This window comes from Hemibagrus wyckioides, linkage group LG12, assembly GCF_019097595.1.
Source record: "Hemibagrus wyckioides isolate EC202008001 linkage group LG12, SWU_Hwy_1.0, whole genome shotgun sequence".
Taxonomy (NCBI): domain Eukaryota; kingdom Metazoa; phylum Chordata; class Actinopteri; order Siluriformes; family Bagridae; genus Hemibagrus; species Hemibagrus wyckioides.
Genome location: NC_080721.1, coordinates 12220438 through 12291411, shown reverse-complemented (window position 1 = coordinate 12291411; position 70974 = coordinate 12220438). Strand labels below are relative to the sequence as shown.

Below are 70974 nucleotides of genomic sequence, written 5' to 3'. Positions count from 1 at the left end.
GATAGATAGGGAGAGAGATTGAATGATGGAATGATGAATAGATAGATGCATAGTGGGGGATAGATAGAGAGATAGGCATAGAGAGATAGGCATAGATAGATAGATAGATAGATAGATAGATAGATAGATAGATAGATAGATAGATAGATAGAGGGGGATGGATGGATAGAGGGGGAGAGAGATGGGTATGGAGAGAGGTTGAATGATGGAATGATAGATAGATAGATAGATAGATAGAGGGGGATGGATGGATAGAGAGGGAGAGAGATGGATATGGAGAGAGGTTGAATGATGGAATGATGAATAGATAGATAGATAGATAGATAGATAGATAGATAGATAGATAGATAGATAGATAGATAGATAGATAGATAGAGGAGTGGATGGATGGATTGAACTAGTAAAAGTGCACACATTTGTATAAACCCATGCTAGTTAAGGAAGGAGTCTCGAGTGTCAGACAGACAGAAGGTAAGATATAAAACATGATGTCATGCTGTTCTAGGAAAATAATCAGTAACAGTAACTCGGCTTCATCCCTCCATCCTGTCAGGGATTATATTTTAATGAGAGCGACACACTGAAGATTTGATTCCTTCCTCAATGCCCAGGTGAAACTGAGCTGATGTTACAGCAGGTCACCTTTAATGTGTGAGGGGGGAAAGCCTGATGATGGAAGGATGTTATCACTTCACAGCTTATTATTATTGATTAGTCAGCATATTTCATCACTTTTGTGTGTCGCTAGCTTGTTCATTAAACTGGATAAATGCTAAATAAAATAAAAGAAATAGCCTTTGCACGAGCCGATCAACAGAGTCCATCCTTCACCGCCAATCATCAGCGCCGCTTATGAATAATTAATTACGCACGCACGTCTACCTCCTGCGTCGATTTGAATATTCATGAGGCAGCGGGAGTCGCTTCCTGTTCGTTTGAATAATAAAAGTGAGCGTACACAGTTTAAAGTGTTTCTGAAAGTCTAACTCGATCAAGTCACAGAACTACTCGCTTTAAAAAAAATAAAAGAAAAATATTATAAATATTAATATGTGTAAAGCGTGTTTTTTTTGTAATATATGAATATTAATGAGGTGGGCGGTGTCTTCTCGTACGCAGTGACGGTGGACAGTGATTGTGGTGCGTCAGTCGGCTGGTCATTTTTCTGAAGCGCGACCTGTTGATTTGAAGTTAGTGTTAAAATGTTTGCTCCCGGAGATCTGGAAGACATTGAGCAGGTTTATCGAGCTTTCCTGCAGCACAGGTGTGATGATGGCGGTAAGAAACTTTCACCTTCCATATCCACAGGCTTCTCAGTGATCATTAGGATTATTACTTTTATTCTGCCCAAGTGTTGTTTTTGTCTGTTAATGTTTACATTTCAGTTTTGTAAAAAGAGAAGGATTTGCATACGGTTATATGATCTGATCTGAGATACTTTGGTTTTGATGAACATGAGTATGAGAAGGGAAGAGATATGATCAGCTTCCCAGTTTATTCTGAGACTTCTGACACGTGAGGAGCCTTAAACACACACACACAAAACACACACACACACAAAACACACACACACACAAAACACACACACACACAAAACACACACACACACAAAACACAAATATTACCAGTGAAAGTTTAGTTTATTCACCTTGGAAATGAAGTGAAATATTAAGTGTCTACATAAATTTACTAAAATATTTAAATAAATAAAGAGCACTTAATACACATTTAAATTGATAAATCAATCAGTTAATCAATCAATCTCATATTAGAAGTCTCATATGTCTTTTTTTATTTTATTTTACCTTGTTCACCATGAACTTGCACAGCTCAATAAATAAGAACGTTATTAATTCCGAAGGAAATTATTTGCCAGAGATTAAAAAATAATAAAATGAAATGAAATGAAATGAAATAAAATGAAATAAAATAAAATGTATATTTGGGGAAAATAAATAAAATTTATGTTTGGGAAAAAAAAAGAATATAAATCTAATATATATTATAATATAATATAAATTAATATAATATAAACATTAACAATACATTAACTAGTGCTCTCACTTTGTTTTTATTTACTTAATAATATTTATATATTCAATTAGAACGAGCCATGTTATGCTGTTATAGGAAAATAATCAACAGGAATATTATATATATATATATATTTTTTAAATATATATATTAATATATATATATTTAATATTAATGATTGCACTTTTTAATCTGCTTTCAGCTCTGATGTTGTGGAAGGTCATTAAATCCCGTTGCTCCTGTACTCACTTATGTTGCAGCAGCTGTAAACATTCACATCGTTCCCTCATCTGCCTCTCTTTATGTTTCTGTCTTGAAGTTTATAAGGAGCATAAACTCAGCTTGTCGTGTTACAGAATAAACTTTGCGGGAAAAACTTAAAGTTACAGCTTCATCTGTATGTTAGAAAGTTCTGACAATGGAGACTGCTTCCGTAAATGTTTCATTAAAATCTCTTTATAGGAAACATTACCGTGGCAACAATTAAACACCTTTCCTGAACGAGTTTACACTGATCAGGCATAACATTATGACCACCTGCCTAATAATGTGTTGGTTCCCCTTTTTGCTGCTAAAACACAACAAACATGCCATGCAATGTGTATTCTGACCCCTTTCTATCAGAACCAGCATTAACTTCTTCAGCAGTTTGAGCAACAGTAGCTCGTCTGTTGGATCGGATCACACGGTAAAGCCTTCTCTCCCCAGGTGCATCAATGAGCCTTGACCGCCCATGACCCTGTCACCGGTTCACCACTGTTCCTTCCTTGGACCACTTTTGATAGATACTGACCACTGCAGACCGGGCACACCCCACAAAAGCTGCAGTTTTGGAGATGCTCTGATCCAGTGGTCTAGCCATCACAATTTGACCCTTTGTCAAACTCAAAGCTCCATGCACTAACAGGTGCCATGATTAGGAGATCATCAGTCTTATTCACGTCACCTCTCACTGGTCATAATGTTATGGCTGATTGGTGTATGTGGAACATTCGGTCAGAATCGTGAATTCGACAGAGATTAGATTTGATTGGTGACTCATGAAATTCTTGAGTCTTGAGCTCTAAAGGGATCATAAAACCCTTAAAGATTTCACATTATTACTGAAAATGAGGGTTCTTCCTTTCAGAAACATGACACAGAGAACCAGTGATAATATAAAAATATATATATATATACTTAAAAAGTAGATTATATCCGTAGGTTCCAGCTCGGCTTGCACAGTTCTGTTTAAACATGTTAAGTAGGACAAGGGGTTGTTATTTTCTCCAAACAAAGCAAATGTAGGAAGAAAATTGGTTTTATTATAATCATTACATTGTTAGTCACTGGTTAATAAGGGCTAAAAGTAGAACTGGTAGAACCGGACTTTCCTCTGAGCAGGTCAGAAATCTGATAAACCGCCTGTTCAGGTTGAGCAGCAGACACAGGTGTGAAAATACACTCACCTGCACGCCCAGCACGTCCGAATCGAACCGTTTTCTTCTCAGCTACTCATGTGTATTAAGTGTAAATGTTTGACTCCTGACGTTTCAGCTAGTTTCTTTTGTGGTTTGTGTGGTTATCAGATTATTATACGCATTTCAACACTCTTTGTGTCCAAAACTGCACATCATTTTACTATAAAGTGCACTATTTTGAGTTTTCATTGTCATTTTAAACAACTCACAATGGTCTGTGAGTGCGACAGGAGGATGGCCATTGATACTGGACACTCCAGATGATGGTAATGGTCTTGAAGCGGTCAGGGATGGAAATATCGAAGAGGTCAGGGAGGATATCCACCAGCTGGTCTGCACATCCCCTGAGCCAGGATTATTGTTTGACACCCAGTATTTACACCCAGTATGTCCTGACATCTTTTCTGCTGGCAGACAGGTCCAGTAATACGATCAGAGTATATTTTTTACACTGACCTGAATTTGATTGAGGAAATGGACGTCACTGAGCTTGGAGAATAGGAGAAAAAAAAAGAAGTGTTAACTTCCTTGTTTTCTTTGCGGAATAAACCACCTTTGCCACACCCATGATCAACGTTAGCACATGCGCCTACCTGTTCTTTGTAATGAATCGTGTTATGTTGTGTCAACATTTGTATTTAGAGTTCACTCCAAAAGTATTGGAACGACAAGGCTGATTTTGTTGTAATAAAGACGTTTCGGTTTGAGCTCAAAAGATGAGATGATAGATCAGAATTTCCGATGGTTTTTCACCTTCTAAAGAGGCGACTGAAGGGAGACCCCCCCCCCCAAAATAAATAAATAAATAAATAAATAAATAGACAAAATACAACCAAAGTTGTTTAACATGTTTAGATGTAAGTCTCAGGACGTGAAAGCTGAAATTCTGATCTTTGGAGCGCAATCTCAGTTGACTCTGCCGATAGACAAACAAACAAGCCAGCCTCGCTGTTCCAATACTTTTGGAGAGAGTGTGTGTGTGTGTGTAAGAAATGTGTAAGAAGAATGTGATATTAGTGACACACCCACCATCAGGTAGATTCCTCTGTAATTGCATCAGTGTTGTTTAGAAATGGAATAAAGATACGGTATGCTCATCATGAGACAGCTGGATCTACACAACATTGTGTGAGGTTGTTAAGGTGAACTAAAGGCAGTGTTGAAGCATTTCAGAGCAGCAGCTTGTCAAACTCTGTTTTCTTTCTCCTGCAGTATTCTACACCTTTCAGACGGATGTGCTAGTCAAACTGATTTCTGTACCAAAGGTGGTGTGTGTGTGTGTGTGGTTATAGCAGACAGAGAGGGCAGGTGCATCAGCAGCTGTGTGCTGTTTGTGGACACGTGAAGGAGTATTTTTTGCTGTACAGTAAACTGTGACTGGATCTTTGGATGTTTTCTGGGAGACGTGCAAGAGAACACACTGTCCTCACTCACACAGTAGTAAAAAGTGTGTGTGATTCACATATCTGCGTGCATGCATACGCAAAGTGACTGTGTGTGTCATTCACATATCTGCGTGCATGCACATGCGCATATGCAGTGTTACTGTGAGAGCGTGCATAGGTATATGCTTGCTGCTGGAGTGTGTGTGCGTGTGTGTGTCATTCACATATCTACGTGCATGCATATGCAAAATGACTGTATGAGCGTGCGTACGTTTATGGTTAATGTAGCGACGCAGTGTGTGTGTGTGTTGGAACGTGGAACGGAAATATTATAATGATGTAATGCACGGGGATGATAGTGGTGCAGCAGAAGCACGCTCGAGTCCACGCGCTCAGTGTGTGACGTCACCTTGTGGTCACGTGATCACGCGAGACTGACCGGGGCACGTGTTTTGAAACGAGAGGTGCTCAAAAAAAAAAAAAAAACTCCGACGCGTGCAACACAATTCAATACAAACTAACGAGACATGGGGTCATATATAAATAAATATATATTACGTTTACTCGGATAGTTCATTAAACGGATCCTATATTTCTGACAGTGAGCGACGACGTGCACGCGCTCGCGCGCCTCCGCGTAATCCGCGTCCTCTTGCTTGTGCTCAAAGAAGCTCTCGCGCGCTGAATTTACGCTGACCAATAGACGTGCGAGGACCGGCTGCCCTCTCATTAACATTCATAAGCTGTTGGACCAATCGGCGTTTGGCTCGCTTTTATAAGCGCGCACGTATTATGAATATGCGAAAATATGTAAATTTCACGCCGTGGCAGTGGTGAAAGAGCTAGCCAGCGAGGTGTTTTGTTTTTCTTTGGTCCAGCATCATCATTTCGGGCAGGTATAACGGTCAGTTAAGACGCCGAGGTTGGTCACTGTCGTCTTAATTGCCGTTTTTGTTCTCTTATTTTCCTGACAATTTTGCCCACAGTGTTGAATTATGCCCGGACAGACGGCGGTTACTCTCCCCGTTGCTCCTAGCAACAGCAATCCGCAAAAGCCTTTGCCTTTAGTTTTGAAGAAAATAATGGACATCCTTCCTCCTAATATACTCGAGGACGGAGAAGACGGTGAGGATTAAAACCTCTCTTTTTTTTTGCTTGTTTGTTAGTGATCCGTTAATGAAATGTCGATGAGTGAAAGACTGAAGTGTGACCAGACCAGTGTCCAGTAGCAGGTCATCACAGGCTAGTCATGTAGCATGTTCTCAGAAGATAAACAGAAAAGTAAAGCCTAGGCGTCTGGGTTTTTTAAAATAAATAATTCAGTCCATCAAACAACTATAACCAACCTTTAGTAGAAAAGCAGATCAGTAAGAGCACCCTTTCTGTAAAATGTGCACTTTTGTTTTTCTGCTGCAGCATGTACAGAGCATTAAAGATTGATTTATAAAGATAATGAATGTAATATTCATTATAATTCAGCTTATTTTGGTTTTTATACGTGTATTACATGGGATAAGAATTCAACTAAAATATACTCCGTGTCACATGACCTCCAGTGTTTTGAACCCCTTTCCAAGGGTTGCCAGATCTCTCAAACTGCTCATAAATACACTGACCAGGCATAACATTATGACCACCTGCCTAATATTGTGATGGTGCAGCCCTGACCCGTCCTGCACTGTGTATTCCGACCCATTTCTATCAGAACTAGCATTAACTTCTTCAGCAGTTTGAGCAACAGTAGCTCGTCTGTTGGATTGGATCACACGGGCCAGCCCTCACTCCCCACGTGTATCAATGAGCCTTGACCGCCCATGACCCTGTCTCTGGTTGACCACTGTTTCTTTCCTTGGACCACTTTTGATAGATACTGACCACTGCAGACCGGAAACACCCCACAAGAGCTACAGTTTTGGAGATGCTCTGATCCAGTCGTCTAGCCATCACAATTTGTCCCTTCGTCAAACTCGCTCAAATCCTTACTCTTGTCCATTTTTCCTGCTTCTAACATCAACTTTGAGGACAAAATGTTCACTTGCTGCTCTAATATATCCCACCCACTAACAGGTGCCATGATGAGTCTTATTCACTTCACCTGGCCCTGGTCATAATGTTATGGCTGATCGGTGTAAATTTCTACTAATTATAATGCACTAGTGAAGCTTGTGTGACGTATTTAAGCGTGTGTTTTGTGTTTGTGGAACTTTGGTCTTCATGCCTGAATTGTAATTGTGATTATAAGGGGAATAATCCTGTTCTGTTTAACGTTGTATTTATTATTTTCGTTAAACAGCACTGTTATTTCTTATTTCTAGGACTAGTTTTGATAAGTCTACTCCGTTATTCCCCTTTTTATAATCTCCTAATCCTCCATTGGCCTGGCATTATGATGGTAATTTGCATACAATGAATAATCTCTAGCCTTGTTACTCCATTTGAGCATGCTCTCGCTACATGACGGTGTAGCTAGCCTACCTACACAACACATAACAAAACAAAAAAAAACATTTAGACAGAAATCCCTGTAATATTGGTACAATTCCGGTAAAATTTACACTTACACTTTGTTTGCCTCTGTTTGTAAACCTTAATTAAATTGATGATGATGATGATGATGATGATGATTGTTATTATTAATAGTTTTAAAACAAGATCCTGGTGGTTTTTAAGCTAGAGCCAAAAATATATATATATTTTGTTTGTATATGTTTTGGCAACAAAAGGAGGAGCAGCACAATATAATAATGTTATGACAGATCGGTGTATAATAATAATAATAATAATAATAATAATAATAATAATAATAATAATAATAATAATCTGGACACAGTGATGTCCAGCAGGACGTATAGCTCCATAGACTCGTCATATCTTTATACTAAGGTGCACTGATGTTGACGCTCATACTCAGTGTTTTCATGGGTCAACCAAGACTGTATGAACCTCTCATAATTGTAATTTCCAGATCATTTATACAATTATAAACATTGCCATATTTCCAGTAGACAACTTTACGGCCAGTGATGGTGCGAGAAATTTCAGTGATGAAAGAAGAGGCTTTAGTTCTTTACCCCCAGCTGATTTGAAAAGCTCCCTGATGTGTAATAGTTCAGAAGTGAAGTGTTGTAAACACCTGGCATTTATCCGGCAGGTTAAGTAATTAAGCAGAAGCCAAGCCTTTTACAGTAATGAACGTAGACGTCTAGGTGATGAGAAGATCGAAATTACTGGGTTGTAAATTAGGCCATTTTCAGCGATTCCTGTTTTTCAGTTGCGATCTGTCTGGAGGAAATGTGTCTGAGTGAGACAGGAGACGGGTATTTAGTGGATCTGTGTGTAACTCTATTGGTGATTTGTAGCACAGGCTTGATGATGGCTTCTGCAGGTGATGTAGCCCTGCCCTCCTCTGTAAAGGTAATTTAAGTACTTAATTGTACTGTTTAATGACTTAATTGCCTGAAATATTTAAAACACAATAAAAATCAGTGGATAAGGTTGTGGCTTTAGCAAAAGTGTTTTGTGTTGCTTATGTATCAGGTGTTTAGGTTTTTTTTCCCCCCAGATACACTGTAGTGCCAAAAGTTTTGGGACACTCCGCCAAATGCGAAAGGCCAAAACTGGGACGTCTGCCTTTACATGCACATGAATGTAATATGGAGTTGTCCCGCCCTTTACAGCTATAACAGCTTCAACTCTTCTGGGAAGGCTTTCCTTTGTGTGTTTATCTCTGCTCTAATTCATCCCAACGGTGTTCTATGGGGTTGAGGTCAGGACTCTGTTCCCACAAAGAGCATGAAATTGTCCAAAATGTCTTGCTAAGCTGAAGCATTAAGAGTTCCTTTCACTGGAACTAAGTGACCGAGCCCAACCGCTGAAAAACAACACCTGAATTCAATGATTTGGAGGGGTGTCCCAATACTTTTGGTAATATAGTGTCTATAAGCATGAGACGTTGCGTGTCAGCTTTGAACAATCAGAGCAAAAGATGGAGACGTTTATTAATTTCAACAGAAAGGTGAATAACTGAAAAACAATTTTGCTCCTTAAATGTTCCACAGCATTGAATAAACTATAAACAGATATTGTTTATTTATGAAAAGATTGTAAAAGTCGTTGTGGTGTAAGCGGAATAAAACACCGGTATGAGGTGGTTAGTTTGTTACATGATGCATTAGCAGGTGAAACTTTTAAACATTTATTGTAAGCCTAGTCATTGTGGATCTTTATGAAGCACTCGTTCCACCACAGTGACCTTCTCACTGTTTGTCCATCGCAGAGATAGAGAAGGAGAAGCTGAGCTCCGTCGGCGATGGGGAGTCTTGCGGAGACGGAGGCGGGGGCGGAGGATCCGGGGGCGCGGGCGGAGTTTCTGCCTCGCTCACTCCCACAATTTGGGACAAGACCATTCCTTACGACGGCGAGAACTTCCACCTGGAGTACATGGATCTGGATGAGTTCCTGCTGGAGAACCAAATACCTGCAGCCCTGGAGGAGGAGCTGCACAAGAGCCTGGAGCAGGAGGCTCAGGGTTCCCCCGCCGTCCCAGAAGTCTCGGGGGCCGTCCCACAGGTGCCCGGGGAAACGGAGAAAGCTGCAGAAGTGAGGAAGATAAAAGGGGAGGACGAGAGATGTGATGGTGGAATAGCTGAGCTGCAGGTGATGGCGCATGCCACAGGTGAACACACACACACACACACACACACACACACACTGATTTTTAAATTGACTGGGTTTATAATAATTAAAATCTCTCTCTCTCGCTCCAGAGCCTAAAGCAAAGCCCGAGCGTGCCACTCCGTCTCCGGTCAACCCGGAGGACATCGAGGTGAGCGTAAATTTCCAGCCAGACCCGGCGGACCTGGTGCTGTCCAGCATTCCGGGAGGAGAGCTGTTTAACCCACGTAAACACCGCTTCAGTGAGGACGAGCTCAAACCGCAGCCTATGATCAAGAAGGCCAAGAAGGTGTTTGTTCCAGAGGACTCCAAGGTGAGTGTTTCCTATAACGTGGGATGAAGACGGATTTAACAAGGATGGTGCTGTGGGTCAGTGTCGGGTGGACAGTTTAAATGTAGGAGAGGAGAACAGGAGAAAGGAGAACAGAGGAGAGGAGAGAAGTGCTCTTATCAGAATAAAATGGCGTGACAGTTTGATTGGTTGCTCTGTGAACATCTGTTATCTTCCAGCTTCCTCTCAGTCTGGAGGTGTAACTCTGCAGCCTCGACTTCTTCACAACACTGAAGTTTCTCTAGCTGATAATCAGCATGGAGTGTTGATGTCCTCTAGTTTTCTGTGCCCCGGTTTCCTCTGGTTTGAAGTTCAGCTAGTTTCTGGCCTGTATTTGGATCGGAACTGGAGCTGTTTACACGGAGCATTGGACAGATGGTGGTTGTTGTCTTTGGCTCTCGTGTCCTGGATGAAGATGTGAGCTGTTTTCAGCCTCCATTTTCAGAGCTGCTCCACTTCCTGACATTCAGGATGGATTTATAAGTCATCCATATCACTATTTATTCACTCTTTTTAGATCGAGAAGTTCTTTAAGTGTTAGGGAGGTATAAAAACTACAGCAGGAGAAGTCTGAAACTCTTCACCAGTCTGATTCATAAATTAATCAGCAGACCTGGAGCTGTTTCTGCTCACTGCAGTGTCTCTGATCCTGATCACACTCTACTCCTGTTTACATCATCTATATGAACATGTAACAGAGACCTCTGTCTCTCTCACGCTCTCTCTCTCTCTCTCTCTCTCTCTCACGGTCACTCTCTCTCTCTCTGTTTCTCTCTCACATGCTCACTCTCTCTCTCTCTCTCTCTCTCTCTCTTCAGCTCCTTAATCATCATCCCTGTTGTTTGTGTATTTTCCCTGACTGACAGGATGAGAAGTACTGGGTGAGGAGGAAGAAGAACAACCAGGCAGCGAAGCGTTCCCGTGACGCGCGCCGCCTGAAGGAGAACCAGATCGCCGTGCGCGCCAGTTTCCTGGAGCGGGAGAACGCAGCGCTGCGGCAGGAAGTGGCCGAGCTGAGGAAGAACTGCAGCCGCTGCAAGAAGATCATGGCTCTCTACGAGGCCAAGTACGGCCCTCTGTAAGGACAGAAGCTCAGCAGCACACACGGCAGGCTAACATCAACACGAGCTGCAAACTGTCTGTCTCTATACACACACAGGAAATTCAGGAGGCGTGGCTGGGGTGGGGATGCTGACATAAAGAGCAGCTCACACACACACACACACATACACACACACATGTTGTTTTTAATTCCAGATATTAATTTTTACTGTAAACAAATTTCGTGGCTGTGTAATTTCATCTGGAAACACTGGACCAAAGCATGAAACACCCCCCACCCCACCCCACCCCATCCAAAAGATCTCTCTCATTTTCATTTTCACCTTCTGACTGAGCCGTGTCTCAGTAGCAGGAAGTGATGTCATCTCGCACGAACGCGTGATCTTAAGACGCTCCTCATAACCGAGCGAGCAAACCGAACATAAAGCTCAGATTAAGCTAGATTGATCTAGCAGAGGAGTCGCGACAGAGTTGAGCTTTTACACAGGAACTGGAATCAGTTATACAGGTAGCTAACACTAACGTTATCCTTTAGCGGTGCTTCCTGTTCTTTTTCCTCACATTTGGACCTCCTGCCTCTGAGGGCGAGGATGTTTTGAAATTCTTTCGTATAGAGACACGATTACAGTGTCAGATTTTTTTTTCTTGCTAATGAAGGCTTGAGCAGCAGCATCATCATCAGCAGTATGTTTTGTCAGTCGCCCCCTAGTGGACAAACAGAAAACTCTCTTTCTCTTTTTTTTTAGTGTAATATCTTTTAATGTCCTTCGGTACGATCATCAACCATGAGACGATTCCAGTGCTGATTTAGTCGACCGGATTAAGAGCTTGATCACACCGGTTTGTACTCGTTAAACCAATTAAAGCTCACAGCCAATGAGGAACACGTCAGATTTATTTAACAAACAAATTTTAGAAAACCATAAAACATGGCTACGATTCTCCGTTGCTGTTACAGACATTTATAGGATTTTTATTTATTGTTTTTAGTTCCCATCTTTGTCATAAGAAAGCGGGTATGAGAGGGAACATTTGCAACATTTTAGAGGAAAGTGTGTGTGTGTGTGAGAGAGAAGCGCATGGTGAGAAACACATTCTGTCCCACTTTCCCCTCTGGAGTGATGCGCATGCTCCAGCACGACCTGACGGTGGTGTGTGAGGAGCAGATTGATTTATTTATTCACTCAGTGTGTGTGTGTGTGTGTGTGTGTGTGTGTGTGTGTGTGTGTGTGTTAACTGACCTGCAACTTCTACACTTTTTCTCCTGATCGAGTGTTTTGTAAGATAAGAAAAGAGGGTTTTTTTTCCCCACACACGAAAAATCTGTTTGTTTTCTGTTATGAAGCAACACACACACACAGGCAGTGGTGTATTATCAGAGTAAGGCAGGGACTGTTATTCTTCCTGATGACTGCAGTCTTTTCCCTCTTTCTTTCTCTCTCTTTTTCTCTCTCTCTCCCTCCACATCTTTACTGTTAAACAGCATGGAGGTGATTTTTACCAGATGTTCTGCATGAGATCTTTGTAAATACACCAGTCCTTGAAATCCTCTTCTTCCACCTTGGCTGTAGTGATAAATAACCGTTTCTTTTTCTAAGTGATGCCTAGTGTTCTGCGTTCTCGTTAGTGATGTGAACACTGATATTTTAATAATCTAGCAGATTTAAATAAAAAAAAAAAAGGTCTATATTTTACAATATTCTATATGTGGTACAGAGTATAATCCAGTTGTTGTGCAGGGATTTTTAATCATAAACTGTGAGCAGTGCAATGGGCTTTTGTTCTCCCCAAAAACCAGGGCAATACCACGGACACGTCTAATCTACTGACCAGGAAGACCTGTGTTTTAAAGGAGAGGGTTACCATGAGGCTCTCCAACAGGGGGCGCTGTGTGGAGACAGACACAGAACCAGTGGGTGTGAGAGAGAGAGAGAGAGAGAGAGAGAGAGAGAGAGAGAGAGAGAGAGAGAGAGAGAGAGAGAGAGAAAAATAAAGAAAGGAAAAAAGAGGGAGAGAGACAGAGCAAAAGAAAAAAGAGAAAGAAAGAAAGATGGGGAGAGAGAGAGACAGACAGACAGACAGACAGGCAGGGGAGAGACAGAAAGAGAGAGAGAAAGAGACAGGTAAAAGAGAAAGACAGACAGACAGACAGACAGAAAGAGAGAGGGAGAGAGAGAGGGAGAGAGAGAGAGAGGGAGAGAGAGAGAGAGGGAGGGAGACAGACAGAAAGAGAGAGACAGACAGAGAGAGCAAGAGTGAGACAAACAGAGACACAGATGGAGAGAAAGACAGAAAAAGAGTGAGAAAGAAAGAGAGAGCGAGAGAGCAATAACACTGGAGTCTGTTTAAACAAAATGAACAGATCTGTTAGTTCTGGTGAGTTTTCTGTATGCTGCATGGGTGCAGTATGCGGTGTGCAGTAATGCGTCGATCCTCTACCTAAGGATTTATTTCACTAGCACCAGTGCATTTGTTCATATTACTACACAGGGTAATTACACTGGCTTCTCAGTCTCATAGATAAGGTCAAAAGTATGTGCACCCCTGACCATCACACTCCTCTGGGCTTCTTCTCCACACTGATTAGAGCGCCTGTGTACATCCTCCTGAACACTGCTCCAGCATTCACAAAGCAGCTCATGGTGAAGGAGGATGAGGAACTGGAGTGTCCTGCACTGAGCCCTGACCCCAACTCAACACTTACTGGGATGAACTGGAATCTCATCAACATCCCAGCATCAGAGTCTGGTCTCACTGATACTCCTATAGCTGAACGATCACAAACCCACACACACACTCCAACATCTAGTGGGAAACTGCCTCAGGAAGAGCTGGTCAGGGGTGCACAAACTTTTTTTCTTTTTTTTATATATATATATATATATATTAGTCTCTAATACGATTCCGCTTCATACAATCTGTTAAAGTGCACTAGGATGAGAGCTGGACGTCCAGCAGGGTGTAGAGAGTGTGTGTGTGTGTGTGTGTGTGTGTGTGTGTGTGTGTAGTGTGTATTATCGGGTTCTATACACTGCACTTGTAGGAGAATTATTTACAGGAGTCTATTTTGTAAAAGAACAGAAGGCCTATAATCTATAGAACCTGATCCACTTTTCTGACTCGTTGCAATGTGATTGCTTTTTCTTTTCTTTTTTTCCCCCTAACGATCTTTAACAGAAATAACGTGGAGAACGATGACCGCTTCCACGTGTCCACCTTAATGACCGAATACACACAGGAGACATGTTTCAGAGGAAGAGTACAATTATTTATTCTGTCACTTCTCTTAGGAGAAACCTGCGTCTCTTCTCTTTTTAAATATAAACAGAGTGGACACTACACACCTTAATGCTGAGGGGAGAACAAAACCTCCTGGGGACGTGAGGAAGGAGGGAGCGGATACCTGACGTCCGGCGAGAGAGAGAGAGAGGGAGGGAGAGAGAAGGAAGGAAAGAAAGGAATAAAGATGGAGAGAAAGAAAGGAAGGAATAGAGAGAGAGGAAAAACAATGGAGAGGGAACGCGAGAGAGAGAAAGAAAGAAAAGAGAGGGAGGGAGGGAGGGAGAAAGAGAGACGGGAAGAAAGAAAGGGAAAAGAGTGAGGGAGGGACAGAAAGAAAAAAGAGAGGGGGGGCAGACAGAGAGATAGAGAAAGAAAGAAAGGAAAAAAGAGCGAGGGAGATGGAGGAAGAGAAAGAAAGAAAGAGGGGAAAAAGAGAGAGAGAGAAACAGAGGGACAGAGATTAAGAGAGAGAGACAAAGAGAGAGCTTATTTATTCTGTCACACGGAACTCATGGGGACGTAAGGAAGGAGAGAGCGGATACGTGACGTCCGGTGAAGGTCACCTCAGGGTAGATGTAGGACGTTGAAGCTCGTGTAGCGTCCACTCCATATCAGAACAGAAAGAGAAGACCCCAGGTGAAGGACGTGTGCTGACCGTTCCTCTGAGATTTTAAGGAAATCCTTCTCCCACTTACACTTTCTAAATCCTCTGGAGAAAACCTAACACTTTTTTTTCCTCCACCTGGTTTTCCGTCTTCTAAAGAAGTGAAATATTTCTATTTCTATTTCTCTGGACGTAAAGACGAGTGTGAAGGAGAATCCTGTGGTGAAGCTTTTCATGTGAAAGCCCTGACCATGGAAACACGAGGAGATGAGTCTCTTCACTCAGTGGTGTGATGATGTAGCACTGATGCAGCGTTTTACTGAAATCCTCTTTCTCTACATCTAAAGTCTTTTATTGTTTTTTAAAGAAAGAATTCTTTTCAGATTGTTTTGTTCTAGTGTTGTGAAATTTCTGTTTTCTTTTCTAATGTTTTTGTAGTAAAAGTGTTGTGTAATGTCAGACGTCGTCCTGTACAATAAAAGTGGACTTTACATTCAGTGACCTGGCTTTGGATCTGCTTTCTGATTGGCTGTTGTTGATGACATCACAGCCAGAGGGGGGTGTGGGGGTCTGTAACTCTCACTGTAAAGAGGACCGAAAGAGATACGCACACGCTGTGTATTGTTCTTTAAAATTGTAATGTTATTAAATTATTATTGTTGTTATTATTATTATTATTATAGATTAAATAGAATAAAGCTTTTACTGTTAGAAGAAAATAATCCATTTCAGCCTGATCAGACTAACTCAGCTTCATCACACCCATTTGTTGATTATTTTACTATAACATGACACACACACACACACACACACACACACAGAGAGAGCGAACACACTTAGTGAGAATGTTCATGTCTCTATTGTCTGTGTTTCATTAGTATTCCACGAGTGAGACGCGTTACATAACAAACAGCCTCGCCCCCAAAAAACAGGGTTACATAACACCCGCCTCTGAGAGAGAGAGAAAGAGAGAGAGGAGTGATGGATGGAAGAGCGGATAAAAGAGAATGGAGAAGAGAAGGGAAGTAGAGAGAGACGAGAGGAGTGTTGGGAGAAAAGAGAGGGAGAATGGGACGAGGAGAGGGGAGATGGGGTGAGTAAAGATGGATGGATGAGTGGAGTGATCAATGAGAGGAGAGGTAGAGGGGTGGATGAGAGATGAGGAAGGAGAGAGGGGTTGAGGAGAGAACGAGAGGAGAGAGGGAGGGGTGGATGAGATGAGGAAGGAGAGCGGTTGAGGAGAGGAGAGAGGGAGGGGTGGATGAGACATGAGGAAGGAGAGAGGGTTTGAGAGAATGAGAGGAGGGGGAGTTGAGGAGAGAATGGACGGAGGGATGAAAAAGAATGAGTGGAGAAGAGGAATAGACGAGTGGAGGGGTGAAAAGGGAAAGTGGAAAGGTTGATAAGAGAAACAAGAGGAGAGATGGAAGGAAACGATAGTACGGTTGAGAGGATAGATAGAAGGATGGGAGGAGGAAAAGATGAGAGGAGAAATGGCTGGGTGAGAGTAAAGTGTGTGTTCAGATGTGAGATATGGGTAGTGAGGAGCAACAGAGAGAGAGAGAGAAGGATATTATTACACAGCGGGAGGTAAAGGAGTATGGGGAGCGAGGGATTATTACACAGACGACTGAAAAGAAGAAACAAATGATCTACAGCATAACATGGACTCAGAGAGAGAGAGGTATAATGGAGGACAAATGTACATTAAAGGTTTATGGGACATGAGGAGTGTGAGAGGGGTGAAGGACAAAACTCGCCAACTATACATGCACATAACACACACACACACACACACACACAGCAGCTTCTACAGACCATACCCCCCCCACCCCCACATTTCTCTTCCTCCACTGACCTCCATTTTCTGGAGGATCTTGAACTCTGTGGTTGTGTCTCAAATGGCCTCACTGTACACTTCACTATCTAGTGCACTTCATGTGTCCTTTCAAAATGTCCAAAAACTTCCTGCAGGTTAATTTGCATAAATCTGTTCTTTCTGTCTCGTGTTTACTTCAGTGCTGGAACATTCACGTGTACACATGCTATCGCTAACCCCATAGCGTGTGCTGGCACCCGTGAGATTTGTTAAATAAACGTCCGCTAATCTGTTCAGTGCGTCGCTAGGCAAGGTTTGGCTAGCTATAGCTGTCTGACTAGCGTACCCCTGGGTCTGGATGTTTACAAACCAAAACAGACAAAACTAATAATAAGAAAGAGGTAAAAGTGCAATATGTTCATGTGTAGATGCATGAACTACATGCTCCATAAACAGGTTCAAACGTGTGTGTGTGTGTGTGTGTGTGTGTAAATGTCAGGATACTTCCACACACAGAAGGAGTCTCCAGTGTCAGAAAGAGGAAAAGGATGAGGACAGATTTCAGGTGTCTGTGTGGTTTGTCTTATTAATATATCAGGCATAACATTATGACCACCTGCCTAATATTGTCAGCCCCCCCCCTCCCCCTCCTGCTGAAGGAGACACTGTTGAGCTGCTAGGAAGCAGCTTGCTTTATCTATCTATCATATTTTATTATAAAATCTTTAAAAAAAATAATAAAATAAACGAAAGGAGAGGAGGATAGAGTAAGAAATTGCTCTAAAAGAAAGTTTCAGGAATCAAAATACAGACAAAAAGTGTCGATATAATCAAACTTACATCCACTTTTTATATAAAATAATCATTTTGGTCTAAAAAACCCCCCAGAAGTTTAGAAGAAAAGACGTGTCTCGGATAGAAACCTCGCTCAGGAGCAGGTCTGCTGGATCTCTGTAGAAGGTTGCTGGTGGAGGTTTATCCAGTATAACACTCTTCATGCTTTAAATTCATCAGGCGTCATTAAAGCTAATTAAACAAACACCCAAACACGCAAAGACGCGTCATAACCAATGCAAATTTATTCAGTCTCTTAGTTCTATGCAAATGACTCTTCTCAGAAACCTGGGCTTGGTTTTTTTCATTCTTTGAACAGATCACATGGAGTTTCATCCCAGACAGCGAGCCGCACATCACCTGACCGCACCGAGAGGCTTCGAAAGTGCTTCGAAGGCCAAACTAGCCAGCGCTAGGTCCCACACGTACATGTGTCGGGATAAAAGATTTGCATGAACCTCTGCAGAATGTAAATAGTCCTCCAACGCAAATATTTATCTAGACATTGCAGAAAGATGGCCACGCCCTCGCATCGGGGCGCTCACAGCACGACCGGTCCCTTCATCTTCTGCAGCTCAGTGTTAGAGAGACATTTAAGGCAAGCAAAACACACACACACACACACAACGTCCTGCTTTCTCTCCACAGCTTGTCGACAGGAAATGGCAGGTGGAAAACCGGCAGGGAATAAGATCACCTACTGCAGAGAGGCAGAGATCTACCATGGCTCTTGGCCGGGATCAGATCCCCAACACACACACGCACACGTTCCAGAAGCTTCCTCTGTTCAGAAGTGTTCAAAATTTCCATCCTCCATCAACCCTTTTCTAACATGAGCCCCACGACCACTAAAAAAAAAATCTCATTGACCAAGAGCTACAAGACAAAGGGTTTTTTTTTAGAAGAGAGAAAGAAAGAAAGATTTTACTGGAGATGATACGGGCTTCGTTATCTAGAGACGTGGAAATGTACAGTGGGGTAACAGACAGATAGAGAGAGAAAGAAAGAGTGAGACAGACAGATCTACACTACACAGTGGTCAACACCAGGGTGTGGGACACTTTGTGCACTGGCTCTACACTTTTACACTAATTTTCTGTTGCACACAAACAGCTGGAGATGGTCATTAATCTTAACACCATGAGATTTAGTCCCATTGAGACCAAAGACAGTAATCAATGAAAGTTCTGGCAGTGTGAGAAAGCTTTCATTTAAATCTGCTACGATGTGCATCTGAAGGATACCAGTAGTAGAACGGTGTAAGAGTACGCAAAGCTCACCGGTCAGCTACAAATATGGTAGTGTCCACAACATGCAAACCGTACAGTAATATTGTCCAGATTGCACCGAACGATCAGTACTCGCAGGTCCATGGCTAGAGGATACTCTGTGTACTCGGACGCTAGCACGCAGTCTTGTCTAGAATTCTGCCAAGGTTTTACTGGGACCATGGAGGACTAGCGTGAGAAGAAATAATCCTGAGATCTGACCGTGTGAAAGCGGATTTAGTCAAAGGAAGACATATTACAACTCCATCTAGTCGTTAGATACGGTTTTATTTGTTGGGTGGGAGATAAGAGCTTAGCAACAGGGATTTAAAAAAAAATAAATCAGCTTTGGGTGATGTAATGAGAGAGGACGCTACCATTCAGGGATTTAGCTGCCCGAGTGACCCCCAGCCAACATCTGGCCTGAACATGGAGTTAACCAGAACGTGAGACCTCTGCTCAACAAGGCTTAACATTATAATGTTGGAGGGAAGAAGACAAACACTTTGTTGGAATAGCGGATCGTGTTTGGCAGTCGTACTCCACCAGCTGGGAGTAATGAGGGAGCAGGAACCAGACCAAAGTACATTTTATTTTCAGGCTAGAGATCAGGATTGATTATGGTTTATACAAGCAGGAACTAATGAAGGAACCGGAGTACTCAAACTGGTCAAGAAATCCCTCTTAAACCGGACAGCTGTCGTTATTATAATCCTCACAGAGAGAGAGTCACTGATGAAGAGAAACAGACAGAGAAAAAGAGACAGAGTGACTGACGTGAAGAAAGAGAGAGATGAAGAGAGACAAAGACCAAGATGGGGGGGCGCCCATCTTCCAATGATTTCCATAGAATAGGTACGATACACAATATTTTGTTAAACACACTTTATTCGTTTCAACTTGCATAATATGAAATTTTTATTTTATTTATTTATATATATATAAAATATATATATATAAATAATTAAAATCTTTCATCAATTATAGTTATTTCTGGAAAAATAACCTCATCACATAAGAAACTAAATAAAGGATCTCAACATAAGAAATCTATATACAGGTCGCAGTATATACTGTATAGAATCTCTTTTACAAATGCCTTTAGATTCTCTCTTGAAAAAACGCACAGGAAAAACAATAGATAGAAAAATTGTAAATAAATTACAAACGAATGTAAAAATATACATCCAGTTTAAACCAACCATAATGACAAACCTCTGGACCCTTCCCACCAAAAATAAGCTCATCCACCCAAAATGGTGGACAGGAAATGCACTGATGTTGTGATATGAGGAACACGGTATGGACGGTCTGGTTGTTAGAGCTTCAGGAGATCTCTATGGAGAAATCTTGCAAATTTTCCTTGAACATCTTGATCAAGAGTTCGATTGTGGATGGACGGACAGGCTATTAAAAAGTAACAATGCAGAAAGCATCCGTTCTCGTAAGACGTTCCAGGACCTTCGTGTCTAATATGTAAAATGTCTACACCTTGGATGAGAATGAAGAGAACGAAGAGATTCACATTCATAGTTCCAAACTCTGAAGGACACCAAGCTCAGCGATCCTCAGCTACCACTAAAGGTTATAGCTGCCCATGTGCACATTCCCATCGTTCCTTCCTCCCCAAAGCCACATCATTTATCACCAGCCTTTCTGCTACCCTGCTTCCCCATCCTCTCCAGTTCTGCCCTCGTACCTTCACGCACCACTGGTTTCTGTATTCCTACAGGAGCTCAACACCACCACGTTAACAGTCATCTTGCCACTGCCTTTAAACTTGTCCACGGACCCCCCCCCCCTCTACCTCCACCAGCACTGAACCATATTATGGCTTTTAGATATAAAGACACAGCCTTCCTGAACAGCATCACAGCTTTAAAGCATTACCCCATTTGACTTCTCTAAAACTAGACCTGATACCCATAGTGTGCATTGTGTCCTGACTCTTTACTCATAAACCACAGAAAGAAATAAAACAGTGCAAGATTTGTGTCTGCACAAAAAAAACCCCTCCCAAACACCACTTTCCTGAACCTTCCAAAGCATTCGCTCTCTATGATCTCAACCTGAAGCACGAAGCTCTTTCACAGCATGAAAGGAGCTGTACTGGAATAAGCTCATGCTGCTCCACCAGGCTACAGTGAACTATACCTTGGTGAGAAACACCCAGATCAAATTAGCATTCAATGCAAAACATTTGTGCAGCAGGAGGCCGGATATTTCCCATTAGCTTGGGAGAAAGGAAAAGAATTACCCTTGAATATGAACAGAAATCTATGGAGGGGGGAAACATAAATCACAAGTGGTTTTAGTAGTCATAACACCATCTTAACTTTATGTATTAGTAACAACTGGTGGAAAAAAAAAAAATAATTTAAAAAAATTCCCAGAAGACTTAAGCTTTTTCAACATTTAGTTGGCCAATACTACAGGTTGGAAAGCTTGGCTGGAGTACTGCAGGTTGTAGCCCCCCAGACCCTCCATGAAGGAAATTCCACTGCCGCCTCCCATGACACTCATAGCATGGCCTGGTGGTGGTGGGCTAGAGAATGGATCAAAGGTGGCATGTGGATGAGCAGGGCCTGGAAGCTGGGCCTGGAATGGACCAGCATGTGTCAGGTGTGGAGCCTCAGCTTCAAAACAAAGAGGCCCTTGGGAGGCAGGGTAGACAAACTCTTTGGCATTAGGGGAGAGCTGGCTGGAGACTGGACCAGCCAGGGAGTGCATGGAGAGAGACAGGGGCTTGTGCTTCACCAGTCCAGGGGGTGAAATGGAGGGCACTGAGGTGGGGGAACGACTCAGCATCCTCTGCTGAGGTGCACCAACAGTGCCAGATCCACCCACCACACCAGATCCCATACATTTCTTCATCTTGGTGGAGCCAAACTTGGTGGCAGCAAAGCTGGCTGTGGTGAAGGTGATTTGTTGCGGAACAGGACGGGAGCTGGGTTGGGCAGCTGGGTGAGGGTAGGGCATCCCTATACTTGGTGGAGATGGGGAGGAGGTGTTGGAGTGCACAGTGGGATCTGTTGGAGTACTGGAGCCTGCATAGTTGAACAGACCTTGACAGAGCGGTGTGGGTGAATTAGAGAGTGACGGAAGCATGACTGGTGATACTTGGCCACCGATGGGCACAAAGACCTGAGCGTCTGGGTTGAAGCCCAAACTCTTTCCATCTTCCAGTTCCATCTCTCCTTTACAAAGCCCTCCTAAACATTCTGGTTCTTCAGCTTCACCTCCCAAGCCTGGCGGATCCTCCATGTAAAGAACTTTCACTGCCCCTTTCTCGCCAATCTGATAGGACACTTCGTAAGGGTCGATCCAGATGCTGAGTTCTGGAGGGACATTGGCACGAACTTCTTCCATGTCCAACCCACTCCTTCTGGCTGCCAAATCAACCACGGGGTCCCCAGGGACTCCGAGATGAAGGCAGCGGAAAGCAGAACCACGTAATGGAGCCTCTGGGTACCAGTGACCTTCAAAGCGTGACATCAGGATGCGTTCCAGCTCCTCCCCGAATAGGTCTGCTCTTCGCCGTGGTAGCTTGTTGTACAAGTAGGACACTATGAAGTTCAGTGCAACTTTCACCTCTAAATGCATGGCTGAAGAGAGAATTAAAGGGTCCAGAACACAATGCTCACGTCCTGAATCTCTCAGGCCAGAACAGGCCTATGACAGTTACCGCATCTTGTCAGAATTGCACAGGGGGGTAAAAATCCTAGTCAAATCTGGTAGCGTGCAGCTCAAACACTGTTGTTTCAGAGGAGAAGTCCAGATGCGATTGGTCCCAGACAAATTTCTGACCTGCTACACCACAGTGGGCTTACTGAAAGCCTGGACGTCTCAAGACCCACTTTCTCCAATCTGAAAAGGACACAAGAAAAGAAATTACCATTCAGACACCAAACACTGGGGAAAAGATCGAGTGTGCATTTTAGCAGATGCTACGGCTGAGGCGGCAATCTGTGCTCATCTCAAATCCCTCATCTAGTCCTGCTGGCAGCAGCAAGAGTACACAGAAAACAAGCCAGAAAAGTGCAAGACTGAAAAAGGAGACAGAAATGAGTGTCACCTGAAATTATGTAATCTAGATAAATTACACAACTGTTTAAAAAAAATAAATAAATAAAAAAATTCACTGGGGAATGGGTACAATGGTAGGAGCTGGGAGAGTGCATTATTACTGAGGAGGGGATAGAAGAGTTAGCAGTCTAGTAAACAGAGTCTCATCACCAATTAAGACGAAGTTAAACTGAAATTTAACCATAGGCAGAAAGAACTCTCAAGCAACCTGGTCCATAAACAGAACTCATGACTATTTCACCACATTAATAAAGGATTTGAGGATTTGTGTCAAGCTGAACTTCATTTCAAACGAGTTTTATTCGACAAACAGCGCTGAAGCACTAGCAGGTTCTGCACATTCAAATTCAGGAAAACAAAAACCTCAAGACAACTGAGAAAGCAGTATCCCCATTTATAGTCTACCAGCAAACCTCCCACCTCTGAAACTATACATTTGTGTGTTGAGAAAGATGTTTTTTGTTTTTTTAAAAAAAAATGGGACTGAGAATGAATAAGTGTTGCTTTGTTTCTGGACTGCAAAGATGATAAAATTGGAAAAGTAAAGAAAATTAGAAGCTATATGGAAGGTGGAAACTACATTAGGAGCTGGTGAAGAGCGTCCACCAGTTTGGCCGGCTCATCTATTGTTTTGGCAGCTGACCTGTAGTGAGGATTTGTATTTTATTTTGTAAACACGCACTATTAACATACTTTTGTTTGCAGTTAAAAAAAAAAAGAAAGTCAATTCTTTATCCTTTTTAACATTCGCCGGATTTTGTTTTGTATAATCAATACTTGTCGCCTGATCAAGATGGCCGACTCTTGTTGGAACTACGACCCCCAGCACCCCCCGCACGCGCCGTGACGTCATAACCGTGCGTGTCCGCCTCCGCTTGATCAAAACAGACTCGGGTGAATTCTGCAAACCGACAATGCTCTCAGTCGCCTTCAACCGCAGTCTATAAGCTTTAAAATGTTAAATGTCTGGTCATCGTTTATATTAAAGGACGTTTAGGAGTTTTTTTGATACCGCAAATAAGCGACGATAAGGTCATGGAGACTTTGCTCGAGCTAGCAGGCTAATGTCGCAGGTTGATGTGTTCACTAATTGCTTTGGATGCGGTTGTTAATGTTGACGTTCATCGTTCATTGTCTTTTCCCCTCCCAGTTGGATTATTTCATGTTTATTCGACTTGTCCTCGATGTCAACACTTTAAAAGCTCAGAAAATGGCCTGAAATGCGTCTCGACAGTTTAGCTTGTCGAATATAATAAACCTCTAAATGGCAATAATCTGCGTTTCCTTCTGTTAAATCTCCCTGCATTAATTAAGCAGACTGTATCCTGATTAATGTGCATGGTGTCGATCTGTTATGTCTATTGAAAATAAACGAATAAAAGATCTCTTGACTCCAAAACTCAGGTCTTCTATTCAATGTCACTCAATGTCATGCGATGTGAAACTGCCCTGAGAAAATCAAGTGACTACAATGCACACAAACACGACCTCCTAAACACTCACTCACTGCATTTCTCCCTGATTTCCTCCCAAACTTCATCTACAGCAAACTTCACCACAGCAAGCCTTTACCTCCTGCAACCTTGTTTGTTTTGTTTTTTAAATACCACACGTTAGGTTGCACACGTTCCTCTAATTTTGCCACAAATATTAATGCAAAAAAAAAAAAAAAAAGAATGCAAACTGTGTGGGAGGCTTGGAGTGTTATTGACTGTCCATCAGCAGGTGTTTGGTTTACATTAGCTTTGTTTATCCAGCTGGGAGAGAAGAAAAAACACACACACACACACACACACACACACACACACACACACACACACACACACACACACACACACACACACACACACACACACACACACACACACACACACACACACACACACACACACACACACACACACACACACACACACACACACACACACACCCCATTTAAAAAAATATAAGCACAACCAAAACACTAAACGTTTTAGATTTCACTCCATGAGCAGATTATAATCATGATATTTCCACTAAAGAGGTGGATTTCAAATACATGAGATTTTCTAACGAACATAAATTATATCAGGTGTCACACAGGTGCTGAAGGGAAATCCTGTGTGGTCGAAACTTAATTGATAAATCAAAGAAGAAATAAATTAAATAGTAGATTTATATATAAAGAATGCAAGACTACAAAGCGATACAGAGCATGGTAAAGATTAATTCACGTATTATTTCAACACAAAAATGCACAAGCTAACCCTTAATCCTTAATCTAAATAATGTAAGTGATAAAACCCAGGACTCATTTCTGATCAATAAATCGGCTGGGCATTAAATACAAACCTGGAGGAAAAAACCCACTAAAATGGACGACAGAGCTGAATCCATTCATTCAATAATTAAAAGGAAAAACCAGAAATCCAACACACATCAAGGGAACATTCACTCCTTTACAAGACAAAGTTCACAGATGAACGACATAAGCAGTAGATAATAAGGTGACATTCATACATATTCATATATTATAATAATAATAACAGATCTACAGCCTACTTACCGGAGTGACTGCTAGTGTTATTATTATTAGGCTTATTATTCTTCTTGTTATTCCTACATTTCCAGGGAGAGACGAAAATGAACTTAAGCTGATGAGACACGGAGCTTATAAAATTATAAAAGTGCACATGAATAAGTGGTTATAAAGCGCGTCTGAACGCCGCACTCGGCTCTCTATAGCGGCTCACGGAAACTTTACTGTTTGTCAACCTCGCGCATTTATACTGAGCACATTCCCGGGCACGCCCACCTCTGTGACGTCGGCAGGCCGGAACTACTTTTTCCGACCATTTATGGTATCGTGCCACACAACTATTAAATACACAAACACCAGAAACCGTGTGTGTTGTTATTAACACCGATAATAAACAAGGATGCAATTAATTAATCAAGAAAAGTAATCAAAACTTTAATAAAGTATGCATCCATTCTTCTTCTTCTTCTTCTTCTTTTTCCTCTTCTTCTTTTCCCTCTTTCTCTTCTTCTGCTTCCTTTTCTTCTTCTTCTTCTTCTTCTTCTCTCTCTCTCTCTCTCTCTCTCTCTCTCTCTCTCTTCTTCTTCTTCTTCTTCTTCTTCTCTCTCTCTCTCTTCTTCTTCTTCTTCTTCTTCTTCTTCTCTCTCTCTCTCTTCTTCTTCTTCTCTCTCTCTCTCTCTCTTCTGCTTCTTCTTCTTCTCTCTCTCTCTCTCTCTCTCTCTCTCTTCTTCTTCTTCTTCTTCTTCTCCTTCTTCTTCTTATTTTGTTGACTGTCTGTCTGTCTATCAATCTATCTATCTTTTTACTATGTATATTTGTTTTTGTTTTTTTAGTAAGTGAGGGATGGGAAGGAAAAACAAAAAAGGTGAAATAAAAAAAAAATTAAAAAATGACAACAATAATTAAAAAATATTGAAGATCAAAGCGATCTTGAGTGTTTATGTGTATATTAATAATTGTAAATTGTGAATGAAAAGATATGTACTTCAAGTGAAATTTGATCGTTAAATTAAGACTGATAAATGTATTTTCTTTAAATACATATTTTATTAAATAAGCTCCATAAGAAGATACATTCAAACCATATATAATATTATATTATATTATATTATATTATATTATATTATATTATATTATATTATATTATATTATATTATATTATATTATATTATATTATACAGTGGACAGTCGCTCCTACTTTCTGTGGCGAGCTGATATTTTCTGATTTCTGTGTTAGAGGCTGTACTGTGGTGGGCAAAGCTAAAAATATGAGCTGTGATAGCAACAGAACTTCTATTGGACAATAAAAAGGACGAGTCAGCTTTAATTGGACAAGTGCGAGCACTCAGGCTGGAGAGTAATAGCCTGCCTGGAGAAATGCACTGTGGGTAGTGTAGTGTGTGTGTGTGTGTGCTGGTCATCTAAACAACAGGCTCTTAAGCGTTTTGCAGCTGTGTGTGTGTGTGTGTGTGTGTAGAGACAGTTAATATTTTTATTAGGCTTCTCATATGTAAGCGTACACTAATATACTTATTATTATTATTGCAATAGTAATTATGGGCCTTTTATACACGTTACAATTCCACCATTATCACCTATTAAAAACGATCACCAATTTATAATCCTTGTGTGCAATCTTACAGTTCTACACTATTATTTGTACAGTATTTTTTTAAAAACTTTTTTCTTCTTCTTTTCAGTTTTCTTCTTGTATACAGTACAGGTTTCTTTCTTCCTCTCTTCCATTTTTTTTTGGAGCGACTGGAACACGGCAATCCCCCTGGGATTAAAAAAGTTCTTTGAATCTTGTATCTTGAATTATATCTCAGAAATAAATAAACATTCAGCCCTTTGTTTATTGTTTGTTAGATCATAGATTATTTTTCATTAAGAAAAATTGCTGGACTTTCTACAGGGAAAAAGAGAAAGGAGAATACCTTTTCCTAGAAAGCTCAAGATGTAAGTTGTATCTATCTATCTATCTATCTATCTATCTATCTATCTATCTATCTATCTATCTATCTATCTATCTATCTGTCTGTCTCTGTCTGTCTGTCAGTTTGTATTTATTACTGCATTATTGTTGAGAGCAGTTGTTGAATGTTCAATAATTCAGTTATCTAGATGTAAATGTGTAACATAAATAATTATCATTATAAGTAATGAGCTAAAGATCAAGATCGCTTTGTTTGTTAATTAACAGAAATCTGAAATAAAAAAAGTCGCCAAAATGACGCCATAATTCAGCGACGTCTTTATCATCAAACAAAATGGCGTCCTACTGTATGACTGTTAGTCGATTACGGGTAAGTTTCGGCTTTAAACCCTATTTAACAATTCCTTCTCCAGCATTGGCATGAACTAGCAGCGCAAAGCAAGATCGCTGGAAATAATGCCAGCTGTTGGAATTCACTTAAAATATTTTTTGGGGTTGGAAAATGAATATATTTTTCCTCGGAGGCTTGCTGCGCAGCTTCTCGGGTCACGCCACCGTGTTCAGTTTCCACCCGTATTCCGGTAAAGTCTCTGGTTTTCTCTCTAATAGTATTACAGTTCCAGCCTGTGATTGGCTGACAGTCGTTACTCGAAAGCAGAGAGCCAATCGCAGGGCAGGAGGCGGGATTGTCAGACCGTTGCCGTTAGCAACAGTCTAGGAGTTCCTGCATATGACGGCGTTTTAATATTTATCTGAAATTTCCCTTTCCCTGAAATAAATTCAGTCTTATATCATAAGTTATAATGCCTATAAGTCTATCATAATGCGTATCTCTCTCTCTCTCTCTCTCTCTCTCTCTCTCTCTCTCTCACACACACAAACACATTACTGAGAACATTGAGTTTCCAGGAACACAGAAACATAGGAACATACATAAGACAAACAGGGCTCTCTCTCTCTCTCTCTCTCTCTCTCTCTCTCTCTGTCTCTGTGTGTGTGTGTGTGTGTGTGTGTTTTTGGGTGGGTCACTCACTGTCCCTCAGCTTGTGGCAGGTTGATACGTTCTGTCTCTCTCTCTCTTTCTCTGTCTCTCTTTGTCTCTCTCTCTCTCTCTCTCTCTCTCTCTCTCTCTCTCTCACTCTCTTAATAAAATAAGTGCTTGTATATAGTTTAGTAAGTGTTGAGAAAGTCCCCTTACTGTCTAATTGTTTGTGTGTGTGTGTGTGTGTGTGTAGCTGGTCCTAGGTGACACAGCAAGACAGCTTCATGTCTCCTCCACCCTCGGCTCCAAATCAAAAGTGGCGATGAGTCGATTTGAGCCCGGCTCCTCCGTCAGCTACAACACACTGCTGAGTAACATCAGCATGGTGCGGAAAAGGTCAGTGACCCGAGAGTTACAGCAACATGGACCACACAATCACACACACACACAGTGTCCTAACGCCCTGCGCTCACACTGTTGTGTGTAATTTTTGTCTGCTGTTAAATCCATAATAGTTCCTATGATCTTGGAAATCATGTAAAAGTACAATTTCCTTGAAACATTGCTTGGATGGTTCCCTTAGAGTCAGCAGAATCATCTCATATTAAAGCTCTCTGTCTTAATATATGCTCTCTCTCTCTCTCTCTCTCAGACTGAACCGCCCCCTGACTCTATCGGAGAAGATCGTGTACGGACACCTGGACGACCCGGCTGGTCAGGAGATCGCGAGAGGCCGTACGTACCTGCGTTTGCGTCCGGACCGCGTGGCCATGCAGGACGCCACGGCGCAGATGGCCATGCTTCAGTTCATCAGCAGCGGTCTTCCCAGAGTGGCCGTTCCCTCCACCATCCACTGTGATCACCTGATCGAGGCGCAGACCGGTGGAGCACAGGACCTGCAGAGGGCCAAGGTGGGCTATGGCAAATTTATACACCTACAGGACGTTTCATCTGCCTTCACACAGCAATGATGACTTTATTCTTTCTGTCACTCTACTCTCTAAAAACCACAAATCAGATTTCTCTCTGCTAAATATGAACCATATGGAGTCTTCTGGAACCTTCTTAAAGGAGTTTTCCATAAATATTCACAATCATGGTACACTTGAATGCAATTACAGTCCCCTTAGTTCCAGTGAAAGGAACTCTTAATGCTTCAGCTTCATACCAAGACATTTTGGACAATTTCATGCTCTTTGTGGGAACAGTTTGGGGATGACCCCTTCCTGTTCCAACATGACTGCACACCAGTGACCAAAGCAAGGTCCATAAAGACATGGCTGAGTGAGTTTGGTGTGGAGGAACTTGACTGGCCTGCACAGAGTCCTGACCTCAACCCCATAGAACACCTTTGGGATGAATTAGAGCGGAGACTGTGAGCCAGACCTTCTCATCCAACATCAGTGCCTGACCTCACAAATGTACTTCTAGAGGAATGGTCAAAAATTCCCATAAACACACTCCTAAACCTTGTGGAAAGCCTTCCCAGAAGAGTTGAAGCTGTTATAGCTGTAAAGGGCGGGACAACTCCATACTACATTCATGTGCAGGTAAAGACAGACGTCCCAAAACTTTTGGCAATGTGGTGTATAACACTACAAAATGGGTAAAAAACACTTTCAGAAGCCAGTGTAACTGTTACCTTTACAGTCTTATAGTCAGTATTTCATCATTTTTATTGTCACGTTACTCCATGGCGCTGTAGAATTCTGGATTCTGATTGGTCAGGGGGTGTTGAAAGGGTTCAGACGGGGAAGTTTGCTGTAAGGAGATGTGGAAGGAGTCTCCAGTGCCAGAGATAAAGCTGTTTTCAGACATGGAGAAACCGTGACATTTTTCAGCACGACCAATAACTTATGTAACGGTCCATTTAAATTTCATTTCATTTGATAGCAGTATAATTTGTTTAAAATGGAAAAAAAAAACTCACTAGGCTGTAGTTAATGACACAGAACATGGCACTTCTTATATTTCTCTTGTTGTAGCAGGAACCCATCACAGATCCTCCAGTCATGAATACACGAGTAATAATAACAATAATGTGATATTTCTATAATATAATTAGAATTGAAGACGGTGACACTGGTGATGTTTTAAAGCTGGGGATCGTGTGATCGTCTACATGATGGAGATGTTTGAGAAGTTCCTGGCAGGTGTGAATTTCAGATCGTGTAACCGGTCCAAATCGGGGTCATGGAGTGTGTGAGGGTTTCAGCCGGTGAATCCGAAGCCGCTCAGGAGTCTCGGAGGGAATATCCGGTGTTTTTAAAGAGCTGGGAGAGCTGGAGCTTTCACTCCACTGATGCAATGAGCTGTAAGACCTGCTGAGAGAAGTGAGGTTAATGGTACAGAGATACAGAAGAACAGAACAGGAAACAGAGAGAGAAAAGAAAGGGGGAAAAATAGGATGAATTTGCAGAATCGTTTCCAAAAGTAAACTCTTCAGTATGTCAATGTCCGCTTGATAAGAAGCTATTAAATATGTTAGTGAGGAACGAAACACTTCAGGACCAGACCTCAGCACCGTCATAGGATCTCCGCTTCATCACACCACCCTGATGTGGATTATTTTCCTAAAACAGCATGACACCATAATGTGTCATCTTTCAGTTTTTACACACTGTAGCTGGGATTTAAAGTGTTGGAAGGGTGACACACAGGTCCAGCTCTGTTCATTACCCCTGATTTTCGTCCCATTCTCTTAATCCATGCTGTTTTATTCACATTTTAGAGCAACTGGAAATGTAGATCTTCCCCCTGAGAAATTAGTGCCATCTCTCAGGCTTTAAATCTGTATTATGGAGCTTTCACTCTCAATTACAGGCTCATTTTACTGTAATACTTATAATACACATACATGGGATGGATGGAGTGATGGAGCAGTGAATGTCTGGGTGAATAGATGTAGCAATGGATGGAGTGTTATGGATACATGGAATGATGGATGGATGTATTTTTGGATGGATGGAGAAATGGCTTGATGGATTTCAGGATGGATGGAGCAATGGATGGGTGGATGGATGGAGTAATGGATGGATGGCTGGATGGACTGATGGATGCATGGGATAATGGATGGATAGTTGGATGGAAAAATGTATGAGTAAATGGAGGGAGGGAGAGGGTAGAGCTATGTATGACTAGATGGATGAAGTGCTGGCTGGATGTATTTCTGGGTTGCTGGACGGATGGAGCGTTGGATGGATAGAACGATGGACAGATTGATGTCTGGATGGATGGAGTAATGGATGTCTGGATAGAGAAATGGCTGGCTGGATGGACTGATGGATGCATGGAATGATAGATGAAGTGCTGGCTGGATGGATGGAGCAATGGATGGACAGAACGATGGATGGACAGAATGATGCATGGATGGAGTGACTGATGGATGGATGGATGGGATGGATGGATGAAGCGCTGGCTGGATGGATGGAGCTATGGATGGGAGCGATGGATGGACAGAACGATGGCTGGATGCATGGATGGAGGGATGGATGAATGTAGGGAGTGATGTATGGATGGATGAAGGGATGGATGAATGGAGTAATGGATGATTAAACAGATGGATGGTTGGATAAAGCACCAACATTCATCCCACGATCCTGTTTTTTCTTCTGTCTGGTGTTTGATGTGAATTGTAAGTGAAGCATATTATTTAAACAGTTAATTGTTTTCTTTCTGGATGACAGGAAGTGAATCAGGAAGTCTATAACTTCCTGGCTACAGCTGCAGCCAAGTACGGCGTCGGCTTTTGGAAACCGGGATCAGGAATCATTCATCAGGTACACAGAGCTTTAACTCGAGCTCACACACTCAGACCTGTTTAAATACACGTTCAGCTTCAGTTACACACACACACACATACACACACATACACACACACACACACACACACACACAGTGGCTGGGTTTAACATGCTCATCTGCTTTGGCTCATAGATCATTCTGGAAAACTACGCGTACCCGGGGGTGATGCTGATCGGCACGGACTCTCACACCCCCAACGGAGGCGGGCTCGGGGGCATCTGCATCGGAGTGGGCGGAGCCGACGCAGTGGATGTCATGGCAGGGATTCCGTGGGAGTTAAAGTGCCCCAACGTGAGTTCAGGAAAAACGATCTGCGCCTACAGCTCTTTCTCTCTCATGACTTTCTTTATCAGTCGCTCTTTCTTCTCTTTCTTTTTTCTTTCTGTCTCTCGCTTGATCTTTTGCTCTTGCTTTCTTTCTCTTATTTCACTCTCTCTGATTGTCTCTTCCTTTGTCTCATTTTTCTCTTTCTTTAGGTCTTGCTTTCTCTTTTCTTGCTTTCTTTTTCTCTCATTCTCATTCTTTCGCTCTCTTGCATTCTCTTTTTTCTTTTGCATTCCTTTCTTCTCACACTTTTTCGATAAACTGTCTCCATCTCTGTCAAATACTTCCTAAATCTCTCTCTCTCTCTCTGGGGTGTAGGTGATTGGGGTGAAGTTGACCGGCACTCTTTCTGGCTGGACATCTCCTAAAGACATCATTCTGAAAGTAGCAGGTATTCTGACTGTAAAAGGAGGCACAGGAGCTATAGTGGAGTACCACGGACCAGGGGTCGACTCCATCTCCTCTACAGGTACACACACACACACACACACACATTCTCGCTCTCTTTCTTTTACTCTCTCTTTTCGGGTACATTCTGTCTCCTGTATTTACCCTTCAGTTTATCAGTAATGTTCCTGTTTGATTTCTATAAGATATAATAAAGTGTGTGTGTGTGTATGTGTGTGTCAGGCATGGCCACTATCTGTAACATGGGTGCCGAGATCGGAGCCACTACATCCGTGTTCCCCTACAACCACCGCATGAGGACCTACCTGGAGAAAACCGGGCGTAAAGGTACACAAAGGCTCTAGCTTTATGGCTCCAGCTCTGTTGTCCGTCTGTGTTCTTTAAACTGTTCTTTTTATTAAATGCTCAGACACACTTCTGATTGTTTCAGAGATCGCAGAGCTGGCGGATGAATACAAGGAGTGTTTAGTTCCTGATCCTGACTGCCATTACGATCAGCTCATCGAGATCAACCTGAGTGAGGTGAAGCAGGGGATAATCTGATGGGGTAATAGCAGGATGATGGATGGCAGGGTGATGACAGGATGATGGATGGCAGTATGATGGCAGTATAATGGATGGCAGTATGATGGCAGTATAATGGATGGCAGTGTATGATGGATGGCAGTATGATGACAGTATGATGGATGGCAGTATGATGGATGGCAGTATGATGGATGGCAGTATGATGGATGGCAGTATGATGTCAGTATGATGGATGGCAGGATGATGGATGGCAGTATGATGGCAGTATGATGGATGGCAGTATGATGGATGGCAGTATGGTGGATGGCAGTATGATGGATGGCAGTATGATGACAGGATGATGGATGGCAGTATGGTGGATGGCAGTATGATGGATGGCAGTATGATGACAGGATGATGGATAGCAGTATGATGGATGGCAGTATGATGGCAGTATGATGGATGGCAGTATGATGACAGGATGATGGATGGCAGTATGATGGCAGTATGGTGGACGGCAGTATGATGGCAGTATGAAGGCAGTATGATGGCAGTATAATGGATGGCAGTATGATGGATGGCAGTATGATGGCAGTATAATGGATGGCAGTATGATGGATGGCAGTATAATGGATGGCAGTATAATGGATGGCAGTATGATGGATGGCAGTATAATGGATGGCAGTATGATGGATGGCAGTATGATGGCAGTATAATGGATGGCAGTATGATGGCAGTATAATGGATGGCAGTATGATGACAGGATGATGGATGGCAGTATGATGGTAGAATAATGGATGGCAATATGATGGCAGTATGGTGGACGGCAGTATGATGGCAGTATGAAGGCAGTATGATGGCAGTATGATGGATGGCAGTATGATGGCAGTATAATGGATGGCAGTATGATGGATGGCAGTATGATGGCAGTATAATGGATGGCAGTATGATGGATGGCAGTATGATGGCAGTATGATGGATGGCAGTATGATGGCAGTATGATGGATGGCAGTATGATGGCAGTATGATGGATGGCAGTATGATGGCAGTATGATGGATGGCAGTATGATGGCAGTATAATGGATGGCAGTATGATGGCAGTATAATGGATGGCAGTATGATGGCAGTATAATGGATGGCAGTATGATGGCAGTATGATGGATGGCAGTATGATGGCAGTATGATGGATGGCAGTATGATGGCAGTATGATGGATGGCAGTATGATGGCAGTATAATGGCAGTATGATGGATGGCAGTATGATGGCAGTATGATGGATGGCAGTATGATGGATGGCAGTATGATGGATGGCAGTATGATGGATGGCAGTATAATGGATGGCAGTATGATGGCAGTATGATGGATGGCAGTATGATGGCAGTATAATGGATGGCAGTATAATGGATGGCAGTATGATGGCAGTATAATGGATGGCAGTATGATGGCAGTATAATGGATGGCAGTATGATGGCAGTATAATGGATGGCAGTATAATGGATGGCAGTATAATGGCAGTATGATGGATGGCAGTATGATGGCAGTATAATGGCAGTATGATGGATGACAGTATGATGGATGACAGTATGATGGATGGCAGTATGATGGATGGCAGTATGATGGCAGTATGATGGATGGCAGTATGATGGCAGTATAATGGATGGCAGTATGATGGCAGTATGATGGATGGCAGTATGATGGCAGTATAATGGCAGTATGATGGATGGCAGTATGATGGATGGCAGTATGATGGATGGCAGTATGATGGCAGTATAATGGCAGTATAATGGATGGCAGTATGATGGCAGTATGATGGATGGCAGTATGATGGCAGTATAATGGATGGCAGTATGATGGCAGTATAATGGATGGCAGTATGATGGCAGTATGATGGATGGCAGTATGATAGCAGTATGATGGATGGCAGTATGATGGCAGTATGATGGATGGCAGTATGATGGCAGTATAATGGATGGCAGTATGATGGATGGCAGTATAATGGATGGCAGTATAATGGATGTCAGTATGATGGATGGCAGTATGATGTCAGTATGATGGATGGCAGTATGATGTCAGTATGATGGATGGCAGTATGATGTCAGTATGATAGATGACAGGATGATGGATGGCAGTATGATGGATGGCAGTATGATGGATGGCAGTATGATGGCAGTATGATGGATGGCAGTATGATGGATGGCAGTATGATGACAGTATGATGGATGGCAGTATGATGTCAGTATGATGGATGGCAGTATGATGTCAGTATGATAGATGACAGGATGATGGATGGCAGTATGATGGCAGTATGATGGATGGCAGTATGATGGCAGTATGATGGATGGCAGTATGATGGATGGCAGTATGATGACAGTATGATGGATGGCAGTATGATGGCAGTATGATGGATGGCAGTATGATGTCAGTATGATGGATGGCAGTATGATGTCAGTATGATGGATGGCAGTATGATGTCAGTATGATAGATGACAGGATGATGGATGGCAGTATGATGGCAGTATGATGGATGGCAGTATGATGACAGTATGATGGATGTCAGTATGATGGATGTCAGTATGATGGATGGCAGTATGATGGATGGCAGTATGATGGCAGTATGATGGATGGCAGTATGATGGCAGTATAATTGATGGCAGTATAATGGATGGCAGTATGATGGCAGTATAATGGATGGCAGTATGATGGCAGTATAATGGATGGCAGTATGATGGCAGTATAATGGATGGCAGTATGATGGCAGTATGATGGATGGCAGTATGATGTCAGTATGATGGATGGCAGTATGATGTCAGTATGATGGATGGCAGTATGATGTCAGTATGATAGATGACAGGATGATGGATGGCAGTATGATGGCAGTATGATGGATGGCAGTATGATGACAGGATGATGGATGGCAGTATGATGGCAGTATGATGGATGGCAGTATGATGACAGTATGATGGATGTCAGTATGATGGATGGCAGTATGATGGATGGCAGTATGATGGCAGTATGATGGATGGCGGTATGATGTCAGTATGATGGCAGTATGATGTCAGTATGATGGATGACAGGATGATGGATGGCAGTATAATGGATGGCAGTATGATGGATGGCAGTATGATGGCAGTATAATGGATGGCAGTATGATGGCAGTATGGTGGATGGCAGTATGATGGCAGTATGATGGATGGCGGTATGATGTCAGTATGATGGATGACAGGATGATGGATGGCAGTATGATGGCAGTATGATGGATGGCAGTATGATGGCAGTATAATGGATGGCAGTATGATGGCAGTATAATGGATGGCAGTATGATGACTGTATGATGGATGGCAGTATGATGACAGTATGATGTCAGTATGATGGATGGCAGTATGATGTCAGTATGATGGATGGCAGTATGATGGCAGTATGATGGCAGTATGATGGATGGCAGTATGATGGCAGTATAATGGATGGCAGTATGATGGATGGCAGTATGATGGATGGCAGTATGATGGCAGTATGATGGCAGTATAATGGATGGCAGTATGATGGATGGCAGTATGATGGATGGCAGTATGATGGCAGTATGATGGATGGCAGTATGATGGCAGTATGATGGATGGCAGTATGATGGCAGTATGATGGATGGCAGTATGATGGCAGTATAATGGATGGCAGTATAATGGCAGTATAATGGATGGCAGTATAATGGCAGTATAATGGATGGCAGTATGATGGATGGCAGTATGATGGCAGTATAATGGATGGCAGTATGATGGATGGCAGTATGATGGCAGTATAATGGATGGCAGTATGATGGATGGCAGTATGATGGCAGTATAATGGATGGCAGTATGATGGCAGTATAATGGATGGCAGTATGATGGCAGTATAATGGATGGCAGTATAATGGATGGCAGTATGATGGATGGCAGTATGATGGCAGTATAATGGATGGCAGTATGATGGCAGTATGATGGCAGTATAATGGATGGCAGTATGATGGCAGTATAATGGATGGCAGTATGATGGCAGTATGATGGCAGTATAATGGATGGCAGTATGATGGATGGCAGTATGATGGCAGTATAATGGATGGCAGTATGATGGCAGTATGATGGCAGTATAATGGATGGCAGTATGATGGCAGTATAATGGATGGCAGTATGATGGCAGTATGATGGCAGTATAATGGATGGCAGTATGATGGATGGCAGTATGATGGCAGTATAATGGATGGCAGTATGATGGCAGTATGATGGCAGTATAATGGATGGCAGTATGATGGCAGTATAATGGATGGCAGTATGATGGCAGTATGATGGCAGTATAATGGATGGCAGTATGATGGATGGCAGTATGATGGCAGTATAATGGATGGCAGTATGATGGCAGTATGATGGCAGTATAATGGATGGCAGTATGATGGCAGTATAATGGATGGCAGTATGATGGCAGTGTGATGGCAGTATAATGGATGGCAGTATGATGGCAGTGTGATGGCAGTATAATGGATGGCAGTATGATGGCAGTATAATGGATGGCAGTATGATGGCAGTATAATGGATGGCAGTATAATGGATGGCAGTATAATGGATGGCAGTATGATGGATGGCAGTATGATGGATGGCAGTATGATGGATGGCAGTATGATGTCAGTATGATGGATGGCAGTATGATGTCAGTATGATGGATGGCAGTATGATGTCAGTATGATAGATGACAGGATGATGGATGGCAGTATGATGGCAGTATGATGGATGGCAGTATGATGACAGTATGATGGATGTCAGTATGATGGATGGCAGTATGATGGCAGTATGATGGATGGCAGTATGATGGCAGTATGATGGATGGCAGTATGATGGCAGTATAATGGATGGCAGTATGATGGCAGTATAATGGATGGCAGTATGATGGCAGTATAATGGATGGCAGTATGATGGCAGTATAATGGATGGCAGTATGATGGCAGTATAATGGATGGCAGTATGATGGCAGTATGATGGATGGCAGTATGATGTCAGTATGATGGATGGCAGTATGATGTCAGTATGATGGATGGCAGTATGATGTCAGTATGATGGATGGCAGTATGATGTCAGTATGATAGATGACAGGATGATGGATGGCAGTATGATAGATGACAGGATGATGGATGGCAGTATGATGGCAGTATGATGGATGGCAGTATGATGACAGGATGATGGATGGCAGTATGATGGCAGTATGATGGATGGCAGTATGATGACAGTATGATGGATGTCAGTATGATGGATGTCAGTATGATGGATGTCAGTATGATGGATGGCAGTATGATGGCAGTATGATGGATGGCGGTATGATGTCAGTATGATGGCAGTATGATGTCAGTATGATGGATGACAGGATGATGGATGGCAGTATAATGGATGGCAGTATGATGGATGGCAGTATGATGGCAGTATAATGGATGGCAGTATGATGGCAGTATGGTGGATGGCAGTATGATGGCAGTATGATGGATGGCGGTATGATGTCAGTATGATGGATGACAGGATGATGGATGGCAGTATGATGGCAGTATGATGGATGGCAGTATGATGGCAGTATAATGGATGGCAGTATGATGGCAGTATAATGGATGGCAGTATGATGACTGTATGATGGATGGCAGTATGATGACAGTATGATGTCAGTATGATGGATGGCAGTATGATGTCAGTATGATGGATGTCAGTATGATGGATGGCAGTATGATGGCAGTATGATGGATGGCAGTATGATGGCAGTATGATGGATGGCAGTATGATGGCAGTATAATGGATGGCAGTATGATGGATGGCAGTATGATGGATGGCAGTATGATGGATGGCAGTATGATGGCAGTATGATGGCAGTATAATGGATGGCAGTATGATGGATGGCAGTATGATGGATGGCAGTATGATGGCAGTATGATGGATGGCAGTATGATGGCAGTATGATGGATGGCAGTATGATGGCAGTATGATGGATGGCAGTATGATGGCAGTATAATGGCAGTATAATGGATGGCAGTATAATGGCAGTATGATGGATGGCAGTATGATGGCAGTATAATGGATGGCAGTATGATGGATGGCAGTATGATGGCAGTATAATGGATGGCAGTATGATGGCAGTATAATGGATGGCAGTATGATGGCAGTATGATGGCAGTATAATGGATGGCAGTATGATGGCAGTATAATGGATGGCAGTATGATGGCAGTATAATGGATGGCAGTATGATGGATGGCAGTATGATGGCAGTATAATGGATGGCAGTATGATGGCAGTATGATGGCAGTATGATGGCAGTATAATGGATGGCAGTATGATGGCAGTATGATGGCAGTATAATGGATGGCAGTATGATGGATGGCAGTATGATGGCAGTATAATGGATGGCAGTATGATGGCAGTATGATGGCAGTATAATGGATGGCAGTATGATGGCAGTATAATGGATGGCAGTATGATGGCAGTATGATGGCAGTATAATGGATGGCAGTATGATGGATGGCAGTATGATGGCAGTATAATGGATGGCAGTATGATGGCAGTATGATGGCAGTATAATGGATGGCAGTATGATGGCAGTATAATGGATGGCAGTATGATGGCAGTATAATGGATGGCAGTATGATGGCAGTGTGATGGCAGTATAATGGATGGCAGTATGATGGCAGTGTGATGGCAGTATAATGGATGGCAGTATGATGGCAGTATAATGGATGGCAGTATGATGGCAGTATAATGGATGGCAGTATGATGGATGGCAGTATGATGGCAGTATAATGGATGGCAGTATGATGGCAGTATGATGGCAGTATAATGGATGGCAGTATGATGGCAGTATAATGGATGGCAGTATGATGGCAGAATGATGGCAGTATGATGGCAGTATAATGGATGGCAGTATGATGGCAGTATAATGGATGGCAGTATGATGGCAGTATAATGGATGGCAGTATGATGGCAGTATGATGGCAGTGTGATGGCAGTATAATGGATGGCAGTATAATGGATGGCAGTATAATGGATGGCAGTGTGATAGCAGTAGTAGTGAGTGTAGTGAATAAAACACGTCTGTGTGTCTCCTCTGTGGTCAGCTGAAGCCGCACATTAACGGCCCGTTCACTCCTGACCTGGCTCACCCGGTGTCCGAGCTCGGAGCTGTAGCTCAGAAGAACGGCTGGCCGCTCCAGGTCAAAGTGGGTCAGTCTGAGCTCTCGCACACACACTTTCACACACACTCGTGTACACATACACACACACACAGTACTCATAGAATAGTAATAGGCACTCACTCACACACACACCCACACATCTACTATCATGCACTCTCGCACACACTCACAGGCACTCTCGCACACACTCACAGGCACTCTCGCACACTCTCTCACAATATGCAGTCTCATGCATCCTCACATGCACGTTCTTGTTATTGTTAATTGCAGCTGTAACAGTAACTAATGTTTATTACGACAGCATATGATTTGCACTGGGTTTGGGGTGGTATTCATGTTCGGGCGGCGCTCCTTGATGATGTCATCCTGCTGTAGCCTGTTAAGAAATTTTACACACCACGCCCTGATTAACGTGTTCTGTGGTGTCGATGTAGGTCTGATCGGAAGTTGCACTAACTCCAGCTATGAGGACATGGGCCGAGCCGCCTCTCTGGCCAAGCAGGCGCTGGATCACGGCCTGAAGTGTAAATCCCAGTTCACGGTCACCCCGGGGTCAGAGCAGATCAGAGCCACCATCGAGAGGGACGGATATGTACGCACCTCGCACGCTCGCACTTCATATCCAGTTCCAATACAGCATGTCACTGATGATTAAGACATATTAACTTTCTTAGGCAGTGCCAGTAATTTTGAGAGCTGACTGTACAACCTGTGTTTATGTGCTTGTGACCTGTGCAGGCTCAGATCCTGAGGGACGTGGGGGGTGTGGTTCTGGCTAACGCGTGTGGGCCGTGTATCGGGCAGTGGGACCGGTAAGAGTGTTAATAACTCCATGGATAAAATTGACCAGTCTATTTAAATTTTTCTACAAGGAAAAATGTGTTTTTTTCTTATTGTGTGTGTGTATTCATTGTTCAGGCTTGATGTGAAGAAAGGTGATTTTCTTATTGTGTGTGTGTGTGTGTGTGTGTGTGTGTGCGCGCATTTCACAGGCGTGATGTGAAGAAAGGTGAGAAGAACACCATCGTTACCTCCTTCAACAGAAACTTCACGGCTAGAAACGACGCAAACCCGGCCACACACGCCTTCGTCACTTCACCTGAGGTGCTCCCATGCAAAGCACACACACACACACACACACACACACAATCTGAACAATGCTTATTTAATCAGCCAGACATCATTAATATAATCTAAGATTATTTTTGTTACTCAGCCTGCCTCCTGGTGGTCTTCAGAGTGTTTCTGACTCGAGTGTGCTGTTAGTTGTCATGGTTTCACCAATATTTTGTTTTATTTGTGTGCAAAAGTCAACGTCAACATTATTTCTTTAATTTAGTAGCACAGAATTTTTTTTTCTACGTATTCACTATTCAATTAAAATGGCCAACATTTGGAAGAATAAGAGACATAGCAATAACACAAGTCCTGTATATCTCTCTCTCCCTCCCTCCCTCCCTCCCTCTCTCTCTCTCAGATCGTTACAGCTCTGGCGATAGCTGGCACTCTAAACTTCAACCCTGAGACAGATTACCTAACGTCTGCTAACGGAGAGAAGTTTACGCTGCTGCCCCCTACAGGAGACGAGCTGCCGGCACGAGACTTCGACCCGGGTGAGGACACCTACCAGCACCCTCCTGCAGACGGACATAGCGTCCGGGTGGATGTGAACCCGCAGAGCAACCGACTGCAGCTGCTTGAACCCTTCCAGAAATGGGAAGGGGAAGACCTGGAGGACCTGCAGGTGCTGATCAAGGTGAGAGAGAGAGAGAGAATCAGACTTTCAGGGACTTCCACTTTTTGGAATCACTGGGGCAGAAAAATGAGCTGAGGTTCTCTTTTACTGTGAAAGTGTTGTGGATCATTTAGACCTAAAGGAAACGTCTGAACATGAACTTTTTTATAAATATCTACATTAAAAACATTCAGTTTCATTTCTCCACTTTTCACTAGAGTCTATGAACTGGAATGAATCCACACACTCTCTGTTTCTTTCTCTCTCTCTCTCTCTTTCTCTCTCTGTTTCCAGGTGAAAGGTAAATGTACTACAGACCACATCAGCGCCGCTGGTCCGTGGTTGAAGTTCCGCGGTCACCTCGACAACATCTCCAACAACCTCCTGATCGGAGCGGTCAACTTCGAGAACGATGCGGTCAATAAGATCAAGAACCAGCTGACGGGAGAGTACGGCGGCGTGCCCGACGTCGCTCGCTTCTATAAGGTCAACACTGACGATGTCTCTCACATCACCCTAGCGCGTTAATGCTCATTATTCACACTGATTAAGCTAATACGCTTGGTTTTATTCGCCTCAGTCACTGTGTGTGTGTGTGCTTGTGTGTGTGTGTATGTGTGTGTGTGCAGGCGAACGGTGTGCAGTGGGTGGTTGTGGGAGATGAGAATTACGGCGAAGGCTCCAGTAGGGAGCATGCGGCTCTGGAGCCCCGACACCTCGGAGGAAGAGCCATCATCGTCAAGAGCTTTGCCAGGATCCACGGTGTGTGTGTGTGTGTGTGTGTGCATTACCATTTCTATAGTAACTCGCTTCTATAATGGATGCTTCACATAATGTCTCTCTCTCTCTCTCTCTCTCTCTCTCTCTCTCTCTCTCTCTCTCACTGTCTCTCTCTCTCTCTCTCTCTCTCTGTGGCTCTGCAGAGACTAATCTGAAGAAGCAGGGCTTGTTGCCCCTGACGTTCTCAGACCCTCGGGACTACGACAAGATCCACCCTGATGATAAGATCTCCATCGTCAGACTGCAGTCTTTCACCCCCGGCAAAGTCAGTCACCTTCTTCCTGCACTTCCTCTCCACATCTGCTTCTCTCTCTCAGCTGTTACAGATGTTCCATGTGGTTGAGAGAGAGAATCAGGTGTGAGTGTAGAACATCATATGAGATGTGTCATTTTTGTACTGATTTTCTCTCTCTCTCTCTCTCTCTCTAGCCTCTCACCGCAGTGTTGAAGCACTCAGACGGCAGCACGGAGAACATCCAGTTGAACCACACCTTTAACGAGACACAGATCGAGTGGTTCCAGGCTGGCTCCGCCCTCAACCGGATGAAGGAGATCCAGTGCTGACTGGGAGGCGGAGTCTCCAAACAGGGGGGCGGGCAAATGACAAGGTCTTTTTTTTCTGCCCAAACTGACATGACGTCCCTTTTAATCTGAACACGGTCCACTCGGCCGGGGTGTTTGGTGTCGCTTGGGGTTTGCTTTGCACAGCGCTAAACTGGTGGCCATTAGCTGCTTTTAATTATTAGCTACAGTAGCTGTGTAGTTTTGTGACAACTCTTTGATTTTTGGCGGAACTTTCATTTTATTGATGTGGCGGCGTTGCACACACACACACACACACACACACATACGCGGAAAGACATGTCGCTGTATGATTGAACGCGCACAGTAAACACATACACACACACACACACACACACAATCATCAGATGATCATAATCTCATCTCCAAATGAAGAAACGCTCTATGTGAAAAGATCAGCTTACACACACACACACACACACACACACACACACACACACCCTTTGCATTAACATTTTGCACAAATGTACCTTATCCACACTCCATAGTGAAAACACTGTCATCATTGTGTCACTATAGCCTGTGTGTTACCACACACACACACACACACACACACACACACAGCTATTTAGGAAACTGTTACGTAAAGAGAGTTTAAAGCACATTCTACAAAAATAACTTAGAGTTGTAAACTCGTCTATTGTGTAAAACTGTTACAAAGCTCTGACACTGGAGACTCCTTCCATAAAAACCCAAGTCCCTGTGTCAGTTGTTGCTATAGAAACGAGTAAGTATTCTAAAAGGATCCTCCCGAGTCCTCATCGATCCTCCCGAGTCCTCATCGATCCTCATCGATCCTCCCGAGTCCTCATCGATCCTCCCGAGTCCTCATCGATCCTCCCGAGTCCTCATCGATCCTCCCGAGTCCTCATCGATCCTCCCGAGTCCTCATCGATCCTCCCGAGTCCTCATCGATCCTCCCGAGTCCTCATGTGTAATCCAGAATGTTTTAACCTTTATTTATTTTTTATTCTGATGCTAAAGTTTGTTTATTTGAAGAGAAAAGCAGTTCAGGGAATTCCCCACAGGGTCAGACCTGTCAGCTGTTCATGTCCTTGTGGTGACATTTAGTTCTCATCAAGATGCAAAACAACACACACACACTCAAACACTCTCACACACATTCTCTTACACACACTCTCTCACACACACACTCTCAAACACTCTCACACACATTCTCTTACACACTCTCTCACACACACACACTCAAACACTCTCACACATTCTCTTACACACACTCTCTCACACACACACTCTCAAACACTCTCACACATTCTCTTACACACACTCTCTCACACACACACTCTCAAACACTCTCACACACATTCTCTTACACACTCTCTCACACACACACACTCAAACACTCACACATTCTCTTACACACACTCTCTCACACACACACTCTCAAACACTCTCACACATTCTCTTACACACACTCTCTCACACACACACTCTCAAACACTCTCACACACATTCTCTTACACACACTCTCTCACACACACACTCTCAAACACTCTCACACACATTCTCTTACACACTCTCTCACACACTCTCTCACACACACACACTCAAACACTCTCACACATTCTCTTACACACACTCTCTCACACACACACTCTCAAACACTCTCACACATTCTCTTACACACACTCTCTCACACACACTCTCAAACACTCTCACACACATTCTCTTACACACACTCTCTCACACACACACTCTCAAACACTCTCACACACATTCTCTTACACACACTCTCTCACACACACACTCTCAAACACTCTCACACACATTCTCTTACACACACTCTCTCACACACACACTCTCAAACACTCTCACACACATTCTCTTACACACACTCTCTCACACACACACTCTCAAACACTCTCACACACATTCTCTTACACACACTCTCTTAAACTCTCACACACACACTCTCACACATTCTCTCACACACACTCTCTTAAACTCTCTCACACACACTTCCTCAAACACTCTCACACACACACTCCTCCTTAGATACACTCCTCCTTTCACATCTTGTCCTCCATTATGAGTTTTTGCTGAGAGACAGGCTTGTTCTCCGTGGCTCAGTGATCGGATGGACGCCGTCCGTCCCTGTTATTCAGATCCTCCGGGATTCGGGTCGAGGCGTAGATTTCCTGAAAAATCCAGCATTTTAGCTACGAAAAGTTGTCAGTAATCCTTGAGGATTTTATATACCGAGCTTCGTACCCCACACACAGCACTGTCTGAGCATGACCATGTCCCTGTGCACAAAGCCCCTGAGCTCCATGATGTGGAGGTGAAGGTTGACTTGAGTAGCGTTTATTCCCCTAGCTTCGTTTTCTTCTCTCGACTTGAGCTGCAGGTTTGCACTTACTGACATTTAAAATGTCTCTAATCATTTGTACTTTTGGTCTTGTGAGCATCGTACTTATCAACTAGTCTCGAACTCATCGATTGGTCGGAGATAGGATGCTGCCAGATCGTAATGGCCTGCCTTAAAGTGAGCACTTAAACAGAGTCTGGATTGGTTTATGGGTCGTATTTCCTTTCTGGAGGTAAGCTGTTATAAACAAGTGTTATAAACACTCCTGGTTGCATTAAGGCTTTCGTGTTAGATCCTGACATCATGATGTTATATTCTCTGTTACCGTCTCAAGTGCCTTCGTGCAGTCGCTGTTTGCTGAAAGCCCGAACCTCTCATCCCGACCGTACAGCGTTTCAGCAGCCGTGGAAACTTCTCAGCATCTCTGTGGTGGAAACGCCGGTCAGTGACACGGCATTTTTCTCTAAGCAGCTGTCTGAAAGGTTACCGTACGCCCCTGAGTGCTCGCGACTCTGCCGTTCTGCACGGACGTGTTATTTATAATTCATTAATCTGTTCACATCCGCCTCGTCTTCCTCTTCTGAGTTTAAATGCTGGTTTGTGTTATTTTGTAGGACATCCCTGTATCCCTGGTACAGATTAAAATAAAGTGTTTCCATGAATGATAAATAAAATCTCATGTAGGCTGATGGGATGTTTCTGACTGTTTCATGTAATTTTTCTTAGATTTTACATTTTTATAAACAAGATGAGCAAATAAACATTAACTTGGGTATATGTGTGTTTATGGTAAAAAAAAACAAGGAGTGAGTGACCAAAAGTATATGCACCCCTGACCATCACACCCCTATATGTGTTTCTGTTAAGTCTGAAGCACAACACAATTGTTTAGAATGTCTTTGTATGCTGTAGCTTTACAATTTCCCCCAAAACTAAGAGCCGCGTATACAGTGAAGTCTGAGCATGATGATGCCCCTGTGCAAAGCAGCTCCATGAAGACATGGTGTGGAGGAGAAGGTTGATGAACTGGAGTGTCCTGTACAGAGCCCTGACTCTGATGCAACCCCCACTGGGATGAACTGGAACTGGAGTCTCATCAACATCCCTACATCAGGGTCTGATCTCGCTGATGATCTTGTAGCTGAATGAACACAAATCCACACAGACACACTGCAACATCTAGTGGGAAGGGAAGGGAAGAGATGGGAATAGAAGTGAAGGGATGAGAAGAGAAAAGAAGGGATGAAAAGATAAAGAGAAGGGAATAGAAGGGAAGGGATGAGAAGAGAAGGTATGGGAATAGAAGGGAAGGGAAGGGAAGAGATGGGAATAGAAGGGAAGGGATGAAAAGATAAAGAGATGGGAATAGAAGGGAAGGGAAGAGAAGAGAAGGGAAGGGAAGAGAAGAGATGGGAATAGAAGGGAAGGGATGAGAAGAGATGGGAATAGAAGGGAAGGGATGAGAAGAGATGGGAATAGAAGGGAAGGGAAGAGAAGAGATGGGAATAGAAGGGAAGGGAAGAGAAGAGATGGGAATAGAAGGGAAGGGATGAAAAGATAAAGAGATGGGAATAGAAGAGAAGGGATGAGAAGAGATGGGAATAGAAGGGAAGGGAAGAGAAGAGATGGGAAGGGAAGAGAAGAGATGGGAATAGAAGGGAAGGGAAGAGAAGAGATGGGAATAGAAGGGAAGGGATGAGAAGAGATGGGAATAGAAGGGAAGGGAAGAGAAGAGATGGGAATAGAAGGGAAGGGAAGAGAAGAGATGGGAATAGAAGGGAAGGGAAGAGAAGAGATGGGAATAGAAGGGAAGGGAAGAGAAGAGATGGGAATAGAAGGGAAGGGAAGAGAAGAGATGGGAATAGAAGGGAAGGGAAGAGAAGAGATGGGAATAGAAGGGAAGGGATGAGAAGAGATGGGAATAGAAGGGAAGGGATGAGAAGAGATGGGAAGAGAAGAGATGGGAATAGAAGGGAAGGGAAGAGAAGAGATGGGAATAGAAGGGAAGGGATGAGAAGAGATGGGAATAGAAGGGAAGGGATGAGAAGAGATGGGAAGAGAAGAGATGGGAATAGAAGGGAAGGGATGAGAAGAGATGGGAATAGAAGGGAAGGGAAGAGAAGAGATGGGAATAGAAGGGAAGGGATGAGAAGAGATGGGAATAGAAGGGAAGGGATGAGAAGAGATGGGAATAGAAGGGAAGGGATGAGAAGAGATGGGAATAGAAGGGAAGGGATGAGAAGAGATGGGAATAGAAGGGAAGAGAAGAGATGGGAATAGAAGGGAAGGGATGAGAAGAGATGGGAATAGAAGGGAAGGGATGAGAAGAGATGGGAATAGAAGGGAAGGGATGAGAAGAGATGGGAATAGAAGGGAAGGGATGAGAAGAGATGGGAATAGAAGGGAAGGGAAGAGAAGGGAAGGGATGAGAAGAGAAGAGAAGGGAAGGGAAGGGATGAGAAGAGAAGAGAAGGGAAAGGATGGGAATAGAAGGGAAGGGATGAAAAGATAAAGAGATGGGAATAGAAGGGAAGGAATGAGAAGAGAAGGTATGGGAATAGAAGGGAAGGGATGAGAAGAGATGGGAATAGAAGGGAAGGGATGAGAAGAGAAGAGAAGGGAAAGGATGGGAATAGAAGGGAAGGGATGAAAAGATAAAGAGATGGGAATAGAAGGGAAGGAATGAGAAGAGAAGGTATGGGAATAGAAGGGAAGGGATGAGAAGGGAATGGATGAACAGATGAAGAGATGGGAATAGAAGGGAAGGGAAGAGAAGAGATGGGAATAGAAGGGAAGGGATGAGGAGATGGGAATAGAAGGGAAGAGAAGAGATGGGAATAGAAGGGAAGGGAAGAGAAGAGATGGGAATAGAAGGGAAGGGATGAGAAGAGAAGAGATGGGAATAGAAGGGAAGGGATGAAAAGATAAAGAGATGGGAATAGAAGGGAAGGGATGAGAAGAGAAGAGATGGGAATAGAAGGGAAGGGATGAGAAGAGATGGGAATAGAAGGGAAGGGATGAGAAGAGAAGAGAAGGGAAAGGATGGGAATAGAAGGGAAGGGATGAAAAGATAAAGAGATGGGAATAGAAGGGAAGGAATGAGAAGAGAAGGTATGGGAATAGAAGGGAAGGGATGAGAAGGGAATGGATGAACAGATGAAGAGATGGGAATAGAAGGGAAGGGATGAGAAGAGATGGGAATAGAAGGGAAGGGATGAGAAGAGATGGGAATAGAAGGGAAGGGAAGAGAAGAGATGGGAATAGAAGGGAAGGGATGAGAAGAGAAGGGAAAGGATGGGAATAGAAGGGAAGGGATGAAAAGATAAAGAGATGGGAATAGAAGGGAAGGAATGAGAAGAGAAGGTATGGGAATAGAAGGGAAGGGATGAGAAGGGAATGGATGAACAGATGAAGAGATGGGAATAGAAGGGAAGGGATGAGAAGAGATGGGAATAGAAGGGAAGGGATGAGAAGAGATGGGAATAGAAGGGAAGGGAAGAGAAGAGATGGGAATAGAAGGGAAGGGATGAGAAGAGAAGGGAAAGGATGGGAATAGAAGGGAAGGGATGAAAAGATAAAGAGATGGGAATAGAAGGGAAGGAATGAGAAGAGAAGGTATGGGAATAGAAGGGAAGGGATGAGAAGGGAATGGATGAACAGATGAAGAGATGGGAATAGAAGGGAAGGGATGAGAAGAGATGGGAATAGAAGGGAAGGGATGAGAAGAGAAGGGAAAGGATGGGAATAGAAGGGAAGGGATGAAAAGATAAAGAGATGGGAATAGAAGGGAAGGAATGAGAAGAGAAGGTATGGGAATAGAAGGGAAGGGATGAGAAGGGAATGGATGAACAGATGAAGAGATGGGAATAGAAGGGAAGGGATGAGAAGAGATGGGAATAGAAGGGAAGGGATGAGAAGGGAATGGATGAACAGATGAAGAGATGGGAATAGAAGGGAAGGGATGAGAAGAGATGGGAATAGAAGGGAAGGGATGAGAAGAGATGGGAATAGAAGGGAAGGGAAGAGAAGAGATGGGAATAGAAGGGAAGGGATGAGAAGAGATGGGAATAGAAGGGAAGGGATGAGAAGAGAAGGGAAAGGATGGGAATAGAAGGGAAGGGATGAAAAGATAAAGAGATGGGAATAGAAGGGAAGGAATGAGAAGAGAAGGTATGGGAATAGAAGGGAAGGGATGAGAAGGGAATGGATGAACAGATGAAGAGATGGGAATAGAAGGGAAGGGATGAGAAGAGATGGGAATAGAAGGGAAGGGATGAGAAGAGATGGGAATAGAAGGGAAGGGAAGAGAAGAGATGGGAATAGAAGGGAAGGGATGAGAAGAGATGGGAATAGAAGGGAAGGGATGAGAAGAGAAGGTATGGGAATAGAAGGGAAGGGATGAGAAGATAAAGAGATGGGAATAGAAGGGAAGGGAAGGGATGAGAAGAGATGGGAATAGAAGGGAAGGGAAGAGAAGGGAATGGATGAACAGATGAAGAGATGGGAATAGAAGGGAAGGGATGAGAAGAGATGGGAATAGAAGGGAAGGGATGATGAGAAGGGAATGGAGGAACAGATGAAGAGATGGGAATAGAAGGGAAGGGATGAGAAGAGATGGGAATAGAAGGGAAGGGATGAGAAGAGATGGGAATAGAAGGGAAGGGAAGAGAAGAGATGGGAATAGAAGGGAAGGGATGAGAAGAGATGGGAATAGAAGGGAAGGGATGAGAAGAGAAGGGAAAGGATGGGAATAGAAGGGAAGGGATGAAAAGATAAAGAGATGGGAATAGAAGGGAAGGAATGAGAAGAGAAGGTATGGGAATAGAAGGGAAGGGATGAGAAGGGAATGGATGAACAGATGAAGAGATGGGAATAGAAGGGAAGGGATGAGAAGAGATGGGAATAGAAGGGAAGGGATGAGAAGAGATGGGAATAGAAGGGAATAGAAGGGAAGGGAAGAGCAGGGAAGGGAAAATGCATAGATAAAAATATGTATGTAAAAATAAAATATCTATTTTAATGTTTAACACAAATATTATCCTTATTGTATAAGCAGGAGTACTGAAACGAAAGTTTATAGTAGAAAGAACGGAAAAAAGGCAAAGCACAGAGTCTGGAAAAAAAGTGTGTTTTTATGTCGGAGACAATAATTGTTTAGGGTCTGATAAAAAAGACTGGTAGAAATTCTGTCTGTTATATATTTACATTTTCTTATTTATTAATTCCTCATAAATAGTGTGAACATTTACACTTTCATTAAAATAGTACTCGCACTTATGTTACCATGACGACCAGATTCTCTCTCTCTCTCTCTCTCTCTCTCTCTCTCTCTCACGGGAAAACAACTAAGCGATTGATTGGCTTACCTATTGCCGTAAATCGTGGAACACTGTCGTAACTTGACCACTGCACAACACGTTTCTTTCCCTTTACGCCTCTGTATGTTAGCGGTGCACTGTAATGGCAGTTTAACGTAAATAAAAACACGATTAAAACGCGATGTAGCTCAAAAATCATTTTTATTAGAGTGTTAAGTCTCTTCTCTAAATAAGGAGGAAAAAAGGTGGGTGGAAAGGAAAGTGTTTAACTGGTTAGCTAACTTTGTTAGCATGTGTTAGCATGTTGAAATGCCATCAGTTTTTATTACATAAATAATGGTACTGTAATCTGCAGAGTTTGTGATTAATAATATTATTTAATAAGTTTAAGTGTCAGTTTTATTTGTTTGTTTGCTTTTAGTTAGTTATTTGTGTTTATTTGCACGCTAAATGTTGTGTCTCTATCCCATATTCTATGTTTGTTCTGTGTGATGTCTAGTGCACTACATAGGGTGTATAAAGCTTTATATCTGCACCTCTATAGGGACTAGGGACTAGGTTGTGAATTAGAACCTGCTTTTTATCTGTTAAAAACCTTGATTTTGTTAATGCCATCCCCTAGTGAAGTACATCAGGTGGGATTTTATTGGTGTTAGAAATGATCAGTTGGATAATTAGGTATTTCAGAGGTCTAAGTGTGTGTGAATGTGTGTGCAGGGTGAAGGATGTTCGTGTTGGTTGAGATGATCGACACTGTACGGATTCCTCCATGGAATTTCCATCGGCAGCTGAACGACGCCATCGCGGAGGAGCTCAACAAGAAACTGGCCAACAAGGTTAGTCATGCTTATGGTCAGAATAGCGTCTGATCCTGAGTGTTGGTCTGATCTTTAGTGTTGGTCTGATCTTTAGTGTTGGTCTGATCTTTAGTGTTGGTCTGATCCTGAGTGTTGGTCTGATCTTTAGTGTAGGTCTGATCTTTAGTGTTGGTCTGATCCTGAGTGTTGGTCTGATCTTTAGTGTTGGTCGGATCCTTAGTGTTGGTCGGATCCTTAGTGTTGGTCGGATCTTTAGTGTAGGTCTGATCTTTAGTGTAGGTCTGATCTTTAGTGTAGGTCTGATCTTTAGTGTTGGTCGGATCCTTAGTGTTGGTCGGATCCTTAGTGTTGGTCGGATCCTTAGTGTTGGTCGGATCCTTAGTGTTGGTCTGATCCTTAGTGTTGGTCTGATCTTTAGTGTAGGTCTGATCTTTAGTGTAGGTCTGATCTTTAGTGTAGGTCTGATCTTTAGTGTTGGTCAGATCTTTAGTGTTGGTCGGATCTTTAGTGTAGGTCTGATCTTTAGTGTAGGTCTGATCTTTAGTGTAGGTCTGATCTTTAGTGTAGGTCTGATCTTTAGTGTTGGTCTGATCTTTAGTGTTGCTCGGATCCTTAGTGTAGGTCTGATCTTTAGTGTAGGTCTGATCTTTAGTGTAGGTCTGATCTTTAGTGTTGGTCTGATCTTTAGTGTTGGTCTGATCTTTAGTGTTGGTCGGATCCTTAGTGTAGGTCGGATCTTTAGTGTAGGTCGGATCTTTAGTGTAGGTCGGATCTTTAGTGTAGGTCGGATCTTTAGTGTAGGTCTGATCTTTAGTGTAGGTCTGATCTTTAGTGTTGGTCGGATCCTTAGTGTAGGTCTGATCTTTAGTGTAGGTCTGATCTTTAGTGTAGGTCTGATCTTTAGTGTAGGTCTGATCTTTAGTGTTGGTCGGATCCTTAGTGTAGGTCTGATCTTTAGTGTAGGTCTGATCTTTAGTGTAGGTCTGATCTTTAGTGTTGGTCTGATCTTTAGTGTTGGTCTGATCTTTAGTGTTGGTCGGATCCTTAGTGTAGGTCTGATCTTTAGTGTAGGTCTGATCTTTAGTGTTGGTCGGATCTTTAGTGTAGGTCTGATCTTTAGTGTAGGTCGGATCTTTAGTGTAGGTCTGATCCTTAGTGTAGGTCTGATCTTTAGTGTAGGTCTGATCTTTAGTGTAGGTCTGATCTTTAGTGTAGGTCGGATCTTTAGTGTTGGTCGGATCTTTAGTGTTGGTCGGATCTTTAGTGTTGGTCGGATCCTTAGTGTAGGTCTGATCCTTAGTGTAGGTCTGATCCTTAGTGTTGGTCGGATCCTTAGTGTTGGTCGGATCCTTAGTGTTGGTCGGATCCTTAGTGTTGGTCGGATCTTTAGTGTTGGTCGGATCTTTAGTGTTGGTCGGATCTTTAGTGTTGGTCGGATCTTTAGTGTTGGTCGGATCCTGAGCATTGGTCTGATCCAGACTGCCGGTCTGCTCCCGAGCGCCGGTCTGATCCCGAGCGTTGGTCTGTTCCAGAGCGCAGGTCTGATCCTGAGCACTCAAACGGGTCCTTTAAGTCTTCTGAAGATGTGGGACGTCACACCTCTGAGTTATGAAGCATTGACACTGGAGGCTCCTTCCATGTTTTAACCTCATTAGTGATTCCACACGGATTCAAGTCAAATTAAAATGTTATTTTTTCACATACGTAATCAAACACGCTAGGACATGAACGCTTTTCAGCTGTCCGAGGCATAAAGCTAGAATAAAAACAGTACAGTTAATAGAAATAGAAGGGAAATCTGTGCAGTGAGTCAGTGTGTAAAGGATGACGTATAAGAGCGAGCTCATTCATATAAACCTGCATTACTGTCTGAGCGGCTGCTCTAGAATACCACGTCCTTCTGACCAATCAGGATAGAGAATCCGGCAGCTCGTCTGGAGCTGAAGCAGTAGAACTGTATCAGGTGTGTTATTGCTGTCGTGAGTGAGGCTGTTGCTTTGCTGATGTTTGTAATGCTTCAGTGTGTCTCCTCTTTATCCAGGTGGTGTATAACGTAGGCTTGTGTATCTGCCTGTATGACATCACTAAACTGGAGGACTCTTACATATTCCCCGGGGACGGAGCCTCGCACACTAAAGGTACTCCCACTTCACAGTGTATTTGGTGAACGAATCTTCAAAGGACAGGAACGTGAGGAACCGTTAGAAACAAAGAGAGCGTACATTTTCACTTCCTGTCTGCCATTTTCATGTGGATTTATCCTCAAGGCTTTTTATTTAAGTCATGAAACAAGTATAAATGTGTTTTTTTATGTTTCCCCATCACAGTGCACTTCAGGTATGTGGTGTTTCACCCGTTTCTGGACGAGGTTCTGGTCGGGAAGATCAAATACTGCAGCCAGGAAGGAGTGTATGGTGAGATTATCCAGCAAAAAAACCCTTCACTCGCTCTTCCATCCTCTTTTTCTTCAGCTGTTAGACCTCCTGGACAGCTTTGTTTACGTGAGTTTAGTTTGCTAGAAAACAGCAGGTTGCTTCACCAGCTGAACCAGTAACGAGTCTGTCTGGTGTGTTTGCTGCAGAATGGTGGGAACTGCTTTCTCTGGCATGTTTGTACAAGGTGAAATGTCGCATCTCATACAGCAGCTCATCTCATTAGTATTGTTATTATTGTGTTTTGAAAGCTTAAACTTGGATGTCTGCACCCCTGTTTCCTCGATTCAGCTGTAGGAGGCTTCCTGGATTTCTGTGAATCTGTTATTCCTCAGGGATATAAATATTAACAAAGTGTGTGTGTTTGACAGTGACCCTCGGATTCTTCGACGACATCCTGATCCCACCTGAGTCCTTACAGCAGCCTGCTAAGTTGTATCCTGCTAATGCATATAGAATGAATGAATGAATGAAGCTAACGCAGTAGTGGTGTGTGTGATGGGTAAATGATATCTGATCAGTGTCGATGGTGTTGAAATTAATAGCAGGCAGTGCTTTGCTCCTTGACGCCCGGGCCGTAGCGACGAAGGCGAGCAGGTGTGGGTGTGGGAGTACGAGACAGACGAAGGAGCTCACGACCTCTACATGGACCAGGGAGAGGAGATCCGCTTCCGGGTCGTGGATGAGTTCTTCTTGGATACGTCTCCCACCGGGCCCACCAAAGAGCCCGAGGCTCCTGCTAAAACGGCTGGCGCGGCGCCTGCAACCAATACAGACGAGGGGACACAGAAGAAAGAGTCTCCCTACACGCTTATGGTGAACCACACACACACACACACACACACAGGTTCAGATCTGAGTGATGCTGCACCCTCTATTTTTTGCATCTGGATGTTTGTCAGGTCTCTAATCAGAAATCTAACATCACTCAGATGATAGAACATCCTCCGAAGAAACAACTGCTCATTTTTTAAAAAATTTTTCCAAAAAGTTTCCTCTTTTCATTTGGACACGTCATAAAGCCGTTTTTCTCAATCTGCCTCGTTCTCTTACACACAGGGATAACGATTTTTTTAATTGTTCCGTTTTGTGTCTAATATCGCTGAGGGACCTGAGCAACACCTGACACGTGTACCGTATCTGCATCCGGTCGTTATTAGCGAGCTCAGCACATCGGGGTTAAGTACTGCTTTTAGTCCCGAGCCGAGGTCAGCTGTAAACAATCTGAGACGGCTAGAGAGCCTCTTCGTCATATTGATTTGAATCACTGTTTTGCGTCTGTGTCGCATTATTCCGCTGTTCAATTAAAGGATTCTGTGCCATTCGGACAACGCCGATTCTCTTTCTAGAACAGCAGCACAGTCAGTAGTGCAGCAGCAAATCACAGTGTTACACCAACCAGGCATAACATTATGACCACCTGCCTAATATTGTGTTGGTGCCCTGCCCCGTCCTGCACTGTGTATTCTGACACCTTTCTATCAGAACCAGCATTACCTTCTTGAGCAACAGTAGCTCTGTCAGTCTGTTGGATCGGATCACACGGGCCAGCCTTCGCTCGCCACGTCCATCAATGAGCCTTGACCGCCCATGACCCTTTCGCCGGTTCACCACTGTTCCTTCCTTGGACCACTTTTGATAGATACTGACCACTGCAGACCGGGAACACCCCACAAGAGCTGCAGTTTTGGAGATGCTCTGATCCAGTGGTCTAGCCATCACAATTTGTCCCTTCATCAAACTCACTCAAATCCTTACACTTGTCCATTTTTCCTGCTTCTAACATCAACTTTGAGGACAAAATGTTCACTTGCTGCCTAATATATCCCACCCACTAACAGGTGCCATGATGAGGAGATAATCAGTCTTATTCACTTCACCTCTCACTGGTCATAATGTTATGTATATGTAACGGACTTTACCAGTCTCTCCTGTGGGCCTCCTCCTTCCTTCTGAAAAACACTCCTAGTTAAGTTAGAGATCCTGGAGGTAGCACAGAACACAGATGTTGTTTGCTTGTTTGTGTTTACTCATTTATGAATCCTGCTCTAGGATTTTAATTGAGTTCTTCACTTGTGCAGGCTTCCATCAGTGAGCCAGGACTGGGTCTGCTGTCATGGTGGAGCAGCTAGATGACACTCAGTGCTCTGTGGTGGAGATCTGCTCATCAGTCACTCTGTTATTCGACATCAGGCACCAGAGAGATGGAGTCACTCCTGTTTGTTCTGCTGCTTTAGGCTGACATCCTAAATGTACACTGTGTTCATCAGGGGCCACACCACAGTGTCTCTCCGGCACTTCTCAACTCTGACCTCAGTTTGTATCGACGTTTGAAACTCTATTGGATTTTTGACCGGCAGCTCGACGGACCAATCGGTGAAACGTTGCCACGTGGACATGAGCCGAGGTTCATCACATTCCCGTGTCTCGGGAAAATCTACATCATCGTTTACAAAACAGTGCGTTAATGATATTCTGTTTCAGTCATTTGGTGTGAAACAACCCCAGCTTGTGTGTCTTACTGTGTGGAAAAATTATATTTATTTTGCTTTAATATCCACATGATCTCAGTTGCAGGTCCATGTTGATTGATTACTGTGTGTCAATGAGTTGCTGATTATAAAATAAAGCAAAAAAGGTATTTTCTTCTTAACGTTACACCCTGAGTCTGAGATTTACTTTTTTCACCACAGTTAGGAATGGACGCTAATGACCACCAGTTAGCATCTCACACACTGCCTGAATTACAGTCAGTCTTAACACTAAGAGGATGAGATTATAATAATTAAAACAAAATAAAGATAAACATAAAGGTTCATTTTAACCAAAATGTCGTCAATCAGCTAAGACGTTTGCTTCTTTCATTTTGAACTAGAGCGACGAGAATAAAGTGCACTAAAATGGCAAAAGTATTGGGACACCCCTCCAATTGAATTGAGTTCAGGTGTTGGGCTCGACCACTTAGTTCCAGTGAAAGGAACTCTTAATGCTTCAGCTTCATGCCAAGACATTTTGGACAATTTCATGCTCTTTGTGGGAACAGTTTGGGGATGACCGCTTCCTGTTCCAACATGACTGCACACCAGTGACCAAAGCAAGGTCCATAAAGACATGGATGAGTGAGTTTGGTGTGGAGGAACTTGACTGGCCTGCACAGAGTCCTGACCTCAACCCCATAGAACACCTTTGGGATGAATTAGAGCGGAGACTGTGAGCCAGACCTTCTCGTCCAACATCAGTGCCTGACCTCACAAATGCACTTCTAGAGGAATGGTCAAAAATTCCCATAAACACACTCCTAAACCTTGTGGAAAGCCTTCCCAGAAGAGTTGAAGCTGTTATAACTGTAAAGGGCGGGACAACTCCATATTACAGTCATGTGCAGGTAAAGGCAGACGTCCCAAAACTATTGGCAATACAGTGTAGCTAACAAGCAATGAAGCTTATAGCCTCCATTTTAGCTGCCACGTTTTTGTGCCACAGGTAATGTTTATATTCTTGCACTAATGAATAAACACACCATGTCTTCATGGAGCTTGCTTTGTGCACATGGGCACTGTCATGCTGGAACAGATTTATCTTTTAGTCGCAATGAAGGGAAACTTGAAATATTACAGCATACAGACACATTCTATACGACTGTCTGCTTCTAACTTTGTGATAAGGAAGGAAAGAGAAAGAGAAAAGCCGCACATATGGGTGTGATGGTCAGGGTTTGGCTGTGTGGTGTACATCAGAGCCGAATCAAATTCGCTGTGTGGAATCGACTCCCAAAGCTCCTGCGCGTGAAATGAAAGAATCGAATCTTTTTTGGGGAATCGACTATCATTCAGTGTGAGCGATTTGGGACGCAGCCTTTTGCCTCGCGCATCGTCACGGGAGCACACACACACACACACACACACACAAACAGAGTTGGGTTAATGTTACATAACGGTGTGTGAACGTGTGTGTAAGAAGACCGATGAGTCTAGGAGCTCGGTTCACGCCTCAGTGAGCGACATCTTAATAAAAAAGCGTAAGTACACTAACGGGATGCTTATTCGTTGGGAATAAAAAGAAAATTACAAGATTTCCTGTTATGATTTCCTCAATTTTGATAGTAGACGAGATTGAAAGATGACCAAAAGCTCAAACAGAGGTCATTTTGCCTGCGAATTTCTATATTAAAACCAAATCGCCGTTTCTTCCCTCTTCTTCGTTTTGTCTCACGCGCGTGCGAAGGTTCTGGAAAGAGGGGCTGATGTTGCTAAGCTACACCATCGGATTTCTCTACAGAGAACCACACAAACTGAATCGTGTGAAAAACAACAACAACAACACAGTGTTTATTTATTTATTTATTTATTTATTTAACGACTGTCCACCGAGCAGAAAGTGCAGGGATTGTGCATCCGGTACATCCTCTTTTTTTCGCTTTGTTTTGTTTTGGTTTTATTTTTAAGCATGTATCCTTCGTTATCACGTTTTTTTGTTAGGTATGATTGAACATAATGTCTGTTTTTATATATATATTTGTATATAAATGTATATGATCCATCATTATGATTTAATATTTAGCAAGCCAAGTCGTGACTTCTTTTTCTTCTCCCTGCAATGACGTCAGAACGCTGCCAGTATTTCACCAGCTGGTAATGACGTCAAACACCGAAGTCCTGTAACCTTGGACAATGATTTAGCAGCGTGTCTCGGTCCTGGTCTGTTTAAACCCCCTCTGTACCAAATGAAAGGATCATACACCGGTCAGCCATAGCATTCTGACCACTGACCGGTGAAGTGAATAAGACTGATGATCTCCTCATCATGGCACCTGTTAGTGGGTGGGATATATTAGAGCAGCAAATCAACATTTTGTCCTCAAAGTTGATGTTAGAAGCAGGAAAAATGGACAAGCGTAAGGATTCGAGCTTTGAGTTTGATGAAGGGCCAAATTGTGATGGCTAGACCACTGGATCAGAGCATCTCCAAAACTGCAGCTCTTGTGGAGGTGTTCCCGGTCTGCAGTGGTCAGTATCTCTCAAAGGAAGGATCAAGGAAGGATCAGTGGTGAACCGGTGGCATGGTCATGGGCGGTCAAGGCTCATTGTGCGAAGGCTGGCCCGTGTGATCCGATCCAACAGACGAGCTACTGTTGCTCAAATTGCTGAAGAAGTTAATGCTGGTTCTGATAGAAAGGGGTCAGGATACACAGTGCAGGACGGGTCAGGGCTGTTTTGGCATCACCAACACATTATTAGGCAGCTGGTCATAATGTTATGCCTGGTCAGTGTAAGGGCAGGATATTGACGGCGTACCAGGAAGCATTTGGAGGATGCTTTTATCCTGAGTGAGTGAGGTGAACTCCAGTCTAGCTGCATCCCACAGGGCGGTCTCCTGCTGAATTACTCGTTCTGAATGAACTCATTCTTTCTGAAATAAGTACCTTACCCTGGTTAGGGTCACGGTGGATTTGGGAGTCTATCCCAGGAACATTAAGTGTGGAGAAGAAACTAAACAGCTCTTTTTAACCTTCAGGATTTATTCTGCATACACAGGTGTTTGCTTTATTGTTCGTCACATTAATCCGGATAGATCGGAAGATGCTTTTTACAAAAATTGGTGGTCCACACCTAAACATCTGAGAACGCTTAGATCCTTAAACTGTGCTAGGGTTATAACCTCAGAATCTTTAGCCTGCATCATTTCCGTCAGCTGTTTATTTACTTTCTGTGTCTTGTGGCAATGAAGTGGTGATGTCACTCTGAGTGTAAGCCCCACCCCCTTTTCAAAGGTTGTACAAAGTGACCCTAATCTTTCAGTATCAAGCTAACTCATGTAGCTTATTTGACACTTGAGAGTGTCTTGGTCAGTGGTTTAACAGTGGCAGGTTCTCAGGTCTGTGATTTGAAACTCAATGCCCTCCTGTCTATAGCCCACTGGCCACTATACCACTTATTAGTCATTTGGCTACTCATTTCTTGATGAGAGTGACCAGTGTTTGGGACACACTCCTTTTTCCTGCTCTTACTCATGTGGCTCCTCCTGACAGATTTGGAAAGGAAAGGATGAGAGAAATCCCTCAGCACAGTCTTGTTGTTCATCTCCACGCTGCTGACCGAAGACGCCGCACACTGTGTCCCCGGAAACAATGGCCAGTGTTGTGCGCCGTGCCACACGTTCACATGGGAGCGAAGCGGCCTGCATGTAAACACACCAGCGTACTGTGGCGCACAATGCCGCTTTGTTTATGCCGCCAACAACAAAGTATTTTTTTCCTCATCGATGCACACAAAAACAAGCTGCCTGAACAGGCTGTTCCACACGGAGGCTAACCTGAGGCTAAATAAGCTTCTGTGTATGTTGTCCTGCAAGAGACATGATCTCTGACTGCACACTCACACTGGACCATGATGTCTCCGCAAAAGTTCTCACGCTCTACGAGACCTCATGGAGCAGGAGCGCACACAGCGCTCGTCCATGTAGTTTGTGACTAATTTACGTTCACGTTCATGTTAGCGAGCATCAGAGGAATATTTCTTTTGCATGTTATGTGTATTCAAATCTTCTGAAAGCGACATATCCAAATGATCTCCTCAGACAAGTCCTACTGATCCTGATCATATGTATTTAATTACTATAACTGGAACTCATCTTTATCATCTCTCTATTTCTCTCTCTCTCTTTCTCTCTCTCTGTCTGTCTCTCCTCCTCCCTTTCTCTGTCTCTCTCTCTCTCTCTCTCTCTCTCTCTCTCTGTCTCTCTCTCTCTCTCTGTATCCCTCTCTCTCTCTCTCTCTCTTTCTCTCTCTCTACCCCCCGTGTGTGTGTGTGTTGCAGGATTTCTGCCAGGATTTATGTGTTCATAACGCCAGTCACCACTCAGCTGGTCTGCCATCGTAAACACCTGGCCAAACGAATCCTCAGAGGCTTCACCCAGGTCTAACCAGTCCAGCGGTGAACACAAGGGCACACACACACACACACTTGAAGCATGGCGGAACCGGAGCTGAACGAGTCGTCCCTGCGCTCGCCGAGCTCTGGGTCTCAATCCATCTCGTTCCCCTTCATGAGGGAAGGCAGCCACGTGTGGGAGAAAGTAGGGGATCTGCCCAGCCCTCTGCCCACCAAGCGCACTCGCACTTACTCTGCGTAAGGAGCTGAATCACACACACACACACACACACAATATCATTTACTATTAGTAGCCAAAACTACTAATCAGTAATAATGCAGTAATAAGCAAATAAAAACCAGAGGGTTATTTTCCGGTTTCATATTAAATCATTGTCCCAGTGTTCATTATAAAAAGAGCAGCTTTCGTTTCAACCACTTCAGCTTGCTACAAATTGGGCATGTCCTCTTTTTCTAAGTGCCCTGTAGGGCAAACAGAGAGTGTGAAGGGTCAACAAGGACAGGATCTGGGGCGGACGTGACACCTTTTATGTGAATGAGAAGAGATTATTTCTGTAACAAACGTATAGTATCTGCTGCTGGGTTTGTGTATGGTATTGTGTGCTTGCGTCAATACTGGCATTGTGTGTGTGTGTGGGTGTGTGTACAGTGCACACAGTCTTTAACTTTCTGTTTTCTTCTTCTCTTCCGTCTCCAGCACGGTGCGGGCGAACTCAGGTCCCGTGTTTAAGGGCGTATGTAAGAACTTCTCGAGGTCACAGGGACATGGATACATTAAACCTGCTAATGGTGGAGAAGACATCTTCGTCCACATCTCAGAGTGAGTCGAGAGCTCTGGTAATCATCCACTGATCAATTGAAGCCCAAAACATGGTTGCCCCTGTCAGGACCTAAGACAAGATAGTGAACCTGAACATACACTATATTGGCAAAAGTTTTGGGACACACCTCCAAATCATTGAATTCAGGGGTTGGGCTCGGCCCCTTAGTTCCGGTTCCTTAGTTCGGAGACTGTGAGTCAGGCCTTCTCATCCAACATCAGTGCCTGACCTCACAAATGTGCTTCTAGAAGAATGTTCAAAAAATTCCCATAAACACATTCCTAAACCTTGTGGAAAGCCTTCATGTGCATGTAAAGGCAGACGTCCCAGTTTTGGCCTGGCTCACAGTCTCTGCTCTAATTCATCCCAAAGGTGTTCTATGGGGTTGAGGTCAGGACTCTGTGCAGGCCAGTCAAGTTCCTCCACACCAAACTCACTCATCCATGTCTTTATGGACCTTGCTTTGGTCATTGGTGTGCAGTCATGTTGGAACAGGAAGGGGTCATCCCCAAACTGTTCCCACAAAGATTGTCCAAAATGTCTTGGTATGAAGCTGAAGCATTAAGAGTTCCTTTCACTGGAACTAAGGGGCCGAGCCCAACCCCTGAAAATCAACACCTCAAAGATTTGGAGGGGTGTCCCAAAACTTTTGGCAATAGAGTGTATTGCCACACAGATAAAAAAACTGCTGTTACAGTAAGCGCTAGTACATAGTACTGCATGAAAATTGTCAGTTTAATAAATTCACATAACTACTCATTAGCCCTTCTTGGAAGGATAAACAAACATTGATCTTGCTTGATAGTGTGATTGCTTGTATTTCTTATATGTTGTACTCCTCATGCTGCACTCACTCTGGCACTGATTACTTGCTTTGCTCCGGTTGTCATGGTTTCACTCATAGCACCAGGCTAATGCGATATCCACGAACTGCATAACAAGTGGCTAAATCTGCATTGGGTAGCTAATTAAAACACAAGTCGTGGTTTATTTTGGATAAATTAAACAGTTCAAGCCCGTAATTGCGTTTCTAGCCCCGCCCACTTTGCCTCCTGTCGCTGAAGATCACTGGCTGTTTTTTGTAGCAGCTTCCCTCAGAGCATGAACGACGGTTTTCTCTTCCATGCAGCATCGAGGGCGAGTACGTTCCTGCGGAGGGCGACGAGGTGACGTATAAAGTGTGTCCCATCCCACCGAAGAACCAGAAGGTACAGGCCGTGGAGGTGATCATCACGCATCTGAACCCCGGAACGAAGCACGAGACCTGGTCCGGCAAGATCATCAGCTCCTAAGGCTCCACCTCGGCCTGCTGTCCTTTTGGCCTGGACTGGAGCTGAATCGGGGAGGTCTTTGTTTTTTCTTTTTCTTTGTTTTTTTTTTTTGCTGAAGTCGGAACACTGCAGGTGGAGAAGGATGGAGGTGAGGAAGGAGAAGGAATGTAATGATGTAGTTGAGCTTCGGTAAAGTGTGATTGAGAAAAGTAAGAGAGAGAGAGAGAAGGTGTGAAGAAATATTTCATTATTTAAAAGTAGCAACAGGAAGCAGAAAGAGAGGAAGAGAGCAGAACAGACGAATACAGAGATTGCGGGAATAAAAAATAAAACGTGATTGGATTTCCTCCGTGACCGATGAGCGTAAAGAAGTAAACCTTAAAGAGAAGGGAACCAGGGTCAAACTAAAAAACTGTGAAAGACAAAGTAATGACTCGGGACTTCCTGGAGTCTTCTGATCGAACCCCTTCTCATAAATGTTAGCCTTTTTTTCCTTTAATGTTCGTTAATTTATTTATTTGTTTGCATTTTTGGTGGGTGGAGCTGGCATTCTGAATTCAGTTGCAGATGATGCTGGGAACTGAAACGAATATTGCACTCAAAACTTGAAAACCCCAAAAACAAACATACTGCCAAACTGAGTAGAACTCCCAGAATTCCAGCGGGAGTGATTCAGGGTAAACGGTCAGGATTTTCTAGTCCGATTTTGACAAAACAAAAAAAAAGAAGCAAAAAACAAAAAAGCAATCTGTCTCACTCGCATCAGACTTCTAGTGCGATCACAACAGGAAGTCCTGAAATGTCTGGTACTGTCATTATATATAACTGTAGTTGATTCATCATTTGGTAGAACCTCGATGGTGAAAGTAGCTCACGGTCGAAACTCTTCAGCTGAGCATATCTAATTAAATCTACTGCTGCACCTAGTCAGTTCCTCCAACAGAATTTCTATGCATCTTTTCTATGCTTCATTGTCCTTGTATTTATTTGATTTCTTCATGTTTTTGTACTCGACTGACTCGACTCGGTTAGTTTAGATTCAGTTATTTACTTATCCCCCCCCCCCAAATCCCCCCCCTCCGGTCAGATCACTGTGGCTGGTGTAGGCGTCATTTACGTGTGAGTTAATAAAAAGAAATAAATAAAACATTTTATTAGTCCCTCTCCTGTGACGCACTTCCTCATTTCATCTCGATTCCTAATTTTTCCAGCATGAATGACGTCGGCTTCTTGTACAACAGTCTGATTGGTCAGATTCGTTTCCTGTATCCGCAGCTCGGACTGTAGCGCAGCTGCCGCTAATATGAATATTTCAATAAAGTGTCTTGAAACAAACACCTGGGGTAGGTGAGATGGTGAATTTTTCCATAGAGGGGTGTTTAGTTAAGTTGCTTTTATTTGTCACATATACATGACAGCACAGTGAAATTCTTTCTTCACATATCCTTGGGGTCAGAGCACAGGGTCAGCCATGATGCAGTGCCCCTGGAGGGTGGGTTGGGGGCAAACAGTGGCAGCTTGGTGGTGCTGAAGCTTGAACCCTGATCTTCTGGTCAACAACCCAGAGCCTTAACCATTTGAGCTACCACCACCCCAAATTAACTTACCATTTAAGGAAGTCTCCAATGTAAGCGCATTGTAGCTGTTTTTTTCCACAGGAACGTGTTCAGGACAGCGAAAATCATACACGAGTTAATATTTTTCCCTTAAACTCGACCAAAGACAGCACTGAGATCTGGAGTTCTCTCAGAGTAGCTAAAGCAACATGTGTTTACTCTCTCAGCAAAATCCTCACTTCCCTTTTTAAGAGGAAGAGTTCAAGTTCCATGTTAGTTTGTTGTGTAATATTTAAGTTTAAGCAGTGCTTGTGTTCTCTCAGTTCTGTTTCTGGAAGAGGAAATGATCTGAACTGACTCACTCCAAGAGGGAAGGAGGGAGGAAGGGTGTGTAAGGACCTGTATATGAAGGGCGGGTGGATGTGATGGATGCGACAGATAGAGGGAGAGAGGGATGGGATAGATAGATAGATAGATAGATAGATAGATAGATAGATAGATAGATAGATAGATAGATAGATAGATAGATAGATAGATAGATAGATAGATAGATAGATGGAGGGTGTGAGGGATGGATAAATGGATGGATGGATAGAGGGAGAGAGTGAGAGATGGATGGATAGAGAGAGAGAGAGAGAGAGAGCAAGGGATGGGTGGATGAATAGAGGGAGAGAGTGATGGATGGATGGATAGGTAAAAGGAGTAGAGGGATGGATGGATAGATAGAGGGAGGGCGTGAAGGATGGGTGGATGGATAGAGGGAGAGAGCGAGGGGTAGATGGATAGATAGAGTGAGAGAGCAAGGGATGGATAGAGGGAGAGAGTAAGGGATGGATGGATAGAGGCAGAGAGGGATGGATGGATAGAGGCAGAGAGGGAGGGATGGATAGATAGAGGCAGAGAGGGATGGATGGATGAATAGAGGAAGAGAGGGATGGATGGACAGATAGAGGCAGAGAGGGATGGATGGATGGATAGAGGAAGAGAGGGATGGATGGACAGATAGAGGCAAAGAGAGATGGATTGATAGATAGAGGGAGAGAGGGATGGATGGATAGATAGAGGAAGAGAGGGATGGATGGACAGATAGAGGCAGAGAGGGATGGATGGATGGATAGAGGAAGAGAGGGATGGATGGATAGATAGAGGGAGAGAGGGAAGGATGAATGGATAGAGGCAGAGAGGGAGGGATGGATAGATAGAGGCAGAGAGGGATGGATGGATAGATAGAGGCAGAGAGGGATGGATTGATAGATAGAGGCAGAGAGGGATGGATTTTAAGTAGAGGGATTGAGGATTGGATGAATAGATAGTGTGAGGGATAGATGGATGGATATATAGAAGGATAGAGCGAGGGAGGGATGGATAGATAGAAGGAGAGAGTGATGGATGGATAGATAGAGGCAGAGAGGGATGGATGGATAGATAGAGGCAGAGAGGGATGGATGGATATATAGAAGGATAGAGCGAGGGAGGGATGGATATATAGAAGGATAGAGCGAGGGAGGGATGGATAGATAGAAGGAGAGAGTGATGGATGGATAGATAGAGGCAGAGAGGGATGGATGGATAGATAGAGGCAGAGAGGGATGGATGGATATATAGAAGGATAGAGCGAGGGAGGGATGGATATATAGAAGGATAGAGCGAGGGAGGGATGGATATATAGAAGGATAGAGCGAGGGAGGGATGGATATATAGAAGGAGAGAGTGATGGATGGATAGATAGAGGCAGAGAGGGATGGATGGATATATAGAAGGATAGAGCGAGGGAGGGATGGATATATAGAAGGATAGAGCGAGGGAGGGATGGATAGATAGAAGGAGAGAGTGAGAGAGAGAAAGTGAGACTGTAACACATTCGTTTTTTGATTGCAGATCTTTTATATTGGTTTATTTCTTGGTCAGTAAAATCCATTAATTCATTAGCCAATCCAGTTCTGTCCTCCACATCATGAGGTCAGTATTGTCAGTACATGAGTGTGCAGTGACCACAGAAGGGTTTGTTTTTTTGTGCATTGTCTGACCTGTGTCCTGTCTCCTGGTGTTAGGAGGAGGAGCAGACAGTACTGATGGGAATGATGAGACTGCAGTATCTCCTCTCCCTGTTAGCATTAACGCTTTAACTGTAACTTTAACTGTAACCATGAAATCATGAATAAAGCTGAAATTACTTTCTTTTATTTCTGACTCCTGATGCTGACAAAACATTCAAAAGGCCGAAAAAATACCTCCTGCAGGCTTTACACCACCTTCTCCTTTTCTCTCTCTCTCTCTCTTTCTGTCTCACACTCTGTATCTCTCTTCTGTCTCTCCCTGTCTTTCTGTCTCTCACTCTCTCCATTTCTCTCTCTTTCCTGTCTCGCACTCTCTATATCTCTCTTTCTGTCTCTCACTCTGTTTCTCTCTCTTTCCTGTCTCACACTCTGTATCTCTCTTCTGTCTCTCCCTGTCTTTCTGTCTCTCACTCTCTCCATTTCTCTCTCTTTCCTGTCTCGCACTCTCTATATCTCTCTTTCTGTCTCTCACTCTGTTTCTCTCTCTTTCCTGTCTCACACTCTGTATCTCTCTTCTGTCTCTCCCTGTCTTTCTGTCTCTCACTCTCTCCATTTCTCTCTCTTTCCTGTCTCGCACTCTCTATATCTCTCTTTCTGTCTCTCACTCTGTTTCTCTCTCTTTCCTGTCTCACACTCTGTATCTCTCTTCTGTCTCTCCCTGTCTTTCTGTCTCTCACTCTCTCTGTTTCTCTCTCTTTCCTGTCTCGCACTCTCTATATCTCTCTTTCTGTCTCTCACTCTGTTTCTCTCTCTTTCCTGTCTCGCACTCTCTATATCTCTCTTTCTGTCTCTCACTCTGTTTCTCTCTCTTTCCTGTCTCGCACTCTCTATATCTCTCTTTCTGTCTCTCACTCTGTTTCTCTCTCTTTCCTGTCTCGCACTCTCTATATCTCTCTTTCTGTCTCTCACTCTGTTTCTCTCTCTTTCCTGTCTCGCACTCTCTATATCTCTCTTTCTGTCTCTCACTCTGTTTCTCTCTCTTTCCTGTCTCGCACTCTCTATATCTCTCTTTCTGTCTCTCACTCTGTTTCTCTCTCTTTCCTGCCCCGCACTCTGTTTCTTTCTTTCTCACTCTCTGTATCTCTTTCTGTCTCTCCCTCTGTTTTTCTCTCTCCTTCTCTGTCTCTCTCTTTCTCACTCTCTGTCTTTGCGTCTCTCACTCTGTTTCTTTCTTTCTCACTCTCTATATCTCTCTTTCTGTCTCTCCCTGTCTTTCTGTCTCTCACTCTCTGTTTCTCTCTCTTTCCTGCCCCGCACTCTCTGTATCTCTCTTTCCTGCCCCGCACTCTCTTTCTTTCTTTCTCACTCTCTGTATCTCTTTCTGTCACTCCCTCTCTTTCTGTCTCTCCCTCTGTTTTTCTCTCTGTCTCTCTCTTTCTCACTCTCTGTCTTTCTGTCTCTTTCTCTCTATCTTTCTGTCTCTCCCTCTTTTTTATCTCTCTGTTTTTCCATCTCTCGCTCTGTCTCTCTATCTCTGTCTCTCTCTCTCTCTCACACACACACACACACACACACAAACACACACATGGTTTACTAAAAAGATTTATTAAAACAATTAAACATTGCATTGATGTTAAAAATGAACATGTACGGTGCAAATCAAAACCTCAGACGTCTCTGGGTCTGACCGCTGATCCGAGATCAGTTCATTTCTGTCGTATGGCTCCAAATGCAAACTGATCACAGGTCAGTGGTTGATAACTATGAACTGCTGTCCTTCTCTTCATGGGATTAAAGATAGGACACAGAGACGGAGATGAATTCTATTCTATTACAGTACAGTATGGAATCCCCCACAAAGCTAATCAACCTCATCATTCAGTTACTCCTAACACATCCCGAGATTCAGATTACACCAGGAACATTTTTCAGCCAATAAAATTGTTCATTAATGATGGATGAGATGAATCAGAACAGGAAAGTGAGAAGAGGGGGGAAAAGAAAAGGGATCTACTGACCGTTAATATCCATGCACACATCCAGCATGAGGTCAATTCATTTCTTTACAGCTTAAATATCAAGAAGAAAAAGGCAAAGAAAATTGCATCATGGGAAATCGTGTAGTTTTAGAGATTAAAAAAAACATTTTAAATGAAATGACTGTCATTTCCTGTTACCTCACATGTAGTAATAATGTAAATCTAGCTAAACTGGAGATCATGCGCTTAATTATAACATTAATTTCATTAACAGACTCGTAGCTCCAGTGCAAGAAAACAAAAATAAAATACAGAGCAAAATTTTCAAGACACTAAAACATGTCAGTTACATTCGAGGAAAAATATATCTACATTTTCATTTCCGTCCTTCTGTTAAAATCCTGTCTATAATCAATCCGGAATATAACATACACCGACCAGCCATAACATTATGACCACCTGCCTAATATTGTGTCTTGCCAGTCCTGCTCTGTGACCCCTTTCTATCAGAACCAGCATTAACTTCTTCAGCATTCTGAGCAACAGTAGCTCGTCTGTTGGATCGGATCACACGGGCCAGCCTTCTAATCGCTCCCCAGCCTTGACTGCCCATGACCCTGGTGCCCACTGACTACTGACCACTGCAGACCGGGAACACCCCACAAGAGCTGCAGTTTTGGAGATGCTCTGATCCAGTCGTCTATCCGCCATCACAATTTGTCCCTTCATCAAACTCGCTCTAATCCTTACTCTTGTCCATTTTTCCTGCTTCTAACACATCAACTTTGAGGACAAAATGTTCACTTGCTGCCCTAATATATCCCACCCACTAACAGGTGCCATGATGAGGAGATCATCAGTCTTATTCACGTCACCTGGCCCTGGTCATAATGTTATGCCTGATCGGTGTATAACACCAACATACACCACTTTGTGTCCTTTTCTGTAAAATTTAAACACTGCGGCATCGCCGTCCACTTCCATTTACTTTCTTTTCTGAGAGCTTGGATTGCTGAACACTTTCCTCACCGCTGCAGCTCGGTAATTTAATACTACATTGTTTCATGTAAATTCATTGGCTAGGGGTTATTTGCGGTGTGTGTGTGTGTGTGAGAGGAATATGACTGTAAAAGGTAAATAAAGGATTAGTGGGTGGAGCTTGCATCCATTTATCGTTTGCTCAAATCACCGTTTCTACACGATGTTGATGAATAAGGAATATTTCATTCCTGACTCTAAAAGTGAAATTTCATAAACGGCACGAGTCTAATTTTAATTCAGCTCAATGATTCAGTGTAAAGTTTATTATATACATAAAGCACCAAGTAGATATGATTCTTTCCTATTTGACCCTGCATTGGCTTTAAGATTCCTATTTACAACAAAACAGGAAACATAATACATTCTGTCTGGTATGAGTGTTACAGTCAAGGCATACACTCTATTACCAAAAGTTTTGGGACGCCTGCCATTACCTGCACATGACTGTAATATGGAGTTGTCCCGCCCTTTACAGCTATAACAGCTTCAACTCTTCTGGGAAGGCTTTCCACAAGGTTTTGTAGTGTGTTTATGGGAATTTCTGACCATTCCTCTAGAAGAGCATTTGTGAGGTCAGACACTGATGTTGGACGAGAAAGTCTGACTCACAGTCTCCTCTCTAATTCATCCCAAAGGTGTTTTATGGGGTTGAGGTCAGGACTCTGTGCAGGCCAGTCAAGTTCCTCCACACCAAACTCACTCATCCATGTCTTTATGGACCTTGCTTTGGTCACTGGTGTGCAGTCATGTTGGAACAGGAAGTGGTCATCCCCAAACTGTTCCCACAAAGAGCATGAAATTGTCCAAAATGTGCAAGAGTTCCTTTCACTGGGACTAAGCGACCAAGCCCAACCCCTGAAAAACAACACCTGAATTCAATGATATGGAGGGGTGTCCCAATACTTTTGGCAGTAAAGTGTATTGTGG

At 43.2% G+C, this 70974-nt stretch overlaps 5 protein-coding genes across 7 annotated transcripts; 4 read left to right on the top strand and 1 right to left on the bottom strand.

Annotated features, from left to right (window-relative positions):
* The first annotated feature begins 1118 nt into the window (after window positions 1–1118).
* On the top strand, window positions 1119–12926 carry tefb (TEF transcription factor, PAR bZIP family member b). 2 transcript variants are annotated; one of them, XM_058404945.1, is made up of 4 exons: window positions 1119–1278; window positions 9156–9554; window positions 9646–9866; window positions 10751–12926. In XM_058404945.1, exons 1-4 carry the CDS (start codon window positions 1203–1205, stop codon window positions 10964–10966), a joined length of 912 nt encoding a protein of 303 aa, XP_058260928.1. In that variant the 5' UTR covers window positions 1119–1202; the 3' UTR covers window positions 10967–12926. The 2 variants fall into 2 exon arrangements, with proteins under 2 accessions (XP_058260928.1, XP_058260927.1); XM_058404944.1 differs by lacking the exon at window positions 1119–1278 and adding an exon at window positions 5439–6004.
* Window positions 12927–21089: 8163 nt separating this feature from the next.
* On the bottom strand, window positions 21090–25608 carry LOC131362903 (protein Tob2). Its single transcript, XM_058405236.1, has 2 exons — window positions 25385–25608; window positions 21090–22620 (listed from the first exon to the last, which is right to left on the bottom strand). The coding sequence occupies exon 2, from the start codon at window positions 22354–22356 to the stop codon at window positions 21169–21171; it is 1188 nt and encodes a 395-aa protein (XP_058261219.1). The 5' UTR covers window positions 22357–22620; window positions 25385–25608; the 3' UTR covers window positions 21090–21168.
* A 2005-nt stretch (window positions 25609–27613) lies between these two features.
* On the top strand, window positions 27614–43857 carry LOC131362849 (aconitate hydratase, mitochondrial-like). Its single transcript, XM_058405145.1, has 17 exons — window positions 27614–27663; window positions 28529–28671; window positions 28928–29186; window positions 31962–32054; window positions 32212–32370; window positions 32722–32872; window positions 33034–33138; window positions 33242–33333; window positions 40421–40526; window positions 40933–41090; window positions 41237–41310; window positions 41491–41602; window positions 41976–42254; window positions 42528–42719; window positions 42863–42995; window positions 43157–43278; window positions 43443–43857. The coding sequence occupies exons 1-17, from the start codon at window positions 27628–27630 to the stop codon at window positions 43575–43577; spliced, it is 2349 nt and encodes a 782-aa protein (XP_058261128.1). The 5' UTR covers window positions 27614–27627; the 3' UTR covers window positions 43578–43857.
* A 7457-nt stretch (window positions 43858–51314) lies between these two features.
* Window positions 51315–57150, top strand: polr3h (polymerase (RNA) III (DNA directed) polypeptide H). 2 transcript variants are annotated; one of them, XM_058405338.1, is made up of 7 exons: window positions 51315–51487; window positions 51960–52078; window positions 54102–54198; window positions 54388–54561; window positions 54864–54927; window positions 55074–55308; window positions 56574–57150. In XM_058405338.1, the coding sequence occupies exons 2-7, from the start codon at window positions 51968–51970 to the stop codon at window positions 56622–56624; spliced, it is 732 nt and encodes a 243-aa protein (XP_058261321.1). In that variant the 5' UTR covers window positions 51315–51487; window positions 51960–51967; the 3' UTR covers window positions 56625–57150. The 2 variants fall into 2 exon arrangements, with proteins under 2 accessions (XP_058261321.1, XP_058261322.1); XM_058405339.1 differs by having other exon boundaries at window positions 51319–51487; window positions 54388–54474.
* Window positions 57151–58299: 1149 nt separating this feature from the next.
* csdc2b (cold shock domain containing C2, RNA binding b) lies at window positions 58300–67213 on the top strand. The gene is made up of 4 exons (XM_058405340.1): window positions 58300–58510; window positions 61308–61619; window positions 62080–62202; window positions 63333–67213. The coding sequence occupies exons 2-4, from the start codon at window positions 61462–61464 to the stop codon at window positions 63493–63495; spliced, it is 444 nt and encodes a 147-aa protein (XP_058261323.1). The 5' UTR covers window positions 58300–58510; window positions 61308–61461; the 3' UTR covers window positions 63496–67213.
* The last annotated feature ends 3761 nt before the right edge of the window (window positions 67214–70974 follow it).

Coding starts and splice junctions, on each gene's coding strand:
- LOC131362903 (XM_058405236.1), bottom strand. CDS start 22,356: ATGCATTTAGAGGTGAAAGTTGCACTGAACTTCATAGTGTCCTACTTG.
- csdc2b (XM_058405340.1), top strand. CDS start 61,462: ATGGCGGAACCGGAGCTGAACGAGTCGTCCCTGCGCTCGCCGAGCTCT. Junction 61,620..62,079: donor CGCACTCGCACTTACTCTGC/GTAAGGAGCTGA, acceptor TTCCGTCTCCAG/CACGGTGCGGGCGAACTCAG. Junction 62,203..63,332: donor ATCTTCGTCCACATCTCAGA/GTGAGTCGAGAG, acceptor TCTTCCATGCAG/CATCGAGGGCGAGTACGTTC.
- polr3h (XM_058405338.1), top strand. CDS start 51,968: ATGTTCGTGTTGGTTGAGATGATCGACACTGTACGGATTCCTCCATGG. Junction 52,079..54,101: donor ACAAGAAACTGGCCAACAAG/GTTAGTCATGCT, acceptor CTCTTTATCCAG/GTGGTGTATAACGTAGGCTT. Junction 54,562..54,863: donor TCCTGGACAGCTTTGTTTAC/GTGAGTTTAGTT, acceptor TGTGTTTGACAG/TGACCCTCGGATTCTTCGAC.
- tefb (XM_058404944.1), top strand. CDS start 5,875: ATGCCCGGACAGACGGCGGTTACTCTCCCCGTTGCTCCTAGCAACAGC. Junction 6,005..9,155: donor ACTCGAGGACGGAGAAGACG/GTGAGGATTAAA, acceptor TGTCCATCGCAG/AGATAGAGAAGGAGAAGCTG. Junction 9,555..9,645: donor GGTGATGGCGCATGCCACAG/GTGAACACACAC, acceptor CTCTCGCTCCAG/AGCCTAAAGCAAAGCCCGAG.
- LOC131362849 (XM_058405145.1), top strand. CDS start 27,628: ATGGCGTCCTACTGTATGACTGTTAGTCGATTACGG. Junction 28,672..28,927: donor ATCAGCATGGTGCGGAAAAG/GTCAGTGACCCG, acceptor TCTCTCTCTCAG/ACTGAACCGCCCCCTGACTC. Junction 43,279..43,442: donor AGTCTTTCACCCCCGGCAAA/GTCAGTCACCTT, acceptor CTCTCTCTCTAG/CCTCTCACCGCAGTGTTGAA.